Source organism: Cucumis melo, chromosome 5, assembly GCF_025177605.1.
Source record: "Cucumis melo cultivar AY chromosome 5, USDA_Cmelo_AY_1.0, whole genome shotgun sequence".
NCBI classification, from domain to species: domain Eukaryota; kingdom Viridiplantae; phylum Streptophyta; class Magnoliopsida; order Cucurbitales; family Cucurbitaceae; genus Cucumis; species Cucumis melo.
Window position 1 is genome coordinate 6,745,569 of NC_066861.1, and position 71,833 is coordinate 6,817,401.

At 35.1% G+C, this 71,833-nt stretch overlaps 5 protein-coding genes and 1 long non-coding RNA gene across 10 annotated transcripts in view; 3 read left to right on the forward strand and 3 right to left on the reverse strand.

Moving 5' to 3' along the window:
* Window positions 1-1,619: 1,619 nt before the first annotated feature.
* Window positions 1,620-3,116, reverse strand: LOC127149395 (uncharacterized). The gene is made up of 4 exons (XM_051084606.1): window positions 2,988-3,116; window positions 2,570-2,896; window positions 2,252-2,428; window positions 1,620-2,173 (listed from the first exon to the last, which is right to left on the reverse strand). The coding sequence occupies exons 1-4, from the start codon at window positions 3,054-3,056 to the stop codon at window positions 2,024-2,026; spliced, it is 723 nt and encodes a 240-aa protein (XP_050940563.1). The 5' UTR covers window positions 3,057-3,116; the 3' UTR covers window positions 1,620-2,023.
* Window positions 3,117-12,768: 9,652 nt separating this feature from the next.
* LOC103499479 (small acidic protein 1) lies at window positions 12,769-13,282 on the reverse strand. The gene has a single exon (XM_008462491.3). It carries the CDS (start codon window positions 13,173-13,175, stop codon window positions 12,987-12,989), a length of 189 nt encoding a protein of 62 aa, XP_008460713.1. The 5' UTR covers window positions 13,176-13,282; the 3' UTR covers window positions 12,769-12,986.
* Window positions 13,283-17,163: 3,881 nt separating this feature from the next.
* Window positions 17,164-21,183, forward strand: LOC127149369 (uncharacterized). Of its 4 annotated transcripts, XR_007820892.1 has the most exons (7): window positions 17,164-17,697; window positions 18,739-18,877; window positions 19,654-19,757; window positions 20,128-20,183; window positions 20,274-20,375; window positions 20,443-20,782; window positions 20,949-21,183. It is a non-coding gene; the product is annotated as an uncharacterized LOC127149369 (long non-coding RNA). The 4 variants fall into 4 exon arrangements; XR_007820890.1 differs by having other exon boundaries at window positions 19,654-19,901; window positions 20,128-20,375; XR_007820889.1 differs by having other exon boundaries at window positions 20,128-20,375.
* Window positions 21,184-42,902: 21,719 nt separating this feature from the next.
* Window positions 42,903-44,381, forward strand: LOC103499480 (uncharacterized). The gene is made up of 2 exons (XM_008462493.3): window positions 42,903-43,318; window positions 43,688-44,381. Exons 1-2 carry the CDS (start codon window positions 42,983-42,985, stop codon window positions 44,243-44,245), a joined length of 894 nt encoding a protein of 297 aa, XP_008460715.2. The 5' UTR covers window positions 42,903-42,982; the 3' UTR covers window positions 44,246-44,381.
* Window positions 44,382-44,519: 138 nt separating this feature from the next.
* LOC103499481 (carboxyl-terminal-processing peptidase 2, chloroplastic) lies at window positions 44,520-58,882 on the reverse strand. 2 transcript variants are annotated; one of them, XM_008462497.2, is made up of 13 exons: window positions 58,714-58,882; window positions 58,238-58,577; window positions 57,958-58,107; window positions 57,397-57,479; window positions 57,039-57,244; window positions 56,603-56,671; window positions 56,162-56,280; window positions 55,855-55,930; window positions 55,740-55,781; window positions 45,484-45,592; window positions 45,086-45,183; window positions 44,910-45,003; window positions 44,520-44,829 (listed from the first exon to the last, which is right to left on the reverse strand). In XM_008462497.2, the coding sequence occupies exons 1-13, from the start codon at window positions 58,819-58,821 to the stop codon at window positions 44,704-44,706; spliced, it is 1,620 nt and encodes a 539-aa protein (XP_008460719.2). In that variant the 5' UTR covers window positions 58,822-58,882; the 3' UTR covers window positions 44,520-44,703. The 2 variants fall into 2 exon arrangements, with proteins under 2 accessions (XP_008460719.2, XP_050941241.1); XM_051085284.1 differs by having other exon boundaries at window positions 58,238-58,571; window positions 58,714-58,873.
* Window positions 58,883-65,469: 6,587 nt separating this feature from the next.
* Window positions 65,470-71,833, forward strand: part of LOC127149277 (uncharacterized) — a 6,526-nt gene continuing 162 nt past the window's right edge. The window contains exons 1-6 of the mRNA XM_051084408.1: window positions 65,470-65,615; window positions 70,305-70,418; window positions 70,509-70,765; window positions 70,856-71,071; window positions 71,147-71,338; window positions 71,420-71,774. Of these exons, the coding sequence (XP_050940365.1) occupies window positions 70,310-70,418; window positions 70,509-70,765; window positions 70,856-71,071; window positions 71,147-71,338; window positions 71,420-71,767 (1,122 nt within the window). The 5' untranslated portion in view covers window positions 65,470-65,615; window positions 70,305-70,309 and the 3' untranslated portion in view covers window positions 71,768-71,774. The remainder of the gene's footprint in view (window positions 65,616-70,304; window positions 70,419-70,508; window positions 70,766-70,855; window positions 71,072-71,146; window positions 71,339-71,419; window positions 71,775-71,833) is intronic.

A 71,833-nucleotide genomic window follows, 5' to 3' on the forward strand; every position in this document is an offset into this window, starting at 1 on the left:
TCCACAACCAGAAATTTTTTTTTTCAAACAGCCTAAAGAAAACACATGGATACTTGGAGACATAAGTACTCTTTCCAAATTTTATTTTATATGTAATTGATCACTCGTATTTTCTAAACGATCGCTTATATTAACTAAACGATCGTTTATATATATTACACGATCGCTTAGTAAGTAAAAGATCGCATATACATTTTTTAAATGATTGCTTATACTCTTCTTTCATTCATTAAACGATCGTTTAATTTTCTTTGTAGACCATGGATTTGTTATTATCCCACTTGCATGAGAAAATGTTGCATCTTAAGCAACTTTGCAAGCATACTTTTAGAATAATAGATTCCGCGTTTATAGTAAGTTATTCATTAATTTTTTTTTGTATAGAAGTTAAACTGCATCATTATATTATGACTAAATTGTTTTACTTGTTCTTCAAGACTAGAATCAATAAACCAAACTGCATAGTTTGGCAACATATCTTTTATACTCATCTGGTGACACGAGACAATAAAAAAGCCGAATGGACAGACACAACAGCACAATTAAATATATGGGCAGAAAAAGATTTGGAATACTATTTCAACACAGTTGTTGGTGATTTCGAAGAAAAACCAAGGTGGGGAGATGTCAACTACGTGATTGGTTGTATCAACATAAAAGAACACTGGTTGGCTATTGCAGCTGATATGATAAAATGTAAGATCTACGTGTTCGACTCAATGCCAAATTATGTTGAGTAGAAACTTGTGGATCAAGCTCTTCAAATGCATGCACGATGCATCGCCAACCACGTGATTGGTTGTATCAACATAAAAGAACACTGGTTGGCTATTGCAGCTGATATGATAAAATGTAAGATCTACGTGTTCGACTCAATGCCAAATTATGTTGAGTAGAAACTTGTGGATCAAGCTCTTCAAATGCATGCACGATGCATCGCCTCACTCGCAATTTCAATTGGAGTGAACCTTCATTCAGAACGATTCAAATATATCCCTTGGCCAGTACGCAGATCGAAGCCACATTATAGAAAGGGCGTTCACTGGGTTGTGGCATTTTTTGTTCTAAATTTATTAAATGCCTTGTAACTGAAACTGACTATGGTTGTCTAACTGTGCAAAACATGAAACTGTTTAGACAACGGTATGTACTGGAACTTCGAGCGAATAAATACTTTTGATAAATAAATATATATTTGGTTCTTGTACTTTTGAGTTAATATTTGTATTCGTTTAGATACATATCACAAAACATTCGTGTAGAGAAATACTCATCGCGCACATATCTTTAAGCGATCTTTTAGAGTAAAGTCTAAACGATCTTCTTAATAAACATAAAAATTATTAAGCGATCGTTTATAGAAACCACACTAATATCTAAAAGAATATTAAATGATTTCCTAAACGTTCAGGTGAAGAATATTAAGCAATCGTTTATATGTCTCACATTAATGTAAAAGATCGTGCACATATCTTTAAGCATTCGTTTAGTAAAGTCTATACGATCTTCTTAAAATCATAAAAAATATTAAGCGATTGTTTACCTACAAGTAGTTTTGCAACATTGAGAATAATTGATACTTGTTATTTATGTACATATTTCGCAACATACATGATATACAACTACTACAAATCTTGCAAAAAAGTTCAATACATAGGAGTGTTGGTTCATAATTGAAATGTCAATTGTTTTCTGAAGTACGACATGTAATTTTCTTGACATGATGTATCTAAATCAAAACCAACAGCTATGTACTCAAAATACTTAATGGTGAATACGCCACAATCTGAGAGGCCGAACGTGTGTATATGGGGTAGTGGTGGTTGATGTCATAGACCGTTTAGGTAAAGTTGTATATGGGGTTGATAGGTAAACACTTGCATGCTTCCTACGGGCGGGCCGAACGTGTGGTCGTTGAGTGGGAAATGGTTCTATCTCTGTGATGTCTGAATCAAAATGAGTACGAAGTTTTTTCCCACTGTCCTCATTTCAACCTCATCATCAACGACATCTATTGGCTCTTCTAGACCAATCTCAACCTTCTTCTCCACATATTGATTGGCTCCTCTAAACCAATCTCGACCTTCTTCTCCAACACGTCGATTGACTTCTTTAACTGAATATTAAACCTCAACCAAGGAGGGGTACCGACAGTGTGAACATCTTCGTCGCCCTATGGAAGCTCATAATGCATTAGTATGGATAATGATAGAAATTAAACATCAATATTAGCAAGAACATGGAACCAAACCTTCTTTTTCAGTTCAATGTGTTTTGCCCCATTACTTGTGTCATCCTCCTTTGGCATCCTCAACCAATTAGGGGTACCGCCTGTGTCAACATCTTCGGTCTTAGCATTATCCATTTCTTCACTTTCTAGTGTATGATCTACTAAGCCTTCAAACCGCTTGCGGTCTCCTTCGTCACCCTATGGAACCTCAAAATAAATTAGTGTGGATATCAATAGAAAGTAAACATCAAGATTAGCGAGAACATGCAACTTAACGTATGAGTAATTACCAAATATGAAACAACTAACATCAATACAATTAACAGTTTGATTCATAACCTTTCTTTGAAGTCCAATGTGCTTCAATATGGTTGACATCATGCCCTTCAATTCGTCAATATCTGATTTTATACTAGTAAGTTGCCCTTCAACAACCACTACTCGATCTTGGAGATTCCGAATAGCCTTTTTCATCTTGGACTTTGACTTTTGTTTCTTACTCTTTTTGAAGTCACCTTCATCGTTAACAACTTCTCTTCCTCTTTTTGAACCACCATTCTTCAACTGAACAATGATAGATGAGCAGAGGTTTTCAAAAGGTTCACCTGAAGCAATTTTCAACTGCTCCTCTTCATGTGTCATCTCAATGACCACCTTAATTATCAACTACAAAGAGAAAAGGAAAATGTATTTAGGACAAAGAAATAAGCACAAAATCATGCGATCCTTAAGTTAGTTACTATTGCTTGCTACTTACCATTGGCGAGTCAAACACCTGGCTTATAGTTTGAGACTTTGGTGATTGTTGGCACACCCACTTCAGCATTCGTGGTATGGCATCATCGTTTACTTTATCTACACCACATCCAATGATGGTTGGTATAGACTCATATGCCCAAACTTATTCCACATTTGACAAACAAGTTTAGGAAGTGCCACAAGATATATATAGATATATAAAAAGTGGTTTCACTATCATTTAAATATAACTAAACGATCGTTTAACATAACTAAACGATCGTTTAAAATAACTTAACGATCGTTTAAAATAACTAAACGATCGTTTAATTTTAAATGATGTATAAGTTTTGAAGTGAGAAGTAGCATACCTGTAATGCATGCGGAAATCCATTGATAGTATATTTTTTTGTCTTAGTTGATTTCTTCCTTGGCATATTGTTTGTCCAAGGCTCTTTTTAAGGCACTTAGCGTGCGTCCAAAAACGATCCCGCCCCAATCATAATAATTAAATGTATTCCAATCATCAGCAATCTTGAAAAAACCAATGTCGACTTTGGTTCGCCTATCTTTTCCTAACAAAGATAGCTCTATAAAGTAGACTAAAGCTAATTTCACAATACCATCGTCATCACCCTCGTATTCCAAAAATACACTCCTTTTCTTTGAAAAACTTCTCCAATAATCTACTATTCCCAACCAACTGAATAGACTCCTCTTTAGGACCCTATAGACCCGTTATGATGTTAAACTCTCTCCTACCAAAAGTACAAACAACGCCCCCTAGTAAGAAACTTATATAATCCTTTCCTTCATCTTCCACCTCCCTTAACAATCTCAAAAAATATAAAAAATTGAATTTCTTTCATAATTCTTGATCCATTTTTTATTCTTGATTCAAATCTTGATTGGGGTTGCTTGATTTACTTGATTTCTCTGCAATTTGTATTCAATTACATGTTCTTTCTTCTTCAAATAATTCTCTTGATTGCAAATTGTGATCTAATCCATAAGCATGCAATATGACTCAATTTTTTTGAAATCAAGTATATCTTGCTAATTGATTTTCATTCCAAATTCTAAGCATCAATTTCTTGGCATAATAATTAGGCAATCTATTATTTTGTCAAATTGCTTGAATAGAAGTTCTTACCCTAATTTCTTTTTGAACAATTAATGCATAATTGAAGCAACTTCTTCCCCTGTGCATTACTTTTTTATTATTGATTTGTAAAAAGTATTGAATCTTGATCAAGTAATTTTGAGATTAATCTTGGTTGCAATTTTCATTTTCCCTATGATAAACAATTCCCTAAACTTCCAATCCCTCTTGCCTCTCCTTAATCAATTGAGTGAATCATTTCATAATCTTGACTTTGAATTGAAAATCTTAAACAAATTGTCTTCCCTCTTTCTTACATAAGTGCTTTAATTTCCTTGCAATTTTTTTTAATGCTTTCTTGAATGTTTCTAACCATTTCTTTCAAGTGAGTTTCAAGATTGATTCTTCCCTTCCATTCCTTTGGGTTTGATACACCAACTTGCCGATGCACTACCATATTAGTAAGGGTTTTACGGATTACTTTTGACAAGAAAAATTTTGGTAAGCATTCTACCCTTAGCAACTTTCATTTCATTTTCGAACATATTATTGTTTGATTGTGACAACCTTACCAATACATTTTTGTCACACGTATTATCTTTGCCACTGTAAAAAATGACAAGATGCAAGTGATTTTGCATTAGGTGCAGTGCTAGGACAAAGAATAGATAACAAATTGCATACTATATATTTTGCATCTCAAACTTTAAATTCTGCTCAAGCTAATTACTCCACAATTGAAAAAGAGTTTTTGTCTATAATCTTTGCTCTTGATAAATTTTGTATCTACATAATAGGATAAAAAATAATTTTGTTTACTGATCGCGCAACTATTAAATATCTTGTAAACAAAAAGGAGAGCAAGACAAGGATTATCAGATAGATACTCTTACTTCAAGAGTTCAATTTGACAATGAAGGATAAGAAAGGTATGGACAACCCCATTGCCAATCAACTAAGTAGAATCGTTCATAAACAAGAGAAAAATCTGGTAAAGGAGCATTTCTTTGATGAATATCTCTTCAAGTTAGACATGCACACTCCATGGTACGCTGACATTGTTAATTACCCTTTAGCTGATAAGCTTCCTGCACATTTCTCTTATAAAAAATGTAAATTAAAAAGTGAGTCAAAGTATTATGTTTGAGATTCTCCTTAGTTTTGGACAAAAGATGCGAGCCCTTTTTCTTGGTTCATGCGTGAAGAGTGAGAGAGTCGTTGGATTGTGTATTAGAATTGAACATGTCATTTAGAGTAATTACTTTCGTGTGCATTTCAATTATAGTATACTTGAGTGGGGTTATAATTATCGAGATGGTCTTCGAATTCTTTATTTGAACGTGGAAGTTCTATTTTAAGTGGAGTTATAATTTTTACAATTTGTATTATTGTTTTTTTAATTTTTTTAGTTTGTCATTTGTATAATTAATTTTTGTTTTTGCTATTTCCAAACTAAACTTTCTATTTTGTTATTTATCTAATTACCCCCATTTTCTATGATACGGTGAAAATATCGATTCTTACTCCACATCGATATCAAAACTTTTTTTATTTCTGTTAGAATTAGTGGGTTTAGCCCATTGAGAAAATTCACTTTAAATATTCTTTCATTTTTTATCTCTTTGTACTTTTCTATTTATTCCCTCTTGTACCTATTGTATGATTATCAGAAAATAATAAAACTAAAAACATCATGGTTTTTCTCCTGGTTTTCGAGTTTCCACGTAAGCCGATTTCGTGTTTATTGCTTTCAATATGGTATCAGAGCGAAGCAACAATGAAGCCCTAGAAAAAAGTTTAGAAAACACCCAAAGCAAAATAAAAGCCACCGACACTGCCGTCGTCGCCGCCGCCGTGGACACCACCATGGAAAAACTACTCCAATGGATTCAGACGTCGTCGATCTATCCAATGGGCCAACCCTCGCCACCATCCGCACAACCTTCCAACCAGAAACCACTTCACACGCAGCCTCTGTCAGACACGTGGGCCGACGCACCACCATCCGTTAATCTCACCGCCCATCCCATCCACTTCTACCCGTCGTCGCCTTTCCAACCATCTCACCCTCCCGGTCATCCGCCGCTGCACGCATCGCCCATCGCCACTAGACATCAACCTTCAAAACTGTCAAATCTGTACAGCAGTGCAAATCTATCCGTCAACCCTTTACAACAACCTTTCTTCTATAAGAACGGGGCTGACCAACACGATAACAGATCAGGGATTGAAGCGGGCGAGTCATCGACACCCTCCGGTTATGGACAACCATATGTTTGTGGTCTCGTGGTTAACCAAACCTACATGAGAGCTATTTTTGAAGTTGGTGCATCTTCGGCACAGACCAATCTACCGATGTATTTCAAAGAATCCGGTAATTTCGCTTCCAAAGGTGCCTTCAAATGATATAGCTAACTCTATTGCCTTTAGTGCTCGATCCTTGATCCATGATAATGGAAAATCAATTTTTGTTTGTGAGCACTGCAAAAAACAACGGCATACCAAGGATCAGTGTTCGAAACTCCACGATCGGCCCCCTAAGAGGTAACAAACGCTCCTTCAACGACCAATAGAACTCAGGGCTTACCGATGTTAAGGAGACTGTTAGCACCTCTCAGCCAACTGACTCTACTGCTAGCCATATTAGCTCTTTTACTCTAAGCGTCATTGCTCAGTCAGGTATGTCTCAGTCCCTTGACCTTATTAGTGTTGATAGAAAGAACCCCTGGATTTTGGACTCGGAGGCCACAGATCACTTGACAGGTTTCTCGGAGCACTTTGTCTCTTATACCCCTTATGCCGATAATGAGAAAATCCGGATAGCCGATGGCTTTTTAGCCCCAATTATTGGGAAAGGACAAATAGTCCTCCTTGACGGTTTCTCCCTTCAAAATGTTTTGCATGTGCCTAAGCTTTCTTACAATTTGTTATCTATTAGTAAGATCACCAGTGAGCTGCACTGTAAAGCTACTTTCTTACCTGAGTCTGTTTGCTTTCAGGACTTAAGTTCGAGGAGGACGATTGGCACTGCCCAACATAACAGAGGACTTTACATCCTTAATGATGATACTCCTGGTAGTAGTATCTCTACAACTAATTTACTGTCTTCCTATTTTAACACCTCTAAACATGACTTTATGTTGTGGCATTTTCGGTTAGGTCACTCGAAATTTACGTAGATGAAATATTTTTTCCCCATCTCTTTCATAAAATAGATCTCTCCTCGTTATATTGTGATGTCTGCATTCGGACAAAACAACATCGGGTTTTTTTTCCTTCACAACCATATAAACTCACACAACTGTTTACCCTTATCTATAGTGACGTTTGGGGTCCCTCCAAGGTCACTACCTCATCTGGGAAAAGGTGGTTTGTAACTTTCATTAATGATCATACGCATCTTACCTTGGGTCTACCTTATCACCGATAAATTGAGGTTTCCGCTATTTTCCAAAACTTCTATCACATTATTGAAACACAATTCCATAAAAAAATTGTTATTCTTCGGAGTGGTAATGGTCGAGAATTCCAAAACCATAACCTTAGTGAATTTCTAGCCTTCAAGGGGATTGTTTACCAAAACTCGTGCGCCTACACTCCCCAACAAAATGGAGTGGCCGAGCGAAAAAATCGTCACCTTCTGGAAATAGCTCGTTCCTTTATGCTTTCCACTACCTTTCCTTCATACCTGTGGTGAGATGCTATTCTTACAACAGCTCATTTAATCAATAGAATGTCTTCTCGTATCCTCCACCTTTAGACTCCCTTAAAATGTCTTAAGGAGTCCTACCCCTCTACTCGTCTTGTTTATGAAGTTCCTCTTTGTGTATTTGGGTGTACCACTTATGTCAATAATTTGACCCTAATCAAACCAAATTTACCCCTCAAGCTTAGGCTTGTGTGTTTGTTGGGTATGTCCTTCACTAGCGCAGTTATAAATGTTTTCACCCGTCATCTAGGAAATACTTTATTAGTATGAATGTTACTTTCTGTAAGGACCGACCCTATTTTCCCGTTAGCCATGTTCAGGGGGAGAGTGTAAGGGAGGAGTCTAACAGCACCTTTGAATTTATCAAACCTACTCCAGTACCGTGTCTGACATTGATCCTCACCCTATAATCCTACCCACAAACCAAGTCCCTTGGAAAACATATTACAGGAGGAATCTCAGAAAGAAAGTCGGGTCCCCTACTAGTCAGCCGCCAGCTCCAGTCCAAGACGTTGAACCTCTCGAGATCAAGGTATGGAAAACCGTACTGAACCTTATACTACTAATACAATTAATGAGAATGACAAGTCTGATGTTATTGTTCTTGAAAATGTGGAAGAAAAGAAAAGTGGTGATGAGACTGAGGTCAGAATAGAAACCAGTAACAATGAAGTTGAACAAGGTCATATAGGAAAACTTGACAAGTATGATCCTTCTCTTGATCTTCCTATTGCACTGAGAAAAGGTACTAGGTCCTATACAAAGCACTCCATATCTAATTATATGTCATACGAGAATCTCTCACTACAGTTCAGAGCTTTTACTGCCAGTCTTGACTCTACCATAATACCAAAAAATATTCATATTGGTTTAGAGTGTCCTAAATGGAAGAATGTTGTCATGGAAGAGATGAAAGCTCTTGAAAAGAATAACACTTGGGAGATCTGTGCTCTACCCAAGGGACACAAGCCTGTGGGATGCAAATGGTTATTCACTCTCAAATACAAAACAGATGGAACACTTGACAGACACAAAACAAGGTTAATTGCAAAAGGATTTACTCAGACTTATGGTGTTGATTATGTAGAAATTTTTTCTCCTGTTGCTAAGTTGAATACTGTTAGAGTCCTTCTTTCTGAAGCTGTAAACAAAGACTGACCTCTATATCAGCTAGATGTTAAAAATGCTTTTCTAACTGGAGATCTAGCAGAGAAGGTCTACATGAACCCCTCGCCTGGCTTTGAAGCCTAGTTTGGTCAACAGGTTATGCGGGCTCCTTATGAGAAACACATGAAAGCTATCAAAAGAATTATGAGATACTTAAAAACGACACCTGGTAAAGGGTTGATGTTTAGAAATATAGACAGAAAGAGCCAGTTTATGCAGGCTCCTTATGAGAAACACATGAAAGCTATCAAAAGAATTCTGAGATACTTAAAAACGACACCTGGTAAAGGGTTGATGTTTAGAAATATAGACAGAAAGACCATTGAGACATATACTGACTCGGACTAGGCTGGATCTGTTGTTGATAGGAAGTCTACCTCCGATTATTATACCTTTGTTTGGGGCAATATCGTAACTTGGAGGAGTAAGAAGCAAAGTTTTGTGGCCAAGAGCAATGTTAAGGTCGAATGTAGACTATGAGTTTGGAAATATGTGAGGAAATTTTACTCTAGAAAGTCCTGTCTGATCTTCATCAGGGATGTGAGACTCCATTGAAGCTCTTTTGTGATAATAAAGCTACTATTAGTATTGCTTTTTGCATAATAAAGCTACTATTAGTATTGCTTTTTGTATAATAAAGCTACTATTAGTATTGCTAACAAGCCAATTCAGCATGATAGAACTAAACATGTTGGGATTGATCGACATTTCATCAAAGAAAGACTTGATAGTGGGAGCATATGCATTTCGTACATCCTTCGAGTCGATAGGTCGTTGATGTCCTCACCAAGGGGCTTCTCAGACCAAATTTCGACTTTTGTGTTAGCAAGTTGGACCTCATTGATATTTACGTCTCAATGTAAGGGGTAATGTTACCCTAGACATTCTTTCCTTTTTTATCTCTTTGTACTCTTCTATTTATTCATTCCCTCTTGTACCTATTGTATGATTATGAGAAAATAATAAAACTAAAAACATCGTGATTTCGTGTTTATTGCTTTCAATAATTTCTTCCATATTACTTAGATTGAAAATCGATCACATTTTGATTGAGATTTCAAGTATATGCCATATACAATTAATATTCCAGAGGATGTAAATTCTATTACATTTACCATACGTGGTTTATTTTATTTTATTTTTGGTGTTTTTACAAATACACTGAAAAATATTAATATATACTAAGAATTTGGTTTAGTTAAACTATGTTTCATTTGATTAGAAAAATGTACTATAAGTTTGATATAAACATGATAAAACTAATTCAATAGGATTGATAACATTTTTAACAGATTAGATATTCAAATCCCAACTCACATATTCTTCCTCAAACTAACAGATGATATAAACTTTACGGATGAACAAAAAATCTATAAAAATAGAAGAGAACAATGATTTTGAGGTTCAATTGTTCTATAAATTCGTTGCTTATCCTCAAAATGGCAAATTTTTCAAAATACTAAAAAATTGACACACAAAAAATTCTTCCTAGTTGTGCTTCACATGCACACTTAGGTTGAAAGATCAAAACTTGAAACTTCCAATTTACACTTCCTTCCCATTCAAAAGAAGTTTGAAGAATCCATGTTCTCAACTTTCACTAGTTAACAAGCTTGAAAATTCTTCCCCCATTTCAGTTTCCACTGTAGCTAACAAGTTTAAAGAATCTTTCATGTTTTAGGTTTTCACCAGTTAACAATTCTAGGATATTGGTAGTTTGTTCCTAAAGTAGTTCACTAATTCAAGATCCCATAGTAGACAGTGAACCTGAATAAGTGCATTTGTTCAATCTTCCATCTGAAGAAATAAACACCTCTATGAAGGCGATTGTAATGCATGTTTAAGAATGGTATATGAATGAATTGAGGTTATATTCGAATGAGATTGTAATGCATGTTTAAGAATGGTATATGAATGAATTGAGGTTATATTCGAATGAGAGAGATCGTGAGAACATGAAAGTTTGGTTAAGAAATTGTTAAAAGAATTGAATGATATTACCTATGTCCATCCTATCAATGAAATGCTTTTATTTAGAAAAGAAAAAAAAACTATTCACTTCCTTTTTGGTGCTCAACCATAGATATACTTGGCTTGGAGTAATTCCACATCGGGTGACCTGAGAAATTTTCTAGGAAATATGTTAGTGCGGACTAAACCTGTTTAAAGGATCCATTATGGTTTGTTGGAAGCTATTTAAGACAGCAAAAAGTGTGCAGATCACAGGGGATGCAGGATCATTAGGTGCCAAATACAAATTCCAAATCCTAAACAAGTTACTGTGTTTGAATGGAATTAGTCACAGACCAAAGCTTCCTAGTTGTGTTTGTTCTTCTGTGTGCCGTATACATAATGCATCATCTTCATGAACTAGAAACTTGGTTACTATATTTCATGGTTCGTGTTTCCTGCTCACTGTGCTCGTTGCTCAACAACAAATACAATCAGGCCAAGTATCAATACTTCTATAACCTCACAGAGAAGATAATTCATATGACTAAGAGCAAATGCAATCATTTCATCACACACTGTGGTTGTGATTTTGAGTGAGGTGGCAAATCCATCATATACTTCACTGTGTCCAACTGTCTTCATAAGCTCTCTAATGTGCATTCAGTGATCTAGCAAAAATTACCTCAAGAAACCTACGTTGGTATTTCAACCTTCTCCAAGTATCATGGGACGCCAAGTATACTTTAGACAGAAACTCTACACTGATGGTAATCAACAAGTTATTCTAGACTCATGTACTACAAAATCAAATTCAATAATCATGCCTACCCTCAACCCCATTTGGTGATTGGTATCGTGTTACAATGATGAACTCAATAAAAACTAAATACTAAAGGGTTCAATTGAAACATAGGGCTTCCCAAGTCTCACTACGTCAAACATCCTTCTTCCAAGCTGACAAGTGGAGGGTGGAGACATCAAAAGTCATTCTATATCTCATACGTTTTATCGACGAGTTTAAACCATACATGAGGATCTAGATCAAGACGACTTAAGCTTAGATGATGAGAGTCCATTCACCATGATGTAACCCTTCATAACAACACATTCCAACTCCATCCCCTTGATCCCGTTAAAGAGAAAAAGAAGGATGCGCAAAATACCTATCAACAATTCTATTTAGGTTTGTTGGTCAAAATAAACCTTATTGTCCAGATATAACCAGTTGATCCAAAATGTAAGGAAAATTTTATCTACTTCACAGATGATAAATGGAACAACTCATTCAAAAATTTACCATGGCCTTGACCATTAATAAGGGTGTTCACAGCTTACAAGATAGTTGTGGAATAAAATTTTATAAATATGACACACTGATGCGTGATGCCCCCACTTTGATGTTTTCAATCCATACTACATTAGTAAAATTAGACTCACAGTAATGAACTATAATTGAAATTACGGAGAAGGCCATACTTACTAGCAAAAGGCAAAATTTTTCAACCAAGAAGTCACTTCCAAGGACATTCTGCCTGACCTATGGTCCTCTTCAAAATCCAAACAGAGGACAATTAGTATTAACAACATATTTAAGTAGTTTTGAAATAGTTAAAATCAATCCTAATCATGTTTTTAATCCTTCAAAATCAATTTTGATGGTATGAAAATTGTATTTAAGAGGGTAAAATCGAACATTATACTGGTTTTGAATGTTTTCGATGACAATGAAAGAAGAGATTTTAACTATTTCAAAATCACTCTAAAATTATGTGGCAACAAAGTACACAGTTTCTCACATTTTCTGTTATATATAAACACATTCCCCTTTTTCGTTGCAACTAATGACAATTACAAGGCTAACCACCACGCTTGAGAGAAAAGAAACTATGGGATAACCAATCAAGTAATTCAGAAAGTAAAACATGTTAAAAGTATTCAACTTATCACCAAGCAAACCAGTGAAATCCCTAAAGACTGAAACAAACTAGGGCATGGTAGGATCTATCAACTTTGTTTGATCAAGAGAAGTAAGAACATAGAATTGGGAAATTAACTACTTGTTTTGAAGGAAACCACGAAAAAGAATCTCAGTTGACGTCAGAGTCATCAAAATCATCCTCGAAGGAGTTGAAGAAATCGGCGTCGGCGAGCTTGTTCTCGGCGGAGATCACACCCTCGCCCAATATCTCAAGTGGGTCTACATCGTCGACGTCCATGGCGACCGTGGATCCCTGTTCTTCCAGCTCCGCAAAGAACTCCATCGGTGAAGATCTCATCTCCGTGGCAACCAAATGAACAATGGAAACCAAATAGACTTGTTTGAATTTGTAACTTGGCCGAATGGGAATTTGAGAAGAAACCTTGATAAAGTAACCTAAATATTAAAACAAGTTCTATAATGACTCATTTCTAAAATCTATATTACAACCAACTTCTTGTGGTAAATTTTCACTCTTGTCCTTCTCTATTGAAATAAAAATATGTTTCTTTTCTCTCTCCATCCAACTTTTTAAATGCATCTTTGACTCACATTTCACCAAAAACATGTATTCTCAACCAACATTTATCCGTAAACTTTTAATGATCTTGTATCAACAATGAGCCAGATAAATGGGAATTGACAAAACTAGCACCTTTTTGTTTTATATTTCAAAAGTAACACAGTTTTAAAAAACTCGTAATTTTGTTTTTCTCAGGATCAATCTCGACCTCAAGATTCTTCCCAAATTTAAAAAAATATTTGAATGATTTATCTCGGTCTCTCTCGGCCTAGTGCATCACTGAGATTGAACTTTAATTTAAACTAATTGGCCTTAAAATGACTAACCCCCAATCAAAGATGAGTTGGTGGAAAAGTGATGGAGGAACTTCCATGTTGGTCATATTCTTTAATTTATGGCTAAGATATTTTCCTAAAAGTAACTAAAAAGTTTATATGTCTTAGTTTTTAGTTTCCATTTTAGCTTATCTTTTTAAACTCGGGGATATCTCAAGGCAACCTTGGCCTGAGATCAGCTCAGCATTACAGCTAAAATAGAATTAACCCCCACTTATAAAGCATTTCAACTACCTCTAACTTAATTCTTTTAAACTAATGGAATGGCTTTATTATATATCTTCTATCTAATTAAGCTGAAAGGTATTTAAATCTACATGAAGAGTCAATGATCATGGTCAATGCATATTAGATGCTCTCTATGTATCTCGTCATCATGTAACTCATAAGTCCTCGTTGAGTACAAGTTTTCCTATTGCTTGCCCAAATGTAAGCGAAACAATAGGTTTATATGGGTGATTTAGAGTCGAATGTAGGGAATCGATATCAAAGCTTAGTTCTAGGCTTCACTAGGCATTTAGGTAGTATAAAAGAATAAAATATATAGTGTGAAAGCATGTAAGTTTAAACTATATCTACTTATCTACACCGGAGAATCTATAAAGGGGGATTAAAATGGATGCGAGATGGAATTGTGAGCTAGCTGGCATAAAAGAATGGGTGAAAAAAAGTCTGTGCATTACCAAGCGATTAAGCAATAAAATATCCCTAATGCAATATAACTTAGTTAACGAGCTTATGATTAAGGCGAGCACCTCTCAGTGTCTTTAAACACCACACTTGCTCACCTCTCGAGATCCAAACGACCTTCACTAAGACTTATATAGCTTCTCGTTTAAGGGTCACAACATCTCAGTGCCTAATACCCACACTTGTTCTCCTTTTGAGACACAAATGATGGAAGTTATCTTGCGAAGGTGGATTTTGTCTCCAAACTCCTCCTTGTGCGCCTAAGCCATATATTTGCTACTTACCCTCTCAGGTAGTTGGCAATATACACTAGCCAGGTGATGAAAATAGCTCACAACTAACGCAATAAGAAATATAAGCTAACCTTCTTATCAAGAAATTATCATAAATCTTAAGCTACCAATAGCACAAGGACAGATGAATAATAACAAACGTGATAGATTGAAAAGATATAAACATGAAATGTATTAAAGAATATAGGTCTTAGGCCACTGTACAATATGAACAAATACATTACAAAGAAATATACAAAAATGGAAAGAATAGAAATGACATTACCAGTTAAGAAAAGATAGGAATGGAATCTTCTTCACTCAACCTCAAACTTTCACTCTTAGACTAACTGGAAAAGATGAAGAAAAACTTTACAGACGGTGGAAAGGCTGCTCCTTCCCACCACTCTCTAGGATCGGGCCTTTCAGGCACTCATGGGCAGTTCACAAACATTTGGCTCTTCACACAGTCGACCACTTGGGTGGTCCATTCAGACCTCATTTTCTTAATGGAGATGGAGTTCTTTATATAGGTAGATTTAGGCAGGAAATCTAGTCTTCTGAATATATCAACACCGAAAGCTGCCTCTTGGTCAAGTCACATCAACTTCAACTACCACTTTTATCTTCTAGCGAACCTATTCTCTCATTCTGATATGATCTTCTCACCTAGTCTTTGCGTGAGTTCCTCTGTGATTCACTAGCTTCTTCTTTTGTTCATAATCCTGTGTTAAGACATTAAAAATAGGGCCAAACAAGCTTGGATGCTTATGTAAAGTGTATTTCCTCCGAATATTTATAAATTTACAACATAAACTATGAGGTTTGACACATTTTTCATGTGTTTTGGTCTCATTATTCTATCTAAAAGACTATAATAACTTGTATTTCTACAAGTTATCAAACATAAAGCGTGGAAAGAAATGTTAAAACTTGGAAACAATAAATTTAAACATTTACAAAACACCTTTAGGTTTATCCAACCATTGGACAACCTGTTCAATCTTATCTAGACAAAACTAAGTTCAGAGTTCCAACTATGATGACACCAAATCAAAACTCAATCCAAAACTCTTAAACTAGTCTATTACAAACAACAACTACTAAGTCTTCTACTAACTTAATTGTAATTCATCATGCATGCATGAATTGAGCCGTACAAAAATCTATTCAAACTTCTAGCAGAGTAGGCGGAGCTTTAACAGGCTCCGAAACCACATTCTCTACCAGTAAGAAAAATAAAACATTGAAAGGATGAGCTATAAAGCCTCGTACGTGATGGCTTTTAAAACAAAACATGATAATGAAAATTTTGAGCAATATATACATAAACTTAGCAAAAATAACTTTCTTTTCAAACTTAGCTTTCAATTTTCTCTTTTCTTTCTTGTTATACCTTAAACTCCTTGTATCTACAAGACGAAACTCTAGGCATGAAAACCCTACCCCTTGATACGGTACCTACGAGACAAAACTCTAGGCGCTAGTAGCACGTTATCTCGCTATAGGGACATATACTCTAGGCGCTAGTAGCACGTTATCTCGCTATACTATAATCTTGAATCCAATAACACTAAAGAAAAGTGGGCTTTAATGTCGGTTGTAAAAAATGAACACGAATGTTTAATGTCGGTTTTAAAAAAATGAATCTTTAATGTCGGTTTAAGATGAAGGATTAATGTTGGTTTTAAACTGACATTAAAGACACCTCTATTTAATAACTGACATTAAAGGTATATTATTAATAATATTTATTTTTATTTTAATAAAAGCAATTCTTACCAAAGTTATTAACGCGCTCGTGACCTTCTTCTCCTAAAACTCTCTCTTTCACACCATCTTTCATATCATCCTCTAAACCCTAAAACCACTGTCGTGCTCAACACTTCACCATCCATAGCCACCACCATTTCTCTTCCACTTACCTCTCCATCGTCACACTCTCTCGCTTCAATGTCTTCTCTCTGATTGTCTTTTATTTCTACACTTCAACTAGATTCCGTTCCGAAGTACTTCACTCAGAGAAGAAGTCCTAGGCTCTCCATCTCCACGTCTTCCACTGGCCTTGAAGTTACAGAGAAAGCATCGTTGTTGTCTTTTCTTAATCGAAGAGAGTGTGGTCTCCTTCAATTTGTTCAGTACCACGGTCTCGGTAATGCCTTCATCTTAGTAATGATTCTTTAAGTTTATTGTTTCTATATGTTTTTTGTTTTGTAATTGGCTGTAAATGCATGCTCGTATTTGAAACTTATCTATTGGAGCTTTGCATTTGAAATGGTGGAATTCTGAAATTGGTACTTGGTACCTTAACTTTCCTTCGTTGACTCTAATGATCTTAGTCATGAAAATTATATGAATTTAATTAGAAACTAATAGGAAAGGTTTTCTCGATCACAAAAATTATAGATTTCTCTTCTTTCTTAGATTTCTCCTTACCTTCTTTCTTAGATGAAGGTTCATCCTCGGTGTCTACCACATATGCCTCACCTGATGGACCTGATTCCTCCAGAATCTAATTCACCTGCCGTTGAACATTTTATCCACATCGAGGACCCTAACATCGAGAGTTTGTGCGAGACTATTGTTAGTATTACTGATTAACATATCAACGACGAGGCAGCCTCTGTGATTTTACATAAGGCCGATGAGGGTTTGGCAGAGTAGGGGGTACTACCGAAGGAGCTTTCTACAAGCATGATGGTATTGACTTGCGAGACCACTGGAGGTGGCATTTGTGACGTATACCTAGTTGGAACGAGCACACATTTCTCAAGTAACTTCTTGATTTTCAATTGTGATAAATTGTCTTGTATTTGTGGCATTTGGTTCTTGAAATTTTGGAGGATATTAGAGAAAAAGTATCTATTATAGTGAGAACTTTTAACCCTTTTGGAATTTACTTGATTGGGGAATTTGAGTTAGAACTAAAGTAGATCGCATGTATGGATGCAGGAATCGTGGAGAGAAGTTCAAGCTATAATTAGTTATTTGAAACCTCAGGTGCTTCCTCTTTCTTGAATCTCAATTATTTTAGATGGGTTGTTTTGCTAGTTATCTGCCTTCTTTCATGTTTTTACACGTTGCGTATGCGTTTTCTTATGTGAATGCAAATCATCTTCAATCCTTGTTATGCATTTTGTTCCATAAATCCATCAACTCTATTTCTTCCATTGATGCTTCCAAATTTGGTAGTTGAACTTTATAAGAAGTCTTTGGCCCTTGCGACTTAATTTTAGCATTTCACTTAGAAAAAGTTTCATGATGGGTTTAAAATTATTACTGTGACAGTGACACATACCTCAAACAAACTAAACAACATGGCAAGAATTGTCTTTGAAATAGTTTTAATTTGATTTTTTTAAAATTTCCTCAACAATACTAATGTTTTTTTAAAGCTACAAAAACTATTTGCAAATTGGTATAGTAGTAGTTGATGTCGACGACCTGCGCTCTTGGAAAGGATGGGTAGAATCTCGGCTTATAAATTTGACATTGTTGGTAATTTTTCTTACATCCTAAATGAAGCACGGTGATAATAATATCGATATGCTTTCTCAACTTGAAAGCATTTCTGTTCTTGAGTTCAATAAAAATTTCTGGTTTTAGAAATATCTTTTCTTTGCCCATCCACAACTATTTAGCATTTTCCGAGTCCCTTAGTTTGTTGCAAGAAGTCTAAGTACAAAAATATATACTTTGTTGTGAACTTTTTTATAATACTTTATTTTAGATGATCCAACTCCTTAATTATTACTAATATGGGTGATTATTTTGTTATTTATTTATTGTTTCATTTGTGAGAATTCCTGTATTTCCTTTTATATATGTCTGCTTTCAAAGAAGACCCTCCCCCATGGACGAGTAAGTGGTAAAAAATTTATCCCTCATTTTCCATTAATTTCTCCTTATATTTTAAAATTGGTTTCTTTCCTTTCTATGTTGTGTATTGATGAAATGAAATCTTAATTTGGTTTCTTTTTTTCCTTTTTTCCTTGAGTCCTTTTGTTCTTAGTAGTTTTCTGGCCTTTCACAAAATGCTAGAGTTGAATTTTCACAATGAAAAGAGAAGTGTTCCATTTTTTACTCCACCTTAGACCCAACCCATCGTTAATCAACCTGTTGCAACTTATGAGGATGTTGCTATTGATGCCTCTCTTGAATTTGATGCTTCCTGCTTGAGGTAATTTTTTCTTATTTCCTTATGTGTTTGTTTTTGACATTCAATTGTCACTCCACTGCATATCTATTTATAGGATACTATTTGCATTATCTTTTTTTGTGCTTTATCGTGCTTTACTACACCTCACTTTATTTTGTATGTTTCTCTACTTTATTGGGCTTGTCCTTCCCATCACCATATACATGTCATTTCCTGTCTCATACCCAAACTAGTTAATTCAAGCTAACAAAGATTAGTGCAACCACTCTTTAAAACTCAAGGAAAGAGTTGAAGAGTTGTACAGCGTATATAGATCTTTATTCTCTTTTAGAACTTTGTTTTTCTTGGTTCAACAATGCAATTTGTATTCTCTTGAAAGGCTTTTATCTGATGGATTGTATTTTCGAAATGTATTGCTTGCTCTTTTAAATCTAAAATTCCTCAAATAATCTTTCTTTGAATTAAAGAAAATTCTTATAATTAATGGGATGTGTTTGTTTTGTTGTACGTATGATAATGGGAGCTTCTATATCATCAGTTTGGTACAATTTAAGGATGGCTCATCCGACGAAGGATGTGCAGATTATAGATCATAATTTAGCATTGTTGTTTCAACCCATGTTCATGCTTGGAACCACTGTTGGTGTTTCCTTTAGCGTTGTTTTCCCCTACTGGCTTTTCACTGTCTCATCATTATTCTCTTTATTGGTTTGTCATTTTTTCTTTCTTTTTTCTTTTCCCAACTCCAGACTTATGCATGGTTATATGGATTCTTTTTTTGGTTGTTTGATTCACAGGGACTTCCTCCATGTCTTTCTTTGAGGGAATTGAGATGTAGAAAGAAGAAACCATGTCTTTCTTTGAGGCAATTAAGATGTGGAAAGAAGAAACTATTCTCAAGGTTTTCTAATTGATTTTCCTATGTTCTTCTAATAATGTTTGGTTTTGTTTGGAGGTCATAATTTGCTCTTTATTGGTTTTTTTCCTTTTCCTCAAAAAGAATTTGCTAAACAATATGAGATTGTTGTGAATTCTCATGGCGAACGTAAGTAAAATGGTTATTTGAAGTCTTTAATAATAATTTCGACTTTTTAGCTAAAAGGTATATTGCCTTGTTTGACAATTCTTTTGGTTCAATTCGGATAATTTAAATTTTTAGCTAAATAATCAAAATGAATAGGATAAAAGGAAAATGGAAAATGGAGATAGTTAAGAAATTGTTAATGTTTTGTGTTTATCTTTATCTTTTTTTTTTTTTTATGGTTTTGCAGTATTGGTTGATGTTGATTATGACCCACTGATTCTCAAAGAACAGATAACAGAACTAGTGGGGCTCAAATTTATTGATTCATTGTTTATGCAAATGGAGAATTTGAATGAACTGAATGTTTTTGTTATCTTGACCTTTTTTCTCTAGGAATTAATATGCTTCAATCTATACGATGGGAAAGGAATCTCCATTTTGTTTGTTGTTTGGATTTCTTTTCTCATACTTCAAGTTGTGAAGATCTCTTTGCAGGTTTGTATTATTTAAAACTTTAATCAATACCTCATTTGTTATTTGATTATTAACATAGTCTCTTTAGGATCATACTAATGTTGGAAGAATAGTCAAATTGCTACAAGCACTATAATGACAATCTTCACAAAAGACTGATGTTTTTGGATTTGGCATATTGGTTCTTGAACTCTTGATAGGGCAAAAAGCACTTGATGCTTTCAATGGTCAAATTCGAAAGGGAATGATCCTCGAATGGGTAAGTCTCTTTTTTATAGCATCTGCTCTATTAGAATATATGTGAAACTTTTTCAGTAGGCTCATTAATTTAGTATTTCGATGTAGCTTATTCTAATGACTTACCTACAAATAGTACAAAGGAAGACTAATGCTCATAAAAACTCAGAAGACTAATGCTCGAACAGAGGGTAGTTACCTTTTCATATACTAAGTTTTAACTGTTTTTTTTTTTTTTTTTTTTTTTGAAGATGTGCATCCTTAATCGTGTTAACTTCTCTTATTTAAGTAAATTTCAATGTCCTTCCAATCGTTGTAAAGAAATTTTTTAATGGTTTATTTTGATATTGCTTGTAGAATGATTGAAGACATATCGAGTTGAAAGTGAAGTGATTGTGTAAATAGCCAGGCTATTGTTGAAGGTTGAAGACTGAATAGACGTTTAGAATTTCTTGTTAAAGTCTTGTATTAAGATCTTGTTTCATGTACTACTGTAGAATGTATATATAAATACAATATTAAGATTTTATTTTGTGTATACAAATGTAAAAGACAAATATTATAGTTTCTAAAATAATGTTAATTTTATTGATTTGTTGGGGTGAGGAAAAATATTTATGTACATGGACTCAATGTCGGTTTATAAAAAATGGACAACAAATGAAACAATTTAATAAAAAATAAAATTGAAAAAACAGGCTCGGTACAAGGCAAAGATGTCATTTTTAAATTGACATTAAAGAGGCCTTTCATGTTGGTTTAGAAATGACATTAAAGGCATCTTTAGTGGCGGTCTAAAAACGACATTAAAGACATCTTTAATGTCAGTTCTAAACCGACATTAAAGGTCTTCAATAACAGCATCAAAGATGTTGGTTTATAACCGGCATTGAAGGCCTATAATGTCGGTTTTTAACCAACATTAAAGAGGCCTTTAATGTCAGTTATAAACCGACATTAAAGGCCTTTAATAACGCTCGCAAAGATGTTGGTTGCCAACTGACATTAACGACCTTTAATGACCAAATTTCTTGTAGTGTAAACTAGTCTAGACTTGAACTTTGTGTAGAGACATAAACGTGGATCAAGTTCAAGTATATAGCTCAAACGGTCTATAGTGTGTGAATAAGGTTAAGCGCCTTATTTTGAGGACACTATAGATGTGACCCGTTTTGTAATTAGTATAAACGACATGATCATGAATCGTTCATGTAAAGACATGGAAGTGGGGGCATCCTATGTAAAGAGTTTAAATAAAACTGGAACCATAAAATAGTCACTTTTACGTTATAAAATCATTGACCATTTAAAACTGACTATTTCAATTATTGATGACCTAGGTAACATAATCTTAATCCTGAACTAACTATGAACTTCTGTTCAAATGGAATTATCCTTAAATCTGCATAGGTGAGGACAGCTCTACAGGTTGGCCCAATAAGCCTCTCATTTTAGAGGTAAGACCATATGGATAGCTAGGGATATAGGGTAAGATCGGGTAGATAATGTTGGGTTTTATCTCCTAAAACTCGTAAATAGTAAATAAATCCATTGATTGTTATTAACAAAGTGTTATTATTATAATTTCAATAAGTGTTATTGATTATATTATTAGTTTTGTCCTAATAACCTAGATACAATAAACTAACATCCTAAGTTATTTGATGAGTCTTGAACAGTATATAGAGACATACATAGATCAATGTTGGAGATACAACTTAAAGGGTCTATAGTATAGGTATAAGGTTGGGTACCTTATCCTAGTAACACTATGAATACGGTTCACATTGTATTTGATACAAACGCAATGATCCAACGCGTTTATGTAGTGACATGGAAGTGAGCGTATCCTATGCAATGGATTTGCATAAGACCAGACCGTGAAACAGTGACTACTAGATGTAACTCCATTAACTAGTTAGGTTTCTATTTTATTAGAATGACCTTGGTAACTTAGTTTTAATCATAAGTATATTATAAACTCCTGTTCGTGAAGGATTGTTTTTCAATTTATACGGGTGAGAGTGGCCAGATTACCAACTCAATATGCTTATCATTTTGGGGACAAGACCAAGTTGGGAGCTGAAAACATAATCACACAAGATAGAATTCACTCATTCCCGATTTTTGGGTAAGTAGATAAGTGTCCGATTAAATGGTGTCTCCAGGACATGAACAAATGGGCCTACCCTTTTTACGGCACCACATAGGTTTCTCGTTAGTGATTGGAAAATAAATAGGTTGTTCATTAGAGGAGCATTAGTATTTAAGGACTAGAAGCAACCTAGGGGTAAAACGATAATTTGATCCAGCTGGTGTTACAAACACTTGTGAAGGACTAATTTATTAGTATTGGTCTGTATTCATAGACACAGAAATATATTTACAGTGAGAAAAGTTCAGCTGGGAGTCTTTAGTGGAGTGTATACACAATTAACGAATATTGATTAATGTGATTAATGAGTTTAGCCAATTAATCTCATCATTGTAGCTTATGATCTGTAGGCTCATTAGGTCCCCTTCCTAGCTCGTAAAGGGTAATGAAATTTAATTGTATTTGTTGTAATTTGAAATGTTCACATTTATTTTGAAAATTAATATAATGTATGGTGATACAATATAATATAAAGTTTATATTTTAATTAAATTTTATTATATTATTTTAATTTTGGATATGATTCAAAATTAATTTTTGAGATAATAAAATATTTTAATGAGTTCAAATATTAATTATATTTAATGTGAATTAGATTCTTATTAAAACTATAGGTTAAAATTTAATGTGTATATGATACATATTAAAACTATAGGTTATGAGAGAAATTTATATTTGAATATGATTCAAATTTGGATTGAATTAAATATAAGATATTTAATTTAGAAATTAATTAATTAATAGTTTAGTTTAATTTGATTTAATTAAATTAAAACTATAAGTTATGCGAGAGATATTCATTTAAATATGATCTAAATGAATATTAATTAAATACGATTCAATTAATTATTAACTTAATTAATAATTTAATTTAGTTAATTAATTATTTTAATATTAATATTAATTTATTAAGTTAATAGGGAACGCAGGTAGTTTTCCCACGTTCCTATTTTTTCTCTCCACATTCCACTTCTTCTGTCTGAAGAGGAGGGAGATATCTACATAACAAAACAGAAGGTTGTGGGTTGCGTACTACATTTTTTCTTTCAAGAAGAAAACTCTCTCTTGCTCTCTCTGAAAATTCTCTTCTCTAACTTTGGTTTCCACAAACCAAATAACCTAGAGAATAGGAAGGTTTTAAGTGGTGGTGTCTCTAAATTTGGTAGTTTGTAGATCTAGAGTCGTCTACGATCGTAAGTTTCCTATTCTTCATTCTTTGTAATTTTTTTGTTAATAGCATGCTTAACCATAATAGAAATTAGTTTCTGTATAGTTTTGCCTATGTATTGGTATTGTTAGGTTCATATTAAAATTGGTAATGGTTCTGTAATACTTCCCCTGTGCAAGGGCTTTCATCCCTTCAGATAGGTCGTTCCTTTAGGGACTAAATCCAAGTCTTGAACAAGAGGTCCCACTCTCTCATTGGTCCGAAAGGGATTTAATTTATAGGTTGGATTTTAAACCAACTGTTCAATAGTGGATCAGTGGGACTTAATGAGTAAGATGTAATATAGGGAACAAAACAGATTTTTGACCTAGCAGAAGTTACGAACAATTTGTGAAGGACTAACTTTCTCAAAACAAATTAAACAAAATTTGAGAAGATTTGAAAAATGGTAAAATCTCAGTCTAATTACCTATCGAGATGCATCAAGAAAACCCAAAACAATCAGCAAGTTGAAATTTTTTAATATTTTAGAAAATCTCGATGGTCAATCTCGCCCGAGATTGACCAAAAAGAATAGTTTTACGAGTTTTAAAAAAAGTGCTACTATTGAAAAAAAAAAGCGTGCTAATTTTGCCAGTTTCTCTAAATATATCTATAGTGAGGACAGTGCAATTACAGGACTTTAATGGAATGACCTATTAGTTAACAAATGTTGATTAGCTTGGTCTAAAAAAGGTTTAACCAATTAATCTCGAATCGTTTGAGCTTATGATCTATAGGTCCATTAGGTTCCCCTACTAGCTTATATAGAATTAACATAAAATAATATGTTTGAATAATTTGAATTGTTTGAATAGGTAAATAGAGAGAAACCAACAAATATATGTGATATAAATGTCGGTTATCAATTTGAAATAGAATTTTATATTTAAATATGATTTAAATGCTAAAATATGAACACGAATTCATATTCGAAAGCTTGAAAATGATGGAAATAGTCAAAGTTGAAAAATGTCAAAATGTTGACTTTTAATTTTGAAAAGTCAAACTTTGATCGGCTTTATATTCAAATCTTATTTGAATTTTAGAAAAATGAATGCGAACTCATGCTCAAGGTCTGAATTGGTCAAGACGAACAAAATGGTAAAAAGTCAAATTTTGTTGGATAATCCCACTAACATTTAGTGGGATAAGTGGCTACATAAGATGTAGAAACCTAGCCCACTAAGTTTCACTAATGCTTAGTGGAATATTAGGTACTGAGATTTTGTGTACTAATTACATGCATTTTTTCATGTAATTAGATTATTTATAAGCTTCATTTCAAACGAGAAAATTTTTTTTGCTGTTTTTTTGGTAATTCTGACTTTTAAAAATTATACCAATTTTAGTTTTTTCTTTCTCAACTCACAACCTCAACCTCACTTCCAAGTTTTATCTCTTTCTCAATTTCCAACACTTATCGAGTCTCACAACTTGATTCTAAGTTTGGAGAATAGAAGGTCAACATTAGTGGTGGTCCCCAGTTCAAGTTTGTAAGGAGATTGCAAGGAACGAAAAGCTACAAAGGTATGAGTTTTCTTTTAGCCCTAAATTCTTTTAAATAGGGTAATTGTGACATGTGGATTTCTAAATAGCTTAGATGCATTTAAGGTAAAATAGATCTGCAATTTCGCTACGCATGCTTACTGTTTTCCTTCACATAAATGTCATGTAGGCTGGCTAGTGCGTAGGGTATGGACGGTAGGCTACACACACGCACACAGGCCCAGAGACCTAGATGCGTGCTAACCTCGTAAGCCCTGGCACGCCATGTGCACCACACACATGTTGTGCATTGCATGCATGCGCACAAAACTAGCCACACTGTGCGTCGTGCGCTGCACATGACAGTCCTTGTATTCACATGCAAGGCACCCCATATGGTCTAGGTGCGCGTCTCATGTTGCCTGGCCATGGTGGATATGAGCTAAGGCTTAAATAACCTCTTGCCTAATATGCATGCCCATTTCACAATTGTCATTCTGACATTCGACCCACCCTTGGCCATGTCTAAAATCTTTACTCAACTTTGGAGCTTAATAACTTAAAATCTGGAACTCAAATCAAGACAATTCCTTCTACAAACCTGTTTACAAATGTCTTAACTAGCTCAACATAAATGTTTAGCCAACAATTCCAAGTATTAAGTTTTATAGATCTAAAATACTCAACATTGCCTAGTTTTGCTTTAAAAATGACCTTTGATGATTTCTTTATTGGAATTTGTGTCCTAAAACTCGTACTTTGTTATTTGATTCAATAAATTTTATTATTCAATGCTATAATCTTAAAACCAATAAATTTAGGTTCCGAGGCTATTTTAATGAGTTTGTCAAATACACTTGAACTTTATGTTGAGACATAAACATGGATTAAGTTCAAGTTAATAGCCCAATAGTCTATAGTGTATGAATAAGGTTGGGTGCCTTATTCTGGACAAACACTATGATGCGACCCACTCCGTAGTTAGTACAAACGATGTAATTTTGAATCGTTCATGTAGAGACATGGGAGTGGGGGCATCCTACGTAAATGGTTTGCATAAGAATGGAACCACGAAATAGTTACTTTTTGTTATAACACCGTAAACTATAAACTCACTATTTCATTTATGATGACCTAGGTAACTTGATCTTAATCTTGAGCTACCTATGAACTTCTGTTCATTCGGTAGTATCCCTAGATCTGCATAGGTGAAGGCAGCTCATCATCGCTGTCCCAACAAGCCTCCCATTTTAGTGATAAGACCGAGTGATAGCTAGAGACATAGGGTGCAAGACGGAATTCACTCCTACCCATTTCTAGGATAGTAAATAGGTTGTTCACTTAAGGACTGAATCCAAGTCTTGAACAAGGGGCCCCACCTTTTAATTGGCCCGAGAAGGATTCAGGTTTATAGGTTGGACCTTAAACCAATTGTTCAATAGTGGATCAGTGGGTCTTAAGGAACAAGATGTAATCTCGGGGGTAAAACAATACTTTGACCCAACCGAGATTACAAACAATTTGTAAAGGATCAACTTACTCATCATGGTTATATCAGGAGCACAGAAATATATCTATAGTGAGGGAAGTGCAACTAAGAGTCTTTAGTGGAATGACTCTTTAGTTAACGAATGTTGATTAAGCTTGGTCTAAAAGAGTTTAACCAATTAATCTCGAATTGTTGGAGCCCATGATCTATAGGTCCTTTAGGTTCCCCTACTAGCTCATATGGATTCAACTAAGAACAAAATGTTGAAGTAACTCGAATTGTTCGAATTAAGAAAAGAGAGAAACCGACAAATATATAAGATATAAGTCAGTAAAGAAAATAAACTTTAAGCTTTGTATTTAAATATGATTTAAATAAATATGAATATAGATTCATATTTAAAAATCTTGAAAAGTTTTGAAACGGTCAAAGTTGTAAAAGTCAACATGTTGACTTTTAACTTTGAACATTGACCGGATTTATATTCAAATATGATTTGAATTTTTAGAGAAATGAATACAGATTCATACTCGAGAGGTTAGAATTAGTCAAGACGGGAAAAATAGTAAAAAGTCCAAAAGTTGACTTTTGACTATGAGAAGTCAAAGTTTGACTTTGACTTAATTGGTCAAATGACCAAAATACCCCTTTGACTAATTATTCTATTAACTAACGGTTAATGGGAGATACGGCAAATTATTGTGAATTTGAAGCCACCAATTCCATTAAGAATTAATGGATTAATGAGGTGTTGAATATATATGAAATAAATTGCATGTAATTTGCAAGAAGATTTCATATAAAACATTTCTCATTACAGAATGAGAGAGGATGATGTTCTACTAAAAACCACCTAAACGATACACTACCTTTTCTCTCTTAAAGTTTTACTTCAAAAAAAAAAAACCCAGCCCCACAACTCTGTTCTTGGTCCTGAACATAGTAGGTCAACTTGGTGGTTGTCCTTGTTCGTGATCTTCAGGTAGAGAAGAAAAAGGATCGAAGAAAAAGTACAGAACAATAAAAGGTAAGTTCATCGTTTACCTTTTAGGCTCTTCGTTTAGGTCCATCGCATAGCATGTGCATGTTGCCTTCTAAATCGTTTAGATGCATATAGAATAAAGCATGATCCTTTATTTTCGCTGCAACATGTCTCTTATTGCTTATCCATCATTCTTCACTTCAATGCCTCCCTTCCTAGCTTATTCTCTACTTGGCAGCCTTTTTCTTGACGCAATTTATGAGATTTTCCAAGTGGAATTATCCAATTGGCACGAGTGAATTATGAACATCATTCATCTAAAGTTCTCTTTATATAGGGATCCTTGCATGCTTCTCAATTGACACCTCCTCCTTGCCTTTTACACATCATCCCTGTCACTTTCCACCTCATGATGCTCACCTTACAACTCCTATTTAAAAAAACCTAGGTTTCTTACATGTTATCAACTTATACTTCACCTCACCTCTTCGCCTATAATGTTTTTATCATCCTTGGCCACCTACCCCTTTGCCTTGAGAGGTTCTTTAGTCGATCTTTGTTGCCTAGCTCAAGTGTAAAATGCCTATGACATCCTTTTGCTCGCCTAACCTTTCAATCATCTCTCAACACCTTCAACGAACCACGTCATCCAAAAGACTAGCATTTGGCCGCTCAACATCCTCTTGCGTAGCCAAACCCTCCTTAGTTAGATTTCTAGCAAGCCTTGGTTGCTTAACCCAACACCTAGCATATCTTGCTTGGCTGTATAGTCTCCCCCCTTTAGAGGTTATCTTAACACTTCAAGCACCTAGCTATTCGTGCCACACATGTTCTTGGTCATCTAGCTATTATTCTTGCCACAGATGTCCTTGCCTGCCTAGCCTTGTCCTATAGAGGTTGCCTTGACACTTCTTGGCCACACCAAATTAACTTTTTAACCGCCTAACTTGTGTCCATAGAGGTTCTCATGACCTTCTTTGGTCGTCTAGAGTATCCAAAAATGCCTAACCAATACTTAGCCACACTTTACAAATTCCTCAAGCCTACCTTAGCAACGATGACACTTAACCTTTGTCATTTTAACCGTGATACTAAAATAATGACACACCTTTAATGAAACTTATTCCTTTCCAATTTTTCTTACAATACTGGTCTTAAACCATTTTTCTCTAACTAAATTCGACCTCTATTCCTCTTGATTTCCTTAGAAAACTTAGGGATTCTTAAATCTAGGGTTTACAGGAATGAAATGTTTTCTAGCAGGGGAGGATGTAGTGGTGGGATGGTCTCTAATGGAGTGAGAGGTAGTGGTGTAGTGGACTCAGTGGGAGGTGGTGGTAGAATAGATTCGATGGAATGTGGGGGTAAAGTGGACTCGGTGGGATGTAGGGGTAAATTGAACTTGATTGGAGGTGGTATAAACCATTGTCATCTTCACAACATGTATGTGGCTACCTATTTCGTTCTACCTTATTTAAAATTAATTCAATTGTTTGATTAGTTTTTCTTTAATTTTGCTAATTTTTAATTTTGTGCTTAGCTACTTTTTTTTTTTTTTTTTGTTTAAGTACTTTTATAGTTTTGTTGGTAGTTTGGTTAAAATAACTAAATCAATTATTTGGACTAACATAGATAGGTGGATAAATAAGTGGTAACTTTTTTAAATACATTTTGGTTGAAAAGGTTCTATGCCCTTTGGAGGTGTAGGCCAAAGTTGGTATTTTTACAAATTAAAAAAAAAAAACTAGCAATTTGAATTTTGGGAAACTTACATAGATTTGACAAAATACCAAATTATTTATAGCCCGTGTAACAAAGCCTAGAAAGTTACCCATTTTTTAAATATTCCAAGTTTCCCCTTCCATCTTTTTCTCTTCCTCGCGATGAAATCGACTTCTTCCTCTTGCGATTTCTTTCATATTCTTCCTCCTATGATTTCTTTCATTGTCTTTCTTCTTTTCCTCTCCCTTTTTTCTGCGATTTCTTTCCATAATCTTTCTTATTTTTCAATTTTTTTTTACGTCGTTAAATTTTTCCATTATCTTTTTTCTTTTCTTTTTTTTTCGCTATGATTTTTTTCCATCATCTTTCTTCTTTTCTGATTTTGCGATTTCTTTCAATGTCTATTCTTCTTTTTTGATTCTTTTTCACATCGTTTAATATTTTCTTCGTCTTTCTTCTTTTCTGATTCTTTTTTACGTCGTTTAATCTTTCCATCGTCTTTCTTCTTTTCTTTTCTTTTTTTCGCTGTGATTTCTTTCCATTATCTTTCTTCTTTTCCTCTTCTTTTTTTATGTCGTTTGAATTTGGTTAACCAAATCTAAATGATCGTGTTCAAAAAAATAGCAAATCTAAAAAATCATGTATAAAAAATCTTGAAAAAAATCATTCAGATTGGAGTAGCCAAATGTAAACGATCGTGTAAAAAAATAAATCATCAATAGACAAATTTAAACGATCGTGTACCAAAAGAATTTAAAAAATCATTTAGCCAAATCTAAATGATTGTGTAAACAAATCTAAACGATTGTGTAACAAAAGAATTTTAAAAATTGTTTAGCCAAATCTATATGATCGTGTAGACAAATCTAAACAATCGTATAAAAAAATAAACGATCATGTAGTAAAAGAATTTTAAAAAATCATTTAGCCAAATCTAAACGATCGTATACCAAGATTTGAAAAAAAAATTCTTTAGATTTGGGTCCCTAAACCTAAACGATTAAATCTAAACAATCGTGTAACCAAATTAAATGATCATGTAATAAAATTAAATGATAGAATTGAAAAAATAAATTGTAGACATATCTAAACGACCGTGTACCAAACAATAGCCAAATCCAAATCTAAACAATCGTGTAACCAAATTTCAACGTAACCAAATTAAACGATCGTGTAACAAAATTAAACGATAGAATTGAAAAATAAATTAGAGCCATATCTAAACGATTGTCTACCAAACAATAGCCAAATCTAAACGATCGCAAATATCTAAACGATCGCAAATATCTAAATGATCGCAAATATATTACACGCGCATGTTGACGGCGTAGTTAACGGGGCATTTTTGGTATTTTACACGGTGGGCCTCTGGGCTTTTTCTATTTTCATAATTGTTCTATACAATGTAAATATTTTGTCGCTTTTTTATATCTTTGAAAAGACCCCTTGAATTTTTAGTCATTTGAAGAAATGATTTTGACTATGAATAATCCTCATTTTCATCATACATGGAGGAGACACAAAAAAGAAAAGGCCACACAACTTTTTTTAATAATTTTGAGTGATTTTTCCTTTGATAAGCTCCTCTGTTTTCCTTTTACTTATTTAGAAGAAAATTGTTGCCACTTTGATGGAATTTTTATTGAACAATAAATTTATTTAGCCGTTTTAAACTCATTTTAAATAAACTGAGGTGAAAATAAATAATAAATCACTAAAAAAATGATACAACGTAACTCACTTTTTTTTTATCGCCTATGAAAGCTTATGATTCAAATTGATATAGCTATTAGTTTGTAGCATTAATTGATGCAACTCACAAAGTGCAAAGGTATAGATTTGATATTTACTTGTTAAAGTGAGTTTAATTTGGTGGTATTAACGTGACTTTCACTCGTAAAGGTTGAAGGTTCAATCCCTCCCATTGGTTATACTTATAAAAAAAAGTTTTATATTTGTCTTGGTAATTGGTTAACTTATAAAATTAGTTTTGAATTTTGATGTTTGCACTTATTTAGTCTATACTTTAGTTAGGTGAACAACATTTTAAAAAGAAATTGCAAATATAGCAAAATCTACATATCGGTGATAAACATGACTTTTAGTGATATAGACTATCAGATATGCACTCCAACAACTAAATATAAGATTACCTATTTTCTGTTATCATTGGGGATTATAAGAGGCATAAAGTGCGTGAATGTGATAATGTTAAGGAGGATGGGAAGGACTTGGGACAATATAAATATGGGGACCAGATGCTGGCAGAGGTGATGGGGAGAGGGCGATGTAGTAGGGAGGAAGGATAGGTGGAGAATTGGATGAGAGACGAGGGTAGGAACAATAAGGGTGTTACTGCCATGTATGATGGGAAAGAGCGAGGTGGTAGTGGTTAAGGAGTCTGTGGAGAGGGGATGTGCGAAGATCACCTAGACTGGATTCTGAGATGGTGGGGTGATGAGAATATTAGATAAGATAGAGATTTATCTGGGTTTGGCAAAGAGCAAGCTGGGGGGAGGGGTTTATCATGGAAAAGGAGGCTCAAAAAGGTCAATAGGGGTAGGGGCCTGAAGAATCAACAACAAATTGCTCTCTAACTTAAAAGAGGTGGAAATGGGTAAACTAGAAGGTGAAGCTAGGCTGGTGAGGCAGAAGAGTGTTATCCCATACCTACAACTTGTTCTCAATAAGGACTGAAATGTTGGAGAAGAGGAGATCCTATAAGAACTTAAGGGTGTTTTTCAACATATGCGATGCAAACCATGAGGATTTATTAGATGGATCATAATGATGAATGATGCTAACAGGGAGATCCAGGACATGGATTTTGAAAAAGGAAAAAGGAAAGCAAGTATGGAGGTGGACCCATTGGAGGAGCAACATAATGGGGCAGACACAAAACTAAGGTTGGGCAGTCCACCATTAGAAACAGTTTTATCGGCTAAGGCTTCGAGTGAGCCTCGCTGAATGAAATGAAAATCTTATGTTAGAGTGGTCGGGGAATGGCAAGCTTGGGAGTGTTCAACGACCTCTGTAAGGTTGTCACTAAGCATGTTCCCCAAGTGATATTTCTATCTAAGACAAAGTGTGATGTAAGTACAATGGAGTTTATAAAGTGTCGACTGAATTTTGATGGCTATTTTGGTAAATTCGAAAGGAATGAATGGAGGTTTATGTGTTATGTGGCAGGATGAGGTGACTGTAATGTTAAGATCTTTTTCTAAAATGCATATTGATTGCTCAATGAAGTGGAAAATGTTGAGACGGAGATTTACTGGACTACATGGATTGTCTTGAAAGTCAAAAGAAGATAGTTACTTGTGATATCATTCGAGGGCTTTATAATCATGATGATTTGGCCTGGCTTACGAGAGGAAACCTTAATGAGGCTTTGAGCGAGTGAATAGAAAGACGCAATATCAATATGGATCGGATGCTTGATACAGTTTTTAAAGTTAATCTAAATGACTTAGGCTTCCGTGGAGGAAAGTTTATGTGGCCTAACAAATGGAATTGAGGCTAATTTGAAAAGGCTAGATCAATTTTTTGGCATTGAGGCTAGTTTATAAAATTTTCTAAATATGGCACTATGTCATCTACCTTTGTTGGCTTCAAACCATCATCCAATATGCTTTAAGGGTAACCATGGTGGGGTATGGTAGTCAAGGGACGAAAACAAAAATTATTTAGATTTGAGGAATCTTGGCTTCATAAGAAGAAGTATGCACAAATTATAAATCAAGCCTATAAGGGGAGTGAGGTGATGGCATAAAAAACCAATTGGGTCTGAGATCGAGCTGATTCAGTTGCTATAGAGATGGAGGGATGCATTTAAACAATAGACTCGATTAAATATAGGAAATTATTCGATGGAAGTTCTCTCCTGAAGAATTAAAATACAGATGGCTATGGAGGACCTTGGCTATATTTCGAAGTTGTTCGTGAGTTGTAAAGGCGACTTGAAAAGGTACAAGAGCTTGAAGAGATTTATTGGCAACAACAGTTGAGGGAATGTTGGCTTAAGTGGGGTGATAGGACCTCAAAGTGGTCCCCCAAAAAAGCATCCACGCAACGACAGAAAAACACAATCTAGGGTATAAAAATGAGAAGGGTGACTGGGTTGGAATGTTGACGGATTGCATTACATTAGTTAATTTTTCTTTGCTTGTTAACCGGGTGCCAACTAAAACCTTTTATCCAAAAAGGGGATTGAATTTTGGGGATCCTATGTCCTTTATTCTATGTGCTGAAAGTTTCTCGACTTTGCTTCTCAAAGGTAGCAGAACGTCAAAGCTTATAAGGTGTCAGACTGCCAGGAGTTCCCCAAGCATATCTCATCTTTTCTTTGCATATGATAGTCTTTTGTTTTGCAAGGCAAGTCCTAAGGCTTGTTGCTTAATTAAAAAGATTCTTAAAATTTATGAAGCTGGCTTGGGCCAATGAGTAAATTTTAACAAATGTTAAATGTTGTTTAGCCCAAATGTGAATAGAGATCGTGAGTTATATTTGGGAAACATTCTTGGAGTCAAGGTGTTTTCGGATCTTAGCCGATATTTGGGCCTTATTGCTAAGGTTTGCAGAAAGAGGAGTCGATATTTTCATTTCATCAAGGAGTAAATTCAAAAATGTGTTGCCGTTTGGAAAGGGAAACTTTTTTCAGTGGGAGGAAGGAGGTTTTGATAAAAGCATTGGCACAAGCCCTTCTGGCTTACACAATATCCTGCCTAAAATTGCCAAAGGGGGTTTACAATCAGCTTGGTCAATATGTGGCTCGGTCTTAGTAAGGATCATCTGGCAATCAATGTAAAATTCATTGGTTTAAATGGGATGCCCTTTTCAAACCCAAAATTAATGCAGGCCTCGGATTTTTGGATTTGGAGGGTTTTAATCAAGCCCTTTTAACAACGACAGCTTGGAGATTTTTGCAATAGCCCTGATCTATTGTTGCTCAAGTGTTTAGAGGAAAATGTTTCCATAATGAGGGATTTTTGGAGGCTAAGGAGGGTTATCTTCCATCTCATGTATTGAGGATTATTTTGTGGAGCACTTCTTGTGAAAGGAACCAAAACGCAAATTGGCACTACAAAGGAAACCTCACTATTTTGCAATCCTTGGATTCTCAGAGAGCATAGTTTTAAACTTTTAACTCATATGCCTTTTGGTCATGAACATTTAAAGGTTGCTCATGTCATTAATGATGAGGAGTGGAATGTGAATGAATTGAGGAAATGGCTCGATGAGGACGATATTATGACTGTGTTAGGCATTTTACAAAAAAAAAAATGGTATGTCCTCAACTTTTAGTGCATATAAATTATTTTCACAATCTAGGCTTCCCCCCTCCTCCTCTTACAGTGCCAGGGAAATATGATGGAAGAAGACGGTAGTCTCCCATCTTCCTACAAAGTCAAAATTTCTTACGGAAAGTGTTTCATTTGACATTGGCTACAATAGTTAATTTACTTAAAAGACAGATTGTGGAGGAGGGTTGGTGTGTGTGCTGTGGGATGCAATATGAAATAAAGAAGCATATTTTTTTCAACAGTAGTAGAACAAAGAAAGTATGATGATGGTGTTTAACAAATATTTTGTGTGATAGCCAATATGAGGTGTCTATGAATGACTTTCTTGTGAATTTAGCTAAAGAAGCTTTCTACTACTGATTTTCTGTGTTTTGGCATAGTGTGCTGATTTATTTAGGAGGACCGAAACAAATAAAATCGAGGTTTTTTGGTAGCACCCATTACGAAGAAGATTGAATGGAATGAAGATTAAATTCTAGAGGTGCAAGTTGCAGTTGGTAGATGAGGTGGGCATTCTGATTTCAAGTCTGATGTGCAAGTTTGAATAAGCCTACATTTGGGTGGGGTGGCTGATAACTTTGTTTCTGGTTGGCGTTGACCATAGTGTGGATGTTGCATGTAGTCCAAACAACAAGGGTAATGGGTATGGTGTTGTGCTTCGCAATGATAAGGGTGAAATTGTTTTGGCTCAAGCTTTTTGTAGAGGTGAAAGCTTTCTGGTGGAAGCGGGCAAGATCATGGAAATAATGTTTGGTCTTCACTTGGTTGAAGGTCTTGGGTGTTTTGAGGTTTGGGTTCAATCAGATGCAGAGGTTGTGGTGAAAAAAACTCAAAGTCCATTGATTTCACATTTTCTCATTTTGGGGTTCTCTATGCCAAAGTTGTTGACTTAATGTCCAGATTGAAGGTGAGAAGGTTCAAGTATATTTCCAAGAAGGCTCCCTATTTCCATGAAGAGTAAGAGGGTTACTCATAATCTTACTTCTTTTGCTTTGTCTTATGATATGACTTGTTGGTTAGATCACCTTCCATGTTGGATAGATGTGGTGATTAGGGTTGAAATGTAATTGTTTCTTTGTTTGAAGTGATAATCTGTTAAAAAAAAAATTAAATTTAGAATATCATTGGATAAAATTCAAAATTATTTCTAACAAATCAATTGGTTTTAAAAATATTTTAAAAAAAATTGTTAACAACGTGTATTAAGCATAGAATAGTTCAACTTGTGGGGTTTTTTTTCTATTTTACTTTGAGAAACATTTTTCCATTCTATATGCAACTAGGGATTTAAGGACACAAAAACTCCTATGTATGCAACTGGTATACACGAATTTAATCCTAATTTCTACTTATGTTTACCTAACAACAAGCAAAAAGTGAATGAGTTTTCTAAACCACTTTTTCTTTTCGAACCTCTGAACTACCTATGTTCATAATTTTCCCCTTGTTTCGTTTCAGTGGCGAGATGCAACAAACATTATTCTAAATCTAATATTCATATTCGTATTTCGTTTAGGCGTTGGTGGTGCGGCCATTGCGCATGTTATATCGCATAAAGCTTTATTTATATGTTGATTCAATTACACAACATATGGAGATTTTTCCTCCTATTATTCTTCCATTTACTTTTTATTTTGTAGATATCTAATTGCACTTATTCTTTTTTGAGATCAATGGGACAAATTGATCAGAACCTCCTAGTATCAAACATTTGCAATTTAGTCGGCTTCAGAAAAATGGTAAGTTTGAGATTCATGTCACATATTGGAAAATTGCAAGTTTCTTGTCTCATATAAATCAGATTGTAAATTATTTTTTCTTCAATCAATATCATCTTAGCCAAAAAAAGATTGTGTTATCAAATTACATGTTATATAGATTTATCGTCTATGCTTGCCACGGGAAAAAAAAGAATCTTGACTAGTCGAAAATGTAAAATTTAAGTTCTATTTTCTTACCTCTTTCTATTCATCTCTAACAATTATCTGAGAGTCTCAATGCCAAAAGCAAATAATGGTGAACTATGATAAATACCATTGGTTCTGCTTTATTAGTTGAAATTAACTTCTAGAATTGTACCATGAAATTTTCAATCTAAAGTCTAGTATATTGTAGTAAACAATGTCCATTTTTCTATGACAGTTTTGTATTTTGCAGTAACGACAACGAGGTTTAAAGATTTTCCAGTCTACATCTACTTCAATTTTTTATGTAGCATACATTAGGATTATTTAGTCTCGCCCTAATGTGAATAGTGCACGTTGTTCCTTTTCATGATTTGATTCTTTTTGTCTTTTTTGTTTCTTTTGTAAGATTTTAGAGAAAGTTATTAGTCATAAAATCTCAAGTTCACGCTACGAAAAATATCAAGTTGATCATTAAAAAAAGTAAGTGATGTACAATGTTAATTTAGTTTTTGTACATATTCTTAGGTTGGTTTAAGAGTTAAAGTGATACTTTGGAACTTTTTAGGTTGTTTTGAGAGTCAAGATGTGACTTTTTAGGAATTTATCTACGTGGTTTTTAGAGTTGGGATGTAGCACTTTTTAAGAGGTTGGGAGTGAAATGGTTACTTAAGAACCTTTTAGGTTGTTGAGATTTAAAAAGTGTCATTTAAGCAATTTTTGGGTGCTTTTGTTAGCCATAGTGATATGTACTTCTTGTTCCAAAATGTGGTAAGGTAGCTTAACTCACAATTTTTAAAGAATACATTGAGTTGGATCCAACTATATTTGTTTTACTCTACACATTTTGTTTTGCAGTATGCTCAAATAACGTACTAAGCTTCTCACCTCTCAGTCATCATCGAAGGTTCGTCAGTGAGTAGTAACTCAACATGATCCCAAGGAAATAGGGTGATTGGTGGTCACAAAAGATTTGTGACGGGTCATCACAATGATCACAATACCAATATACCAATAGACAACCTGTTGGATTTGATATACACTATTAAGATGTTTTGCTTATGGTCACATTTTGTTTATCTAATGAAATTGTACTAACTTCATTTTGTCCATATGTTCATTTGTGTACCAAGTTTTAGTTTTTTAACATTTATATGTCAGTTGTATGAAATAAGTTGGAAACTATTTAATTATATCTAGTTATGATAATGCAAATTTCAAGTTAAAAATTTTTTCTGGAGGCAATTACAGGTTGTGAATGAGGGGTCCCAAAGACCCAGATTTTATGTTTTTATTTTAGCATACGGCTTCTTTTATTTTATATTTGACGATTTCGTTTGAAACGCATAGTGAAAGTTTGGAATGTGCGAGATATGTGTGAGATAAAACATAAGGGCTAAAGAGACAAACATGCATAAAAACACTCTAAATGGCTTATGAAGGATAACAATTTGATTTCGAAATGCATAGTGAAAATTTGGAATGTGCGAGATGTATGTGAGATGTATGCGAGATGTGTGCGAGATGAGTGCGAGATAGCGAGATAAAACATAAAGGCCTAAGAGACTTACTAAACATGCATAGAAACAATCCAAATGGCTTAGAAGGGGTAGCAATTTGATTTCGAAACACGTCATGAAAGTTTGGAATGTGTGAGATGTGTGCAAGATAAAACATAAAGGCCTAAGAGACTTACTAAAATGCCATAAAGTTTAGATTTTCTTCAAAAAGCATCACATGTTAGATGTTAATGGTCTCATGATACACATTTACAAGTTAGCCAAGAGTTCTACTATGTTATTGTAAATTTTGCAACAAGAAAGAAAGATATTATATAAGTAAACAGAGCCTATTGTTTTAAAAATAATAATGATAATAATAATAGAAAAATATTCCTGGCTAGCTTGCAATGAAGAAATTAGATGGGCATCACTAAAAAATCTTATCCAATTAGAGAAAGAATAACGTGAGTGGTCAACGAGGACACGATAGATAGAATGTATACACATGGGCAAGATACAAGTCTCGATACTTACCCTGTCCAATCAAAATGGAGAAGTTTTGGTGTTCTTGCATGTCCTTTCTTCAAGCAATATAACCAACCTTTGCTTGCAAGATCTGAATTATGTTCCCCAGAATTACCAGTCCCTATTGAAGACAGTTTTGTTTTTAAATGTACTGCTTTGTGAGTACTCCAAAAGGCATTGAAACAATTCTTAAAACTATTGAGATAGGAAACTTCATAAATATATCAACATGATTTCAATGCTTAACAAATACTTTATCCAAATCATCAAAGGGTCATATAATATAGATACAATTGTGATACAAATTGAGTGATTTTTCATTTTCTACTATTGATAAGTCGGTAACCTTGGGTGTACTAATTGAACACCAAGAGTCTTAACGTATTAAAAAAGTTAGGTTTAAGTTTCAATGTTATACCATTACATGTCCAAGTTCTGATGTACATCAAGATATATGTCAGAATACTAATTAACAAGTTCTCAAACTCACATGATGTAAACATATAAGCTACCACTAATGATTTCTTCAATCCACTTCATTCATATTACATGCTCATCAACATATTTTTAAGAAAAACCATAGAATAAAAGGTTGACATGCTTGATTGATCTAACTAATAAGTAATATCCAAGAAACACTTTGATCTAGAAGTAGTTGATAGTGACCACATACCAGAAAGCAACACCCAAACGAGGAAGCTTCAGATCCATACACTTTGGACACTTTATGGAAATGCATGCTCCGTTGTTCACCGTTGCCTCACCTACGTGCAAGGGAAGAGAGATTTACACTAGTTGCGAAGAAAAAGCCGCGATGAGAGATTTACATTTTTCAACTGCCATAAGAAAGCATGCTCCAACATCCCAACGAAAAGAATACGGAAAGGCAACCTACACAAGAGTAGAGAAGAATAAATGCAACGTACACCGTGGCCTCACCAGAGCAGAGGAGAAAACGGCACCGGAGTAGAATGGAAGAAATGAAACGAGAAAGTTCAATTTTTCTTTCACTGCACAGAGCGAACGAATGTGAAAATAGGTTTTTTTTTTTTAATTTACGTTGAAGAGAAGGGAATGGGAAATTAATTGGGGGCAATTTAGATATTTCACTACCTTATTTGTCTTAAAACTCTTCATTTTCAAAAGTCTTTGAGCCCCAAAATTTTATCCTATTTTTAATAATTTAAGTTAAACTACAATAAAAATGTAGTCACCTATCATCAAAATTAAGTACCCAATTATATCACCTAACAACTAGTACAAATAATTTACAATTAGATTTTAATTTTTCGTTAGTTCATCACGTTAAAAACTAACTACAATTTAAAAAGGGTGACAAAAAGAATAGTAAAATATAAGGTTTACTTTGAATAAATGACAATTTTTTTTTTAAATTGCCAAAATAGCAAAACAATTAATTTCCACATAATAAATAGGACAACTATGCCTTAAATGCCCCTACCTAATTGACAATATAGATTCCTAAATACAATAGTAAGAAAAACCACAAATACATTGCATACTAAGCACTCCCTTCAATCTTCTAATTCCCCCCCCCCCCCCCCCAAAAAAAAGGAAACCATCTTCTGTAAAACATCACATCTTCTTCATACAACCACTCCACTTCTCCAGATACGCGCGACCTTCCTTTTTTAATCAATTTGCACCACCGATTGCTTTTCACCGAAACTTTTAAAATCGCTCCCCACTTAATCGCTTTGCACCACTAATTTCTTTTCACCGGAACCTTTCCCATATCTTTTTCCACCGATCTTCAACCTTCTGATCGTTTGTACCATTGTGTTCATTCTTCAACCTTCCGTTGGATTTCTACAGTTAAAATTTCGAAAACAATATCCTTTGCTACGTTCTTCATTCAAATTTACGTTTCTGCGGCCATGAGCGTTCCGGTTGATTGTCAATATGGTCTTCCGACGAATCTTTTAATTTTGTTTCCCTTAATTCCGCATTTTTTCCCTAGATAATTAATATTTGCATTGTATTTGGCGTGATTTTAGAGAGGGTTGAGATTTGAATCTAAACTTAACTATTTGCATTATATTTGCCATAATTTTAGGGAATGATTGATATTTACGTGCGTTTTGAAATTTGAATCTTTTAAATGATTTTTCGTTACCTTTTTAATGTTTTTGTTAATAATTAATTTTTGCATTATCTTTGTCATTATTTTAGGAGGTATTCACTTTCAAATGTATAATTCCAAAATTTCAAAAATGAAGATTTGAATATCTTTTTCGTTAATTTCTTGTTTTTTTAGGATAATAAATAATTACTGCATTATATAGTTTTGAATCTATAATAGATTGAATCTATAATTATTGCATTAAAAATTAAATATTTGAATATAAAAATCAAAATAATTAAGGGTATAATATGTTTAGGGATCTCTGAAAGAATATAATAATTTTTTGATTTAGTTAATAATTATCATAAGTGAGCGTGTTTACAAATACACTGTAATTGGATATATGATATTTTATTTAATTTTTCGATCCATGAAATATATTTGTATCCGAACAATTCTCATCTTGGAGGGGTAATTTTGACCCAAAAAAGTGGAAAAATATTTAAGGCATTAGTTTTGCCATAAATAAAAAAAAATAACAGTTTGCTATTTTTCTATTTTCTATTCTTATATTTTCATTTCCACGGATTCCCCATTTAAAAGTAGGGAAACTTACATAAATCTAACAAAACTGTAGACTATTTACGGCCCGTGTAACAAAGTCCAGGTTAGTCATTTTTTAAATATTCCAGGTTTGCCCTTCCATCTTTCTTTTCTTCCTCGCGGTTCGTCTTTCTCCTATTATGGTGCGTCTTTCTCCTATTATTTCTTCTTCTCCATCTTCTCCTGAAATTTCGTCTTTCTTCTTTTCTCCTTTTCTTTTCTGCGATTTCTTTCCATTATGTTTCTTATTTTTTAATTCTTTATTTATGTTGTTTAATCTCTCCATCGTTTTTCTTCTTTTCCTCTTCGTTTTTTTTCGCTTCGATTTCTTTCCATTGTCTTTCTTTTTTTTTTTTTTTTACATGTTTACATTTGGGTAACCGAATCTAAATGACTGTGTATAAGATTGTGCACAACAAAATAACAAAATTTAAAAGATCGTGTATAAAGAATCTTGAAAAAAAAAATCATTTAGATTGGAGTAGCCAAATGTAAACGATCATGTAAAAAAATAAAAAATCGCATATAAAAAATTTTGAAAAAATTAGTTGGATTGAAGTAGCCAAATGTAAACGTTCGTGTAAAAAAAATAAACGATCATATAAAGAAATCTAAACGATCGTGTATCAAAAGAATTAAAAAAATCGTGTACCAAATTTTTTTTAAAAAAATCATTTAAATTTTTATCCACAAATCTAAACAATCGTGTAACAAAATTAAACGATGAATTGAAAAGATAAATTGTAGTCATATTTAAACGATCGCGTATAAATTGTACCCATATCTAAACGATCGCATCCATATCTAAACGATCGCGTATAAATTATAGTCATATATAAACGATCGCGTTGTAGTCATAACTAAACGCGTATAAATTATAGTCATATCTAAACGATAATGTATATATTGAACTATATCTAAACAATCGTATATAAAATGTAGTCATATATAAATGATCGCGTATCAAACAATAACCAAACCTAAACGATTGCAAATAAATTACGCGCACGTTATTAACGGGATGGTTACAGGACATTTTTTTATATTTTACACGGTAAGCCTCTAAGCTTTTTCCGTTTTTAGAATTGTTCTATAGAATGCAAATATTTTGCCCTTTTTTTATATTTTTTAAAATACCTTAAAAATATAACACGGTTATCTATGTTCAAATACTAAATCAATCATTACAAAAGAAAAAATGAAAGGAATAGTTACCTTAAATAACAAAATTGATGAAAATTATCGTAACCATGTATTTATAAATATTTCGATTTATTTTGGTATATTGAAAAACATACATTAAATTGATCCAATTATATATTTTCTTTTTCGAGCGAACATTCTACAACGGCAATTTGAAGAAGATGATGGAAGGTTTTAACAGAGAAGGGAAGCGAACAAGAACAGAAGGGATAACGTGGCGTAATGAAGGCCCTGTTTCCTCATCCTTCTCATCCATTTCCATTTCCATGTCCATGGCGGACCTTTCCATCTTCTTCTTCTTCCTTCCGCTTCACTTCTACACTCCTCCACTACCGTCCTCCCGATCCCAATGCTGAAACCTTCGGCTCCCACAATTTCAGACGCAGAGAACAATACTCTGAACCCGACTACGAAGACGATGAACAGCAAGGCTTTGATCCCGGTATTCGCTTCCGTAAGAACCGTCGACGTTGGTGGTCCGATGACCCGGCGCCGGACTTCGAAGACCAACCTTCTGGGATCTTGGATGAAGTAATCGATAGTGTCTGGATTTTCAAGGTAAGCTAATCGTCGTATTCTTTAATGCTTCTTTATTGTTAACTTCTCGTTTCTAGTTTCCTTTAATGGGTATTAGTTAATGTAGAATTTAAGGAGAGTTTTCAGTTTGCTCATTAAGTGTTCGATGAAATTACCCAGAGGTGCTCCCAAGTTCACTTTTCTGGGAGAATGGCAATTTTTAGTCACAATAGGATTTTTAGAGAGGTTTCTGTTCATAGAATTAATTGGAAAATTCTATTGCAACTATGATCATCTTTAGGTTGATCTTTTTGTTGGATTAGAGTCGCTCTGGATAGTTCCTTGGGGATGTCCCTTGGTTTTTTATGTGTTTTGTAGTACATTATTTCATTTCGATCTTGGTTAGTGCAGGTATTCAAATCCTACGGCTGGACACTTCCACCCATAATCATCTCACTGCTGTTAAACTCAGGACCAAAAGCTTTTCTAATGGCGTTAGCCCTTCCACTAGGCCAATCAATCATAGCTCTGGCACTTGAGAAGTTGTGGGGAATACCGGAAAGGAAGCCGAAACGCAGAACTAGAAGCAAGACCAGGAAGAGGCCATTTTACAGTACTAGGACTAGTCGGGTTCAAGAGGAAGAAGATGATGAAGAAGAAGTAGCAAGAGGAAATGGGGAAGGTAATGGAAAGATGGGCTATGGATATCAGTCATGGGAAGTTGGTAGCAATGGTGGTGAAGTTAGAAGTGGGGGCAGAAACGGGAACAGTTTTGGTGGATGGGAGGATCTTGATGGAGTTGGAACTGAGAGAAAGCCAAAACCTGGGGTTAGAGCCAAAAAACAAAGCAGCACAACTATGGAGAAGGGTAAGTTGAGTTGGAGAGAAAAGAAAAGTGATACTCCCTTGTTGTTGAGATTGTTAATTGCTGTTTTTCCATTTTTGGGTTCATGGACTAAGATGCTTTAGATGAATCCTCTTGTAGTTATAGTCTTCTATACTTGATCAAATTTTTACTCACTATTATGGCTGTTTAAAACCTCAACAAATTGCTCGTTTTTGTTGAGGATAGAATAAGAAGTTCAATACTATTTTTATGTACAAAGCAGGATCTGTCTTTAGAACCATTTCAAATTATCCTTGATTGATCTCTTGGATTTTCCATCAATGCTTTGGTTAATTAAAGAAACAAAAGCATCAGGAATTTAAAGTTTTGAACAAAGACCAAAAAAACAAAAAAACAAAAAAACAAAGCGATTGAGAATTTCATTATAATATAAATCAAGTGTACTGTGCTTGTATTCAACTTTGTGAATAATTGCTATTACAGAAACCTATGGAATTATAAAATATAAAGAATGTTTGACCAATCAAGATAGGCTAAACTGACCATTCAAGTCAAATAATATTAATTCACGGGAAAAAAATCATCTTGAAAATAGTTGTACCCTGTTGATGTTACAAACAGAAGCAGGGTCCTCGAAGCAGCTACAGAAACCATCTCCATCCTTGGGGAATGATGCAGGTAGCGGACTGTCTGGAATCACTCCAACCTGCAGAATATCGGGGTGCATTAAGAACTTTGAACTCATGACAAGTGTCTTGTGTGCGTGTAGATAAGTGAAAGAGAGACCTTGTCGATGTCGATGTGAGCAGGTGTCTCATAACGAGCTACTGTAACAGCCAAGCCAGAACCATCAGATAGTTTAAAGACTGACTGAATCTTGCTGCATAGAAGGATGTGAATCCTTGTTAAGAGTATGGACATTGCATCTAGTTATGTTTTATGCTGCAGCAAGAAGTTCTCACCCTTTACCATAAGTTGGTTCTCCAAACAACATAGCACGCTTGTTATCTTTCAATGCTCCCGCTAGTATTTCACTCGCACTAGCAGTTCCCTTATTCACCTGATAAGTTACATTAAAAGGATCGTGATAAAGTTAGAGAGGGATACATTTTAAAGTGAACTATATTTTACAAATGTCCAGATATAAGACAAAAAAATGGTGCAGAGAATGATGTAGAGGGGACGGATCTGTTTTGAAGAAAATGCGGAATCCAAGTACGGAAGTCAGCTTTAATGGAATGCTACAGATCAACTTAAATTCGAGAAGTAAAGAGGTTATAATGATTAAGTAAATAGTAACAATGGATGACTTCATGAGATATTTGCAGGCCTTTGTCAAGAGAATGGATCTGGAAGTTACCAACACAGCTAAAGGTTCTGAAGCTGCTATAGTGTTACTTCCATCTGAATCATATATATCTCGAACACCACGACTATCACAAATATAGACGATAACACCTTTGTCCAACCTGAATAAGAACCGAGAGGTGATGATACAAAACCAGGCTACAAAGTGTTACATCATACTCGCAACTATAATTCTACATGACCTGACTTTATCATCTTTTTATATTCTTTTATCTTTAGTAATAAGTACTATGACGAAATATTGAGATCTGAAATTTTAAAATAATAATAATAATAACCAAATAGTAAATCAAATGATCAATAGAGAAGCAAAAAGATGAAATGATAGATCTTACACACGCACAACACCCAAATCACCTAATATGTAGTCTAATCGATTCATTAAACAAATAAAAAAAACTAAAAGACAATCTATTTCACAGGAATTTTAGCTAGGGTAGGTACAAGGAATGAAGCACATAAGAAACTAACTGATTTACCCAAGTGATAATGGAACTTTCCTTCAAAAGCTGGATTCTTTGTGGGACAAGATTATCATGGGCCGATATGGCTGTCATTCCACAGCCAAGTTTTGCTTGGGAGAGTGTATACTCAAGAGCACATCCAAAGGCTTTCTTCCATAATGTTACGGCCTGGATGGTGTGTTCTTTGTAGGAGGCAGGAAGAGAGCCTAGATCATCTGCTTTGCGTTTGAGATTTTACCTTTTCTTTGTGGATCAGCTTTTAGGATTTTTGGGGTTGCGTTGGTTTGTAATAGAGGGTGTTGATCGAGCACCTTCCTGATAGACCACCATTTGTAATACAATATAGCAGAAGGAAGACAAGTGGAATGGCACGTGCACAGGGTGGTGGAAGTGGAGGAAGTGGAAACCACCTTAGTGGGGACCACAGTTACTTACATGGGGGAAGTTAAAAGGGAGAGATGAAAGGAAAGATGAGGTGGTTAATTTTATTCTGGAAGTGAAGGCTGCAGTTTCCTGGAGTTCAGGAATGCAGACAGTTTATTTTAGTCTTATTTAGTTTGCTTTCTGTCTTTTGATGTGGACTGTCTGTTTTGAATTCTGGTTCTGGTATGTTTAAATTCTGTGTTGAAGTTTGTGTTTAAGTGTGTTTGAAGACTGTTAAGTGTTGAAACTTTGTTTGTTTAAATTGTTAATGAAAATATAGAACACAACATCTGGTGTTCTATCATTTTGGTATCAGAGACATTCGAATCTGTGAAGTTTATTACCATGGCTCAAAAGCGAATTGAGGAAAAGTTGATAACGGTTCATCAGGAAATATCCGGTATTCGAGCAGAATTACATGAATCGACAACGATCAAGGAAGACATTTCATCATTGGCAAAGAGTATTGAAAGGCTAGGAGTGCAGGCTGAGAAGCAACAACAGCAACAACAAACTTTGCTGAAATACATTGAAGGAATGACCAAAGGGAAGACAACAATGGAAGAGGTACCAGAGGGTTCTATCAAGTAAAATTGAAAGGATGATTGATGCCAGTGAATCGATGGTGATGGGAGGAAAACCTGAGGAAAAACATCCAAGTTGGAAGGAGATGATTCTGCAGGAGATCGAAGCAAATTTAAGAAAATTGAAATGCCAGTTTTTGTTGGAACTGATCCTGATTCATGGTTATCTAGGGCTGAGAGTATTTCCAGACACACAAACTTATTGAATCAGAGAAGATGACTGTGTCAATCATTAGTTTTGACGGAGCAGCCTTGGATTAGTATAGATCTCATGAAGATCGTGAACCTTTTGTTAATTGGGAAGATTTAAAGAGAAGATTTATTATTCGATTTCGATCAGGCCGTGAGGGATCAATCTTGCCCAAAAGATTTTTAACGATAAAGCAAGACACTAAAGTGGATGAATACAGAAATTTATTTGATAAATTGGTGGCACCTTCGCCTTTTCTGCAGAAGACAGTCTTAGAAGAGACATTTATGAATGGTTTGAAACCTTGGATTAAGGCAGAAATGGAATGTTCCCTCTGTTGGGCTTGCTCAAATGATGAAGTTAGCCCAAAAGATTGAGAACCGAGAGGTGATAAGGGGTGAATCAGGCTTCAAATGTGCATGAGATCGTAAAACCCAGGTTTCTACTTCTTTAAAAACTCAATTTCCTGTAGTTTCCAATGACAATAAGTCAGGAGGTACTGTTCCAATGGACTATCACACTTCGAGGAGTTGCTGGGGAAATTAATCGTCGAGAAGGACCATCAAGATGGCTTTCTGATGCTGAGTTTCAAGCCAGACATGAGAAAGGACTCTATTTTGGTTGTGAGGAAAAATTTTATGCAGGCCATAGATGTAGGGTGAAGGATCAGAAGGAACTCAGAGTGTTAATTGTTCAAGCAGATGGGGAGGAATTGGAAGTAGAAGAAGAGGATGACTATACAGAGGAACCTGAGGTAAAAGCTATTGAACTTGATATTGAAACAAAAGAACCAGTGATAGAATTGTCACTAAATTTGGTGGTGGGATTAACAAATTCGGGCAAGATAAAAATAAAAGGAGTAATTCAAGGGAATGAGGGATGTTAGTGGTGGTTTTGATAGATTGTTGTGCAACGTATAACTTTATTTCTGAAAAACTGGTGGCTCAGTTGAAATTTCCCTTGGAGGAAACTTCTCACTATGGAGTCATTTTGGGGTCAGGTAATGCAGTGAAAGGTAAGGGCATATGTAGTCAAGTGGAAATAACATTGGGTGATTGGAAAATTGTTGATAATTTCCTACCATTAGAGTTAGGAGGAGTGGATGTCATCCTTGGAATGCAATGGCTGCACAAGTTGGGGGTAACTGAAGTAGATTGGCGGAAACTCACTTTAACTTTCATACAAAATGAAAAGAAGGTTGTTATAAGGGGTGACCCGAGTTTGACAAAGACTAGAGTGAGTTTGAAACACATGATGAAGACATGGATACATCATCAGAAGGAGGAGATGGAGAGGTTGCGCTTAATGAGATGTTAGCATCTAGAATAATTAGACCAAGCACTAGTCCCTATTCTAGCCCAGTGTTATGATAGACCACCAATTATTTTACAATATAATAGGAGGAAAAAAGGAGAAGTTACACGTGCAAAAAGAGAAGGAAGTGGAAACCACCTTGGTGGGGACCACGGTTAGTTACTTAAGAGGGAGTTAAAAAGGAAAGAAGGAAGGGAAGAGGGGGTGGTTAGTTTTATTCTGAAAGTGTGGGCTGCAGTTTCCTGGAGTTCAGGAATGCAGAATTGTCAGTTTATTTCAGTCTTATACAATTTGTTTTCTGTCTTTGGATGTTGACTGTTTTGTTTTGAATTCTGGTTCTGGTTTGTTTAATTTCTGTGTTGAAATCTGTGTTTAAGTGTGTTGAATACTGTTAAAGTGTTGAAACTGTGTTTAAGCTTGAATTGTTAATAAAAATATAGAACACCCAACTGGTGTTCTATCATTTTGGTATCATAGCCAAAATTCTGTGTAGCGTTTTCGCCATGGCACAAAAGCGAATTGAGGAAAAGTTGGAAACGGTTGATCAAGAGATATCAGGCATTCGGGCAGAGTTACATGGGTTACCATCTATTAGGGAAGATTTTTCATCATTGGCAAAGAGCATTGAAAGGCAGGGTGTGCAGGCTGAACAGCAACAGCAGCAACAACAAACTTTCATGAAATATATTGAGGCAATGATCAAAGGGAAGACAACGATAACGATGGAAGAAGTACCAGAAAGTAAAATTCACAGCATGGTTGATGTCAATGAATCGATGATGATGGAAGGCAAATCTGAGGAAAGACGCTCCAGGATGGAGGGAGATGATTCTGCAGGGGACCGAAGTAAATTTAAGAAAATTGAAATGCCAGTTTTTGTAGGAAATGATCCTGAATCATGGTTATTTAGGGCTGAGAGATATTTTCAAATACACAAGCTTACTGAGTCAGAGAAGATGACGGTGTCCATTAGTTTTGATGGAGCAGCCTTGGATTGGTATAGATCTCATGAAGGTCGTGATCCGTTTGTTAATTGGGAAGATTTAAAGAGGAGACTGCTTGTTCGATTTCGATCAGGCCGTGAGGGATCAATTCTAGGAAGGTTTTAAACTATCAAGCAAGAAACTACAGTGGAAGAATACGGGAATTTATCTGATAAGTTAGTGGCACCATTGCCTTTTCTGCAGAAAGCTGTCATAGAAGAAACATTTATGAATGGTTTGAAACCATGGATTAAGGCAGAACTGGAATGTTGGGAACCTGTTGGCCTTGCTCAAATGATGAAGTTAGCCCAGAAGGTTGAGAACCGAGAAGTGATAAGGGGAGAAGCAAGTTTCAAACGTGCAGGGGATGAAAAAATCTAGGTTTCTGCCTCTTTAAAGCCTCAAATTCCTGTGATTTCTAATGATAATAAGCCAGGAGTGACAGTTCCAATGCGAACGATTACACTTCGAGGAGTGGCTGGAGAACCTAATCGACGGGAAGGACCATTAAAACGACTTTCTGATGCTGAATTTCAGGCCAGACATGAGAAAGGACTCTGTTTTCGCTGTGAGGAAAAATTCTTTGTAGGCCACAAGTGTGAACTTAGAGTATTAGTAATTGTTCGGGACAACGGGGAGGAACTATAAGTAGTGGAAGAAGAGGATTCAACAATGGAAGCCAAGATACAGGAAAATGAAGTTGGGAAGCAGGATGAACCAGTGATCGAATTATCATTAAATTCGGTGGTAGGATTAACACCCTGGAACTATGAAAATTAAAGGTATGATTCGAGGAAGGGCAATAGTAGTGCTGATAGACTGCGGCGCAACACATAATTTTATCTCTGACAAGTTAGTAACTCAGTTGTTGTTGCCGTTGGAAGAAACTTCTCATTATGGGGTTATTTTGGGTTCCAGATCTGCTGTAAAAGGAAAGGGAATTTGTAAACAAGTGGAACTGCTGCAGGGTGACTGGAAGATTGTGAATAATTTTCTGCCATTAGAATTGGGAGGAGTGGATATAATCCTTGGTATGCAATGGCTACATACGTTGGGAGTCACTGAAGTCGATTGGCGAAAACTTACTTTAACGTTCATACAAAATGGGAAGAAGGTTGCGTTAAGGGGAGATCCGAGTCTTACAAAGGTTAGGGTGAGTTTGAAGCACATGATGAAGACATGGACAGAATATGATCAGGGGTTTTTGATTGAGTGTAGAGCTTTGGAAGGTGGAATAGCGTTTGCAGAATTGTATGGGATTGATGCAGTACCTACCATTCATAAATCCATACCAACCGTGTTAGCGAAATATGAAGATATTTTTTATTGGCCTAGCGGGTTGCCACCACATCGAGCCATTGAACATCATATACACCTCAAGAAGGGGACTGATCTGGTCAATGTTCGGCCTTATAGATATGCATACCAGCAAAAGGAGGAGATGGAAAGATTGGTTGATGAAATGATGGCATCTGGCATTATTAAGCCAAGTACTAGTCCATATTCGAGTCCGGTTTTGTTGGTGAAGAAAAAAGATGGGAGTTGGCAATTTTGTGTAGATTACCGTGCATTGAATAGTGTAACCATTCCTAACAAGTTTCCTATTCCAATAATAGAGGGAATTGTTTGATGAATTAAATGGGGCTAGTATGTTTTCGAAGATTGATCTCAAGGCGGGATATCATCAAATTAGAATGTGTAAAGAAGATGTGGAGAAAACAGCTTTCCGGACTCATGAGGGGCATTATGAGTTCCTTGTCATGCCTTTTGGGCTCACTAACGCACCGTCAACATTTCAAACTTTGATGAATATTATTTTTAAGCCTTACCTATGCAGGTTTGTCTTAGTCTTTTTTGATGATATTTTAATTTACAGTAGGAGTTTGGAGGAACATCTTCAACACTTAGAATTGGTGTTAGAGGTGTTGCGAGAGAATGAGTTATATGCTAATATGAAAAAGTGTGAGTTTGCCAAAACGAAAGTGGAGTATCTTGGCCATATAATTTCAGGCAAGGGAGTAGAGGTTGATCCCGAGAAGATTAGGTCTATCAAAGAATGGCCCGTGCCTACTAATGTCCGTGAAGTTCGTGGATTTCTTGGATTGACAGGTTATTACCGAAGATTTGTAAGGAATTATGGAAGTATGGCCACTCCTTTGACTCAACTGTTGAAGAAAGGAGTTTATGAGTGGACTGCTGCAGCTCATGAAGTTTTTGAGAAGTTAAAGGTGGCTATGATGACTCTCCCAATACTAGCACTGCCAGATTTTTCTTTGCCATTTGAAATAGAGACTGATGCTTCGGGATATGGTGTGGGTGCTGTCCTAATTCAAAATAATCGGCCAATTGCTTATTTTAGTCAGACATTAGCTATGAGGGATCGTGCTAAATCTGTTTATAAACGGGAATTAATGGCTGTAGTGTTGGCTGTGCAACGTTGGAGGCCTTATCTTTTGGGCACGAGGTTTGTAGTGAAAACTGACCAACAATCGTTGATGTTTTTGTTGGAACAATGGGTTATCCAACCTCAACATCAGAGGTGGGTTGCTAAGCTCCTTGGCTACAACTTTGATGTAGTCTATAAACCGGGTCTTGAGAACAAAGCAGCAGATGCCTTATCACGTGTTTCTCCTACTGCACATCTTAATCAACTCACTGCTTCATCATTGTTGGATGTATCAATTCTTAGATCAGAAGTAGATGGGGATGAGAAGTTACAGGAAATTGTGGCCAAGCTTGAAGAAGGAGAAGACGTTGCTGGTTTTACTATGCAGAATGGTGTGCTACAGTATAAGGGGGCGACTGGTAATTTCCAAAAATTCAGTCTTATTGCCTACAATTCTTCATACTTTTCATGATTCAGTATTTGGTGGGCATTCGGGATACTTGCGGACTTATAAAAGATTGATAGGTGAGTTGTATTGGGAGGGAATGAAGGCTGATGGTATTGTGATGAATTTATGACATGTCAACACAACAAAACACTAGCCTTATCTCCTGCGGGTTTACTCATGCCATTGGAAATTCCAGATACAATTTGGAGTGAGATATCTATGGATTTATGGTCTACCGAAATCTGAAGGACATGAAGTCATACTGGTTGTTGTCGATAGGCTGAGTAAGTATGGTCACTTTATTGCTTTGAAACATCCTTACACTGCAAAGACCATGGCCGATGCTCTTGTTAAAGAGGTAGTTAAGTTACATGGCTATCCTAAATCTATAGTTTCTGATCGTAACAAAGTCTTTTTGAGTCATTTTTGGCAAGAGATGTTTCGACTGTCAGATACAAAACTGAGCAGAAGTACAGCTTATCATCCTCAATCTAATCGACAGACAGAGGTAGTCAATAGAGGAGTGGAAGCTTATTTGCGTTGTTTTTGTGGTGAGAGACCGAAGGAATGGTTGCTTTGGCTGCATTGGGCCGAGTATTGGTATAATACTACGTACCCACGGTCTATTGGCATCACTCCTTTTCAAACAGTGTATGGTCAACTTCCCCCACCGCTAATCTATTATGGAGATATGGAGACCCCTAATTCTACGTTGGATCAACAATTGCAGGATAGAGATGTTATTTTGGGCATATTGAAGGAGCATCTTCGGGTTGCATAGGATAAAATGAAGAAGTATGCTGCTCAGAAGCGACGACACATCGAGTTTCAAGAAGGTGATATGGTGTTTCTTAATCTTCGACCATACAGACAGGTTTCTGTGCGGAAGAAGCGGAATGAAAAGCTGTCTCCTAAATTTTTTGGGTCATTCAAGGTGATTGCACGCATAGGCCCAGTTGCCTATAAACTCGAATTACCTCCTACAGCTGCCATTCATCCAGTATTCCATGTCTCTCAGCTCAAGAAGGTGGTTGGAAATCATACGGATGTGCATTCACTAGTTCCTTTCTTGACAGAAAATGTGGAATGGATGGCAATTCCTGCAGATATTTTTGGTTATCGGCAACATCGTCCTACAAAGGAATGGGAGGTACTCATTGGTTGGCAAGGACTTCCATCTCATGAAGCTACATGGGAGAATTGTGCTGTTTTCGCCCAACAATTTCCTCATTTCCACCTTGAGGACAAGGTGTCTTTGGAGAGGGGGAGTAATGGTAGACCACCAATTATTTTACAATATAGTAGAAGGAAAAAAGGAGAAGTTACACGTGCAAAAAGAGAAGGAAGTGGAAACCACCTTGGTGGGGACCACGGTTAGTTACTTAAGAGGGAGTTAAAAAGGAAAGAAGGAAGGGAAGAGGGGGGTGGTTAGTTTTATTCTGGAAGTGTGGGCTGCAGCTTCCTGGAGTTCAGGAATGCAGAAGTGTCAGTTTATTTCAGTCTTATATAATTTGTTTTCTGTCTTTGGATGTTGACTGTTTTGTTTTGAATTCTGGTTCTGGTTTGTTTAATTTCTGTGTTGAAGACTGTTAAGTGTTGAAACTGTGTTTAAGCTTGAATTGTTAATAAAAATATAGAACGCACAACTGGTGTTCTATCATGTTACTACCAGTAGACATTTTTTGCTATTGTAAAAATCCAGCAACAAAGAAGTGGGAAATGCTTATTAGTTGGGAAGGAATACCACCTCATGAGGCTACATGGGAGAATTGTGATGATTTAGTACAACAGTTTCCTCATTTCCAACTTGAGGACAAGGTACTTTGGAGAGGGAGAGTAATGATAGACCACCAATTGTAATACAATATAGCAGAAGGAAGACAAGTGGAATGGCACGTGCCCAGGGTGATGAAAGTGGAGGAAGTGGAAACCACCTTAGTGGAGACAACAGTTGGTTACATAGGGGGAGGTTAAAATGGAGAGATGGAAGGAAAGATGGGGTGATTAATTTTATTCTGGAAGTGAAGGCTGCAGTTTCCTGGAGTTCAGGAATGCAGAAGTGTCAGTTTATTTTAGTCTTATTCAGTTTGCTTTCTGTCTTTTGATGTGGACTGTTTGTTTTGAATTCGGGTTCTGGTTTGTTCAATTTCTGCGTTGGAGTTTGTGTTTAAGTGTGTTTGAAGACTGTTAAGTGTTGAAACTTAGTTTACGTTCGAATTGTTAATGAAAATATAGAACAAATCTGCTGTTTTATCACTCCCTTCCACGAGAAAGGTTAACAGTCTTGTTTTTGTCTTGTTTTTCTTGAGTTGGGTTTTTGGAGAGAAGCTTGTATTGACTTTGATTCCCTTTGAACTTTGTTCCTTTGCCTCTTTGAGAAGAACACACTTCAGCAGAGGTGTTTGTTAATTCAGTTTTTAGTTCTTCGAGAAACTTTCTTACCATCCCTAGAAACTAATTTCCGTTTTACTTATCTTTGCATGTTCCAAGGTCTAGCCTTCTTTTGTTGCTACAAGAGACCTTTTCCTAAATGCAAAGTAATTCTCGTTTTGCCTTCCATCGATCATCTGCTCTACCAAGTCCCTTTTTGCGCTCATCCAAATCCACATCCCTCCTCTTTCTTCATCTCACTCTAGAAGGCTGAAGTCTGGAAGAAACTGATAATGGGGTTTTTTTTGTTTGGTGACCTGGGGGAGGATAAACAACATGGGATTTGTTCAAAGATCTTCTTCAGTGGTTTTAAGCCCCAAGTGAGCTGTGTCAGATATGAGAGAAAATGAAGGTCTTAATCAGGTGTTAGCTTGCCACAAAATTTAGGAGAAGTCATTGGCTATGCTTGGTATCAGTTAAGCTCTTCTAGAGAGTGCAGGGATATGGTGGAGTCATGCAGGTCATCATTAACTCTCATTATGATAGGAGCTCCATTCTTTGGCAAGTCGCTTTTTTTCCTCTACTTTTGGAATTTATGAGTTGAAAGAAATAAAAGAATTTTTTAGATGAGAGATCCTAGAAATTATTTTTGGTTCTCAATTATGGAAGCATCTTCTAAGATTTAAAAAAAAAAAAAAAAAGAAGATATCCTTGCTTGGGCCACTGCCACTCTTTTTTGTAGGGCCTTTTTCTTGTACTTTCTTTTATCTTAGCGAAAGTTGGTTTCATGTTCTAAAAGAAAAAAAAAATCACCATAATAAAATTTTATTATATGCACATCCAGTTCAATGTGTATGCAATGCAAATGTGACTTGCAGTAAAAAAGGGAATGTTTCAATGAACTAATTTGATATCTGTGGAAGAAAGAGATGATGAGTGCTAAGTGACTACTTATATCACCTAAAATTTTTTCCACTTTGTAATTTTACGGATGTAATATACTTGGAGTATCCCATTGTGTCATATTATATCAATAATGAAACTAAAAGCATCAATACACATCAGAAAAACCCAAATGGCACGTACCAAATCTTGGCAATCTCAACTCCTTCGGGGAAAAGACCACCACTGCAACAAGATCCATAGTTCAAGAGGTGTGCTAAAGAGTAAACTTAACTGCTGAAAAGTGAAAACTAATCACCTATTGTCCCGAAGGTCAAGCACAAAGGCATTAACGCTGTTACTCCTTAAAGAATCAATAGCTTCCTTCACAGCACCTGAAAAAGACATAATTCTCATAATAAGATAAGCATGTCCTCAAGGAGTCCTTTGACGATTGAGAACAATACAAGACAATGCCCTAGACATATTGTTGATTTAAAATGATGTGCTGATAAGTAGAATGAACGAAGTCATTTTTTTGTTTAAATTATTAGAATACATTGTCTTCAGAGTGTCAAACTACAGTATAGTTGCCCTAGCAATAAAATACAAATGACTCCTCTTACCAGATGCCTTTTGAGTAAATGATGTAAGCTTGATGTAACCAATCTTTGAGGAACCATCCCCTGAGCCAGGCAACTCACAGATTCTGGACTTCACAGGATTTATTGCAACCTTTTCTCGCCTGGAAAACACGATTCACTTAGTTTTGGAACCTTCAGAACATTTGAGGGAAAAGAAGACTTAATGCAGCTTAGTTCATAAGTAAGCTATAACATGCCATGCCAAGAGGTTCTCTAGGGACACAGGACTTTGGCTCTCTATTTCAGCTCCAAGTTACAAAAATGTGAGATAAAGAGACAAATTCCAATGAAAAAAATATAGTAAACTGAAATACACTGAAAATAAACTACCGTGGCGTTACAAAAGAATCAAATATACTGCTGGAAGGAGGAAGAGATAAATCATTGTCAGCTAGACGTAAGAAATGTGGAAAATAATCTTACACTAAATCAAGACGCTTTACACTTGGTCCACTTTGAATGGTCAATTGCACGGAACTTCCTTCTGGTCCTCTGCAATCATTCTTGGTAAATAGTCGAGTAAACAATTATATAGACACCAAGAAATTAGTGCACCTCAAAAGGACTTCCAAAAACAACTTTAACCAAGTAACACATGAGTTAAATTGGGTCATTCTTTATCAATTAGCTTCCAGAAACACACGAGTTAAATTGACAGCCTCCGATGCAATAGTTTGCTTAGTGTTAGCCTATGATCAAGCAACAAAGCAAAACACTTCATAGGTTTCATGCTTCATTTACCAAAATTAAACACAGCAAAATATCTAAGATTAAAGAAATTTTCGAACATGTTGAGCTCCTTATTAATCTAAATGTACTGTTACACCGTTTCAACATTATGATAAGGAGAAAAACCTACTGCAATCGCTCTGCTGCATCATATATACCCATGGATTCAGTGGTAGTATCATCAATTGCCAGAATAACATCACCAGAAGAAATACCAGCTCTTTCTGCAGGGCCCCCTGGTGCAGCTGAAATGACAACAAGTCCACCAGGTCCATCAGCAATGGTGCGGTAACCAATGGACAGCCCTACACCTGTAAGAGCACCTTGAGTACCAGACTGCCTTCAAACAAGACATTACTAAATCTTAGAGCATTTCTTTCACACACCTAGAATGGGATTATAAGTGAATGTCACAACTAAATTTGTTAATGGAACTTCTTTTCCTTATAGATAAATAAAACAACTTCACAAACGGTAGCAACTCCTACCTGCAAACTTTTGAACTTTTCAGGTTCTAGAAACCGAGTAAAGGGATCATCAAGAGTCGCAAGCATCTTCTTTATTGCAGTATCTGAAAGCAAAATTATCAACCCAAGTGGCAGCATTTTAGGAAACTCATGTAACATAATTTTAAGTAATATCCTCATGTTTTTTTTTTCTTTTGACAAACTACTGTAGATGCCATAGTTATAAATAAGAAGTGATAACCTTTTTATATTTCCTAAACTCATAGATTATTGCATGATCAAGCCGTGTAAATGATAAACACTGCACTTTCAGAGTGGCAGAGCAACCACAAAGGTAAATTCACATTAGAGCACAAAAATAACTCAAGAGCATCAAACAAATCAAGAGGATCAGAGGTAATGTTCTCAGAAAAAGAAAAGAAAAACATCTTGTATGTGTATATATATATCATAGTTTCAGATGTTGGAACAAATATACGACCCTGGTGTATTAGAAGTGTTTGTTCATGACTTTAGATGATCATCATGAAAAATATTCAGTCTACCATGCATGATAAGAAACAGAGAGAAGAAATTTCATACAGGTCTCTTCTCGCGTATTCATGGGTTCATTTCTCAATGCATTTTCTCTGTAACGAAACCAACTTTGCCCATTAAAAGTTTTATCAATATATGCACGGTCTATTGTCCTCCATGCCTCCAAAAAGAGCAGGTTCTCTTCAGTGAGAGCCCCTGAATAATAGAACCACATTTAATGAAATATTAATAGTAGTAGTAGTAGTAGTAAAAAAGAACAATGCAGAACATTCGGTTCTCAGAAAATTTCGATTGAGTGCAGATACCAAGTGAAATTTCAACTTACATGAAGTATCACCAAAAGTAGAAGAAACTGACACCACTAGCATCACACAGACCATCACCCGAGCAACTTGTACAGAGAAACGCTGTCTGAACTTTTCCATAGAACTCCTGATTCTTCGAAAATTCACCGGATATCTTCTCCACTTGAAAACATATCGACAGTTCAAGGATATCAAATCAAACCCAGAAGACATATAGGAATGACAACTCCATAGCTGCGGAAGCGACAAAGCACGACTCGGTTCACAATTACAACTCCAAATTCTCTCCCGACCATCAGTACTAAGACTAGTTGATCGACCAATACCAACCATAGAAGAGTTCCATTGCAATACCTGCAACTGTGAATGCCAATTCTCAATTGCTAACGCGAGATTCAACGGCGGAAAAATTAAGCGGCAGAATAAGATTGTGCATTATTAGTGACGGCAAATGAAATTGGTGATCGTTTAAACAAAGAGATGAAAAGAGGAGTACCTTTACAGTGGCGCGAGAAGTGAGAGTATTTTGATGATGGAGATTGAAGAAAGCGAAATGCGGTGAGGAAAAAGAAGAAGAAGAAGCACAGCTCGAAAGGAATTCCATCGGCGTTGAAAGCCTACTGACCGTTCGCCATTTCTGATGACTTGTCCGGCTTATCCATTGTTGTTTTTGCTTATTCTTTTCCGTTCTCGAAGAAAATGAATGATTTTTGGCTGGGCTGATAGTGGTGGATCCAAGAGGCCCATGGGCCTAGTTGAAAACTAAACAGGTAATTATAAAAGAAATTGGGCAGGGTCGACAAGAACAATACCAAAATCTAAGTTTCACATAAATGACAAATTTATTTTTAAATTGTCAAAATAGCAAAACAGTTAATTTCTACGTATTAAATGGGATAACTATACCTTAAATGCCCCTATCTACTTTAAAATATAGACTCCTAAATACAATAGTAAGAAAAACCACAAATATCATGTAATTAATACATACTATGCACTCTCTTCAATTTCTTAATTTTCCCTCCCAAAAAAACAAACCATCTTGTGTAAAGGCTCCAGCGCATTTCCACCGTTGCTTTTCCACCGTAGCTTTCTCTTCCATTTTTCCACTATCACTTTCTCTTCCGTCGCTTTTCCACCGTTTGCACGCCCTTCCTTTTTAATTGGTTTGCACCACCCAAAGTATGGGTGAGTTGTTTCGTTTCACGCTTCTGTTCCTTCTTCAACCTTTGGATTTTTCCTCTGTTTTCTGCATGTATCAGTAAAAAATACCGAGTTCTCAAAATTTTCTTCAAATTTTCTTCCGTTCTAACATTCTTTAAATTTTCAAATGGCTTTCCACCCGCACCGTCGCTTTCCACCTTCTTCTTTTAGTACAAATTTTCGTTTCCCTTAATTCCGGTTGATTATCTTCCGCTGAATCTTCTATTTTTGTTTCCCTTAATTCCGGTTGGTTGGCAAAATTAAAGATATATCATTTTAGAGAGGGTTGGGATTTGATTCTAAACTTTAGTATTCCATTATATTTGCCATAATTAAATCACATTTTATTTGGCATGATTTTAGGGAGGGTTGAGATTTGATTCTAAACTTAATAGCTAAAGTTTGAATATATAATTATTGAAGGTAAAAATCAGAATAATTGAGGGATATTGAAACCAATTGAATATATTTAGGGATCTTTTAAAGAATATAATAATTTTTTGATTTAGTTAATAATTATTATAAGTGGGTGTGTTCACAAATACACTGTAATTGAATATGTGATATTTTATTTGATTTTTGGATCGGACGGTTCTCATCCGTTGAGGGGTAATTTCGGACCAAAAAAGTGAGAAACTATTTCAGGCAGTTAGTTTTGTCATAAAAAAAAACAGTTTGCTATTTTTCTAATTTTTATTCTTATATTTGTCATTTACACGGATTCCCCTAAAAATAATATTGCAAATGAAAAATTCAGTTTTATTTTTATAAAAAATATAAAGGAGGATGAATATTAAATTAAATTATTGTTTCATATATTATACGGGTACCTGTTTCATTTGTAGGAATCATGTTTTAATTTGATATAATGGTCAGATATTACGAAAATATGGTAGACAATGGCAAAGAAATAAAATGTATATAGCATAATCTTATGAATATAATGTTGGGAAGGCAATATTAGTTATTTTTCTAAAGTAGTTTAGAATATAAAGATGTTAAAATTTCAAAAAGAATATGTTTTGATCCGTTTTTCGTTGAAATTTATGTTTTAATGGTCATGAACGTTCCAGTGAATTTTATATTTTCCTAATATATTCAAATTTGAGATTGTCTTTCAGTGAATCTTGTGTTTTGGTTTCCATTAATTTCGGTTTGTTGACAACATTAAAAATAGATCACAATTTATTTGGCATGATTTTAGGGATAGTTGGGATTTGAATCTAAACTTAAGTATTCCCATTATATTTACCATAATTTCAGGGAATGGTTGGAATTTAAATTTGAATTTTAGATATTTGAATTTTGAATGTTTTAAATGCTTTTCCGTTACTTTTTTTAATGTTTTTGTATACGGTTAATTATTGCATCATGTTTATCATTATTTTAGGAAGGAATAATTCATTGCATTAAAATTTTAAAACCTATTCATTGTGTTAATAGCTATTGAAGGAAAAAATCATTAGCTAAAGTTTGAATATATAATTATTGAAGGGGAAAATGGGAATAATTAGGGGATATTGCAATCAATTAAATATGGTTAGGGATCTTTGAAATAATATAATAATTATTTGATTTGGTTAATAATTATCATAAGTGGGTGTGTTTACAGATACACTGTAATCGACTATGTGATAATGTTTTGTTTGATTTTTCGGGTTTCTTAAACATACTGTATTTGATTATGGACAGTTTTCATCCGTTGAGGGACATTTTCGGTCGAAAAAAGTTGAAAATTATTCTAGGCAGTTAGTTTTGCCATAAATAAAAAAAAAAAAAGCAGTTTGCTATTTTGACAATTTTCATTCTTATATTTGCCATTTCCACGGATTTCTCAATTGCGTAAATATAACAATAGACCTCGATAATAACCGTATTTAAAAAAGATCCATTAGTGATAGACTTTTATTATTGACAAATTTTACTATATTTACGATTTTTTAAAATATTACTATATTTTTAATTATTTTAGGTCTAATTGTTATATTTGGAACTTTTTTTAAAAAAATAGAAGCTTTAGCAAAATATTTACATTTCCTAAAAAAATTAAGTGTAATGGATTTTATGTTTATGAAGTTTAAATAATTGTTATTTTTTTCTTCTGTTTTTTTAAAAGGTAAATTGTCGTAAATATAACAAACTACTAAAATATTTACGGCCCGTATAACGAAACTCATAAAGTTAGTCATTTTTTAAATATTGTAGGTTTGTCCTTCCATTTTTCTTCTCCTCAATCAAAGTAACCACTAAGCTAATGGTAAATATTAACAATTAAATAGCTTTCTTTATATATATTATATAAAGGCAATAAAGTTGAGGGGGGCTCGAGCCCCTCCTGAGCCTATGCTAGATCCGTCGGTGGTCTTTATTCTTTTCCTTTTTTTTTTTACGTCGTTTAGATTTTGTTAGTCAAATCTAAATGATCGTGTACCAAACTTTGAAAAAAAAAATCGTTTAGATTTGGAAAACAACCAAATCTAAACGATCGTGTAACCAAATTAAACGATAAAATTGAAAAAATTAAATCATTTAGATTTTTCCAAATCTAAAGGATCAAATCTAAACGATCGTGTACCAAATATATTACACTCATTGTTCACAGCGTGATTGATCGAACATTTTTGGTATTTTTCATTGTGGGTTTGTGGACTTTTTCAGTTGTTAGAATTGTTCTATAGAGTGTACATATTTTGTGGCTTTGTTGTATTTTTTAAAAGACCCAAAAAACTACCTAATTATTATTGGTAGCAATTTTAAAAATAATAATTATGTATATAACAACATTTTAAAAAAAATAACAAATATAGCAAAGTTTATCACTAAAAGACTCTTATGTTTATCAATGGTAAACCAATATATTGCAACAGATCTATCAATTATGGACTCTTATCATTGATAAGCTTCGACATATTTTCTTATATTTGAATTTTTTTTTTAATGTTACATTGCTATATTTGTAATTACTCAAATAAATAGATGTTCTAAAAGAAAATTATATAAATATATGTATGTTTGTTATTTATAGATTGAAATAATATTTAATAAACTAGAAAATTTTATAGGAGTGGGAAAAAATTCAATATAGGAAGGAAGAAATATTAATTCCTTCTCAACAATTATAAGAAAATCGTTAGTGAGCATTAGTTTTTTTCTTCATGTTCGTACAAGCTAATTTTCGGATAAATATATTTTATGGAGTTGAACTTGTATTTATGTTGGTATGATATAATGTGGTTTGATCTTTAATACTTGATTCTTTGATTTTCAATCGGTTGAATACGTACACTTGATTTGAGTAATCGGAACTCATGATATTCTTGATGAAGTCGAAGTTCAATATTTAAGTATGATCAACTTCAGAAGTTAGAGTGATCTTGTAATTGTTGAGAGAATTATCTCTAGGTCCTCTAAAGTGGAAAATTTTTTATCCAAAAAGTTCTCTATTTATAGAGTTTTTATGAGAGCATTTGTGAGCATGGGCTTGGTTGGTTCGTGAACTTAGCCCTTGATTCAACTATAATTGGATTTTGGTATCATTTGCATGACCCGACTACTCTGTTCAATTTTTTTTCAACTAAAATAGCCTAAATTACTATATGATTTTATACCATGAGCCTTTTTTTCTAATATATTTCATAAAAATCCTAAATTGACCAACATTTTTCACAAAAGAATGGGCGAATTTACCTTATTACCCAAATTTCATTAATCTTGAACAATATTTTCCTTAATTATCAACAACCATATTTATTATATCAATTGTAACTTCCTTAATTATTAATACACATATATTTGTATTTATTAATGTAATATTTATTAACTTTAGAATGATTTAAATATGGTATAATTATTATCTTATAAGATAATAATATTTTTAATTATCTTACAGAATAAATATTTTCAATTTCATGCCCAACCAAAAGTTATTTTCTCACGATTATCGATTCCAGTGCTGGCATTCTTCTCCGATTTCTATTACAAAAAAAAAAAATTGTTCTTTTCCTTCTTTCCTTCCGATTTGCTTCTTGTGATACAGTTGGTTTTTTTCGTATATTATTTATTCTTTCGTTTCGTAGTATATGTTTTTTTTCCTTCAAAATTTTGTTCTTTCTTCTTCCATTTCGTAGCATATATTTTTTTCCTTAAAAAATTTGTCCTTTCTTCTTCCATTTCTTAGCATATATTTCGATAATATTCCTCCTATTTTGATTCTTCACATATACTACTGAATAATATATTTATGTTTTTGTGATTTGTTACATATATTCTACTGCATATATTCAATAATACATACATATATTTTCTTCTCATGTTCTATTCTTACTCAATTTATATACTACTGCATATATTTAATAATTACGGCATGTTCCGATCATCTTATTCGTATTTTTGTTTAGTAAAGTTTTCGTGAACAATATATACATTTATATACCACTGTTTAGTCTACTTCTATTATGTGATTTATTAGATATATACATCTTATTCATATTTATGTTCTGTGATTTGTTACATATATACCACTGCATATATTCAATAATACATAAATTGTAGTTGAATTTCATTATATATCACTGCATACACAGACGATGTTATCAGTATATACATCTGTATATATACAATAATAGGTATTTAGTGACATATATAGTTAAGTTTTTTTTCTTTCATGTTTCGTATCATTTTCTTTATTTTTTTTCTCGATTCGATTAGTGTTTTCTTTGATTTCTTACATATATACTAGTGCATAATATGTTTATGTTCTGTGATTTGTTACAAATATATACTGCATATATTCAATAATACAAAAATTGAAGTTGTCATCCTCCCACCGAATATAAAACGTTCAGTTGGTCGACCAAATAAGATTAGAATTCCTTCTAAAATGTAGTTCAAGAGACGCATTAAATGTGACCGTTGTGGACGTGTTGGCCATAACCGAAAGAGATACAAGTTTTCTTTATTAAATTAGTCTTTTCTTCTTATTATTAGACTTTTAGTATGTTGTTTCAGAATTTTACTTGAAATATTCATATTCTAGTTTTTAGTTCAATTATTTTATTTCCATATTTTTCCATAAATTTCCAGCGTACTAATTAAAGTTCCTCAATTTATTATATTTAATATACTATCCTTCATACATAATCACTATTGTTTCAAATATAACTTATTAATTTTTACATATAATATGAATATTTAAAATAAAATATATAAACCAATTTAACAAATTAAAAACACAACCTCTCATTCGTAAAATATACAATGTATTATTTTATATAAACTATTCATAAATTAATTTAACATATCCTATCTTTCGGTAAATGTATGTCAATTTATATGTATTATTGTATATATGAAGAGGTATATATACACTAAATAACATAATCGATATTTTTGGAAATTGTATGCTAACATATATTTATAAATTGTATATAAGTGGTATATATCTAAATGCAATATTATGGAATCGAAGTTTAAAACGTTCTAGAAAATCTACGATGTAATGGAGTAAGGAAAAATATGAGGAATTGAGGAAGACAACTAACTGAAAGTATTAGGATAACAAAAAAAAGTGAAATAAACTGAGAATCGGTGAATAATGAAATCGGAATCGGTGATGAGGAAAATAAGATTACATGAACAAGGAAGGATGTATACCGGAATTGAAAGAATGTTGTGATTTTTCAGTGATCACTACAAGAAAATGGCCCATTCCCGACGCCGAAAATCACGTCGGCATAAAAAACGTCGGGAATAAGGGCTTTCCCGACGCCATCAATAACGCGTCGGGAGATGCGTCGGGAAAACAATCTTTCCCGACGCACCACGAAGGCGTCGGCAACAATACGTCGGGAAAAGGGACTTTTCCCGACGCCGTGCACAGTGCGTCGGGAGAGGCGTCGGGAATAGGGGTTTTTCCCGACGCCACGTAAAACGTCGGGAAAAGGGGTTTAATGAGCGTCAGGAATTCCCCTTTTCCCGACGCATTTTGGGGGATTTCCCGACGCCTCGTGACTGCGTCGGGAAATCCCCTTTAAATTCATTTCGGTTCTGTGAATACAGAACCGAAGCCGAGAGGAGAGGAGAAAAAGAAAGGAGAAGAAGAAGAAGTCGCCTTGCCGCCGTTGTTTCCTTTTGTTCCGCCGCCGTCCGTCGCCGACCGCCCTCGCCGTTGTTCCTCGTCGCCGTCTGCCACGTTAGGTAAGTGAAATATGTAAATTTATTTGATTTAAGTTTATGTTTTAGGGTTTTTTTTTGATAAAAATTAGTTTAGGGTTATTTTTTATGAAAATTAGTTTAGGATTTTCTTTTGGAATAGATTTTTGTTTGTTAAATGTATTTTTGTATAGAGTGTGTGTAATTTGTAGTTGAATTGAAATTTGAAATTTGAATGGTTTAGGATTTTTGTTTTAGAAAATTGAATAAAATTGAATGGGGGTTGAATTGGGGGAGAGGTTTATTGTTAAATTGAAAATTGAATTGGGAGGGGGGTTTATATTTGAATTGAAAATTGAAAATTGAAAATTGAAATTGGGGGGGGGGGGGGGAGGGGAATTTAGTTGAATGGAAAATTGAAATTGGAGAGGGGGGGGGGAGTGGAGTTAATAGTTAAATTTAAAATTGAATTAGAGGGAGGGGGTTTAAGTTAAATTGAAAATTGAGATTGGGGGGGGGGGGGGGGAGGGGAATTTATAGTTGAATGGAAAATTGAAATTGGAGAGGGGGGGGGGAGTGGAGTTAATAGTTAAATTTAAAATTGAATTGGAGGGAGGGGGTTTAAGTTAAATTGAAAATTGAGATTGGGGGGGGGGGGGGGGAGGGGAATTTATAGTTGAATGAAAAATTGAAATTTGAAGGGGGGGGGGGGGAGTTAATAGTTAAATTGAATTGGGAATGTAATATGTGTGTTAAGATTTGTTTTTGCTATCCTGCAGTTATGGTAGCATTTTTTGTTTTGAATTTGTTTATGTTTGGGATGGCTATCCTGCAGTTATGGTAGCCTTTTTTGTTTTGAATTTGTTTATGTTTGGGATGGCTATCCTGCAGTTATGGTAGCCTTTTTTGTTTTGAATTTGTTTATGTTTGGGATGGCTATCCTGCAGTTATGGTAGCCTTTTTTGTTTTGAATTTGCTGGTATCAAGGGGTGGTAGTTAGGATAGCTTGAAGTATTTTGTTGTTAATAATTAGGTTGTGTTGGCTATCCTGCAGTTATGGTAGCCTTTGTAGTTTGGAGGGGTTTGTAGGATGTGAAGATATTTTGAAGTATTGTGTTGTTAATAATTAGGTTGTGTTGGCTATCCTGCAGTTATGGATAAGGGTTGGATGAAACTTAGAAATAAGTTATCCCTTGAGTATAGACATGGAGTGACCCAATTTTTAGAATTTGCCAAATTTCACGTTGATGCTTACGGACGATTGAGGTGTCCATGCAAGAGATGTTTGAATTTAAATTGGAGCTCATTAGAGGGTGTGGAAAGACATCTGCTGACTATAGGAATATCCCCCTACTACACAGAATGGGTGTATCATGGAGAGTCATTAAGCTATAGAGGTACAGAAAACTTTGAGGAAGGAACTAGTAGTAATCCTTTTAATGAAGGAACTAGTAGTACACAATTTAATGAAGAAGGTGATATCTTTGGTATGCTAAATGATTTACAAGCCCCTATAGAACATGAAGAGGAAATAGAGGAATTTCGTTTGGAAGATGAAATGGCGATGAATGTTGGGGTAAATATAGATGAAGATACAACAAATAATATATTTCAGGACTTATTGAATCAAGCATGTAATGAGTTGTACCCCGGTTGTTCTGAATTTTCGTCGTTGAATTTTTTGGTTAAGTTGATGCATGTGAAAGTTCTAAATGGTTGGAGTAACAAGTCGTTCGACATGTTGTTAGAACTTTTAAGAGCAGCGTTTCCAATGTGTAATAGTACTATTCCTAGTTCATTTTATGAAGCAAAACGAAAACTTCGTGACTTGGGCTTGGGATACGAGACTATTCACGCGTGCAAGTATGATTGTGTATTGTATTGGAAAGAGTTTGCTGATTTGCAACATTGTCCTACATGTGGCGAGGCTAGGTACAAGGTTAATGATAATAGAGGGAAAAAAATTCCGCATAAGGTATTGCGCCACTTTCCTTTAGTACCTAGATTACAGCGCTTGTTTGTATCGCAGGAAGGGTCTGCTGACATGAGATGGCATAGGGACAAACGTGTTGAAACAGATGATGTCTTGAGACATCCAGCTGATGCAGAGGGGTGGAAGCACTTTGATTCTGAATTTCCTGATTTTGCTTCTGATCCACGAAACGTGCGTTTGGGCTTGGCTTCAGATGGGTTTAACCCATTTGGTCAAATGAGTACCTCGTACAGTATGTGGCCTGTTGTGTTACTTCCTTACAATTTGCCACCATGGAAATGCATGAAAGAGACAAATTTCTTTATGTCATTGCTCATACCCGGTCCTAAATCTCCTGGTAGGGAAATTGATGTGTATCTCCAACCATTGATTGAGGAATTGAAAGACTTATGGACTTTTGGGGTGCGTACGTATGACTCTCTTACAGGTCAGTTCTTTCAGCTATACGCAGCCTTGTTGTGGACGATTAATGACTTCCCGGCGTATGGTGACCTATCAGGGTGGAGTACGAAGGGGTATCAGGCATGTCCTATATGCATGAGTGATAGATCGTCCTTCGGGATACGAGGTAGAATATCTTTCATGGGACATAGACGCTATCTTCCACAGAATCACGTGTGGCGTAGAAGTAGGCTACACGATGGAAAGGTAGAGCGTAAGGCTCCTCCTGTGGTGATGAATGGGTATGAAATATTAGAACAACTAGATCAGTTGGAATTTCCAGTTATGAGTAAACATCCTTCAATACAGGATAAGAAAAGAAAGAGAGCTCTTAATTGGACGAAGAAAAGTATTTTTTTCAATCTTCCTTATTGGTCGAGACTTTTGTTACGTCACAAACTTGATGTAATGCACATTGAGAAGAATGTTTGTGACAATTTGATTGGTACGTTATTGAACATCGAAGGGAAAACGAAGGATACCACGAATGCTAGGTTGGACTTACAAGATCTGAAGATAAGAAAGGATTTACATCTTGTAGAAGTGGGTAACCGATTGGTGAAGCCACATGCGAGCTACACGTTGACTACCTGTGAACGAGTAGAGTTTTGTAAGTTTCTGAAATCAGTTAAGTTTCCCGATGGATTTGTTTCCAATATATCGAGATGTGTGCATGAAAGAGAGGGGAAAATATCAGGACTAAAAACGCATGATTGCCATGTTTTATTACATCGACTGCTACCAATTGGTATTCGAGCATTCTTACCGAAGAACGTATACACTGCTATAACCGAATTATGTAATTTTTTCCGTGACTTGTGCGCCCGAACGATAAGAGTAAGTGATCTAGACAGATTGCAAGCAGATATCATAATCATACTTTGTAAGTTGGAAAGAATATTTCCACCTGCCTTTTTTAGCGTTATGGTGCACCTTGCCGTTCACTTACCATATGAAACGAAGATTACTGGTCCGGTTTCTTATAGTTGGATGTATCCGATCGAAAGGAGTCTACGAACGTTAAAGCAGTATGTTAGAAACAAAGCACGTCCTGAGGGGTCAATTGCAGAAGGCTATATCATGAATGAATCTAGTACCTTTTGTTCACGTTACCTACGTGGTATAGAGACTCGATTCACAAGAGATGAGCGAAATGATGATACCATTGTAGAGAACGAGGTAATTGGTGATTTTGAAATTTTCAAGCAGAAAGTACGACCCTTAGGTGCATCAAGTGTTCGTGCTATATCAGAGGAAGAGAAACGACTCTTCCATTGGTACATACTGAATAATGCTGACGAAATAACAGAGTATCGCAAGTAAGCATATTCATCATCTTTGTAATTTTTAAATATTTGTTATATATTGTTCTTACAGAAATTAAACTCATCTCTATTAGGAAACATTTGAGGCTCCAACGTCGACATGCTCAAACTTCTATGGATTTGTATAAAATACATGAACGAGCATTCCCTGAATGGTTTCGAGCACAGGTGTTAGAACTGCGTCAGTCTGCAAACCTATCTGATGATTTCTTCTCACTAGCGATGGGACCATCCTTTGACGTTCGTTGTTACAATGGATGCATCGTTGGTGGTGTAAGATTTCACACTATTGAACTTGATTCTCGACGTACTACTCAAAATAGTGGAATAATGGTCATTGGTGAAAGCGATGCAAGTGGAACTGGAGACAATAATTTCTACGGTGTTCTGGACGAAGTGTTGCACGTACAATATCCGTTGGGAAGAAATGTATGGCTATTTAAGTGTCGGTGGTATGACACGGACGTAAACAAAAGTCAAAGAACGACACACATTGAAGTAGGGTACAAATCTCTCAACACATCCCGATTTTGGTACGCGGAGGAACCTGTAATTCTTGCAACTCAAGCACATCAAGTTTTTTATGTAGATGATCCAAAAAATGGTATCAATTGGAAAGTTGTGCAAGTCATCCAAAATAAGCGTATTTGGGACGTGCCAGAAGTGGAGGATGTTCAGAATGACCATATTAATATAGTAGAAGTTGTTGTAAGCCACCAAGTGGATGACCACATCGAGGATGACACTCTATGCAGAAATGACGTTGATCCCACAATCGTTGAAAGACCGGTTGTGCGTCATGTCACTGACGACTTCATCGACGATGTGGATGAACACTTGTCACATGCAAGCGATGAGGAATTATAGTGACAAATTAAACCACGTATGCACATATTTATATCTAGTTTATATATTTTGATTCTAGCTATGTGTTTGTATTTGGTTATTGAATGTTTGTTTTTTATATGTCCATAGTCATTATGTCATATCGACGATCAAGTTTTATGGAGACGGACGATATGTTCCTCCAGTTTGAGGAGGATTTAGATAACATTGCGGGAGGGTCGTCATCTGTGGGCGACAATACGGGTGAGTCTAAGAATTTTATTCATTTTTAACTTACAAATATTTCATGTAGGGGTTCCTAACTTTATATCTTATTGTCTATTTATTGAGCAGGGTCTTCTTCTCAACAAACGACCCCGACTCCTAGGAGACGTGCGCAGTCTCGACTCTTGGAGTTAGAGCGCCACGTTGCAATAAATGGGCGCATTCCGATGACGATCGCCCCTGGAGCGGAGAAGCCTATTTCTCCACACGCCGTTCGCTTCAGCCAAGCGATAGGCGTGTGCGTGCGAAAGACATTTCCCGTCCGCTGTCTTAAGTGGACGGACGTTGGGAGAGAATACATTGAGGTCGTCAAGGGCGACCTCCAGGTAATTAAATGCACTACACATTTATATATGATTTCATTTGAAACATATCTAACTTTAACCAATCTAATGTGTTATGTTTGTAATGTGCAGCGATTCTTTGTGCTTGATTTCAACGATCAAGCAATGAACAGGTTTGTTGAGCATCAGATGCTCACGACCTTTAAAGAGTTCCGGGCCGACTGTCATAAACATTTCAAAAAGTACAGCGACCCGGAGGAGGCTCGTGCCAACCCACCAAACGCATTGGTTGGACGTGATGAGGATTGGCACTTCCTCTGCGACCATTATATCAGCCGTGCATTCCAGGTATTTGTCATGATTAATTATGATAACAAGTTTTTATATGTATAAGAAATAAACAATATAATTGTTTTAATGCAGGAGCAATCACGGACAAACAAGGCTGCTCGACAGAAGCAGCCTTACAATCATAGTAGCGGGTCGAAGTCGTTTCTACAACGACAGTATGAGCTCGCTGAAAGAAGAGGGCAGCCGGTCGATCGTGTGGAATTGTTCCGGGAAACACACGTTCGAGCTGGGACATTCGTGTCGCAGGCCGCCGAGGATGCGCATGTAAGTTATACCCTTATTAATTATCCACTTTTATTATATATTTTAGCGCGTTACCTAACATAATTTTTAAATTTGTTGCAGAATCAAATGCTGGAACTCCAATCCCAGCCTACCCCAGAGGGTAGTCAGCCACTCTCTGAGGATGAGATATGCGATCAGGTGTTGGGTCGACGACCAGGCTACTCAAAAGGCCTTGGTTGGGGACCCAAGCCGAAGGCCCGCAGAACGGCAAGTGCAAGCAGTTCGTCGACATCTTGTTCGCAGTCCACACAAAAAGAGATTGAATTACAAGCTAAACTTCATGAAGCTTTGGAACGGATTGAAGTACAAGATAGAAATCACCAAGCATTAGCTTCACAAGTGGAAGCTATGAAAAAGATGATTGAAGACCTAACTCGTGCACAACAGGGACCACCACATGATCCCTAGCCCTGCGGTACGTCGTATATGTCTCTATTATTCTTAAGTTTTTGCAATATATAATTATGTATTAAA

Coding starts and splice junctions, on each gene's coding strand:
- LOC127149395 (XM_051084606.1), bottom strand. CDS start 3,056: ATGCTGAAGTGGGTGTGCCAACAATCACCAAAGTCTCAAACTATAAGC. Junction 2,429..2,569: donor ACATTGGACTTCAAAGAAAG/GTTATGAATCAA, acceptor GAGGTTCCATAG/GGTGACGAAGGAGACCGCAA. Junction 2,174..2,251: donor ACATTGAACTGAAAAAGAAG/GTTTGGTTCCAT, acceptor GAGCTTCCATAG/GGCGACGAAGATGTTCACAC.
- LOC103499479 (XM_008462491.3), bottom strand. CDS start 13,175: ATGAGATCTTCACCGATGGAGTTCTTTGCGGAGCTGGAAGAACAGGGA.
- LOC103499480 (XM_008462493.3), top strand. CDS start 42,983: ATGAAGGCCCTGTTTCCTCATCCTTCTCATCCATTTCCATTTCCATGT. Junction 43,319..43,687: donor ATAGTGTCTGGATTTTCAAG/GTAAGCTAATCG, acceptor TGGTTAGTGCAG/GTATTCAAATCCTACGGCTG.
- LOC103499481 (XM_008462497.2), bottom strand. CDS start 58,821: ATGGAATTCCTTTCGAGCTGTGCTTCTTCTTCTTCTTTTTCCTCACCG. Junction 58,108..58,237: donor TACTTTTGGTGATACTTCAT/GTAAGTTGAAAT, acceptor TCTATTATTCAG/GGGCTCTCACTGAAGAGAAC. Junction 55,931..56,161: donor ATTTACTCAAAAGGCATCTG/GTAAGAGGAGTC, acceptor TGTCTTTTTCAG/GTGCTGTGAAGGAAGCTATT.